The sequence below is a fragment of the Zingiber officinale genome, chromosome 6B (assembly GCF_018446385.1).
Source record: "Zingiber officinale cultivar Zhangliang chromosome 6B, Zo_v1.1, whole genome shotgun sequence".
Classification (NCBI taxonomy): domain Eukaryota; kingdom Viridiplantae; phylum Streptophyta; class Magnoliopsida; order Zingiberales; family Zingiberaceae; genus Zingiber; species Zingiber officinale.
The window spans coordinates 91,889,940-91,960,951 of NC_055996.1; the positions used below are offsets into that span (position 1 = coordinate 91,889,940).

Below are 71,012 nucleotides of genomic sequence, written 5' to 3' on the forward strand. Positions count from 1 at the left end.
CACTACACAACAACCACATATCTCATTCAATCATTTAATTGAAGAAGATAAAACACAAACACATTCATAAAACAAGTTGCAATTAGAAATCCAAAACTCATTTTTAATTCAAACTAACAAAATCAACCACGCTCAAACAACAAGAATAATTTATAATTCATACCATAAAGTACAAGTCATGGAAAATATGGGCATCAAAATGCTTAAATTGAGTATATTATTCGGTTTTTTGTTAATCAATACACAAAAGTAACATATATCTTTCAATTCTTTAATTAAAGAAGATAAAACACAAACACACTCAGTTGCAATTTGAACGTCAAAACTAATTTTATTTGAGTCAGTAGAATGAACAACACCATCAAAACTAGTTTATCCATTCATACCCTAAAGTACAACCCTATAGATTTTGAGCATCAAAGTGCCTAAAGTGAGAACATTACTTAGTTTATTAATAATCACTACAAAATTTGCACATATCTCACATTCCTTGAATTGAAGAACATGCAATATAAAGTCATTCATAAAATTACAATGCAAACACCTAAACCTAATTTTATTTAACATCAACCTCACAAAATTGAAAACACCCATGAACTAAAGTTTTAATTTTTCGCAGAGGAATAACAAATTAGTCGAAAGCTAGGGCACACAAATTTTACTTACTGATGATTCAAGGGTTTAAGATGGTTTAGTCGGATTATGTCGCATCTCTGATTTCTGCCTTCAATGTTGATGGAAATGGTTTAGGAACGAAGCCGGAGAGTGCGTCGTTGATGGGTTGGAGTCATGGAAGTAGAGTGTGTCGTCGAATTTTGGAGTCGTGGAGGCGGAGTGCATCGCTGAGGTTTGGAGAGGCGAAGTGATGCGTGGGACGTTGGAAGAGAATGCATTTAGTTGTGCGTTTAAATCCAAAGGACAATATAGTAATTTTGCTAAGGTCGGGGAGTTAAAACAAATAAACTCGTTTGATCAAGTATCGAGAACAAATTTCTACTAACGCGAGGATTGAATGCAATTGTTTAAGTTTGCATGGGGATTTTAGAGCAATTTCCCCAACTCGTAGCAAATTTGTTCCATCTTATAAACCAAAACTTAGCTATTTGCCAAAGTATTAATCTCCATCTTAAAATACTAATCTTGCCAAAGTAAGCTCTATGAAAATTTGGAAATTGTAAACTTATTTTCCTTGTCTGTATTACTGGTCTTCAATTCCTTCAGAAGTCTCAATCCTTGTTCCTGCAAATATCACTTAAATTCAGATAGATATTGCCAGTCGTTGTCCGTGAATACGGAAGCATGTATTTTGAACATGCTGAGCTCCAGCTGGTCATATCTATGGTGATGCAGTAATCTAATGGCTTTCGCAAAATGTAAAGTTTCTAGTCTTTTGGCAGAACCTCCTGTGCGGTCAGAATTGATTGCATTTAATGCTAGATCTGCATCGTGATGATATCATGATAGTAATTTCAGAATAAATGCCGCGAGGGCCGGGATATCAGCTGTGGATCTTAGTGGGAAGAACACAAATGAAAATTGCACAAATTACATCATTTTTCTTTTATAAAATTCTGAACTTTCCTCACCAATCCAATCTGTGACGAATCAGTTTTTAACATGGTTGTCGATCGGAGTGAATGAATCTTGTATTCTTGATTTTGGCAGGGCGAAGTGATCCACTGCTCAGGTTCCAGAAACACTGCCCCGACCCCCTTCGGAATGCTGTTCGAAGTAGCAAAACTGATCCATCTTCTTAATATAGAGCATTTAGTTAAAGTAATCTTTAAGCTTAATTATAGCGGTTACCGTAATCTCTTCTCTAGCAGTTATTTTTTTCACCCAAAAAGTCGGCAAACAAATAGTAAACATCAACACGAAGACGACTAGAATTAAATATCGTGTGACATGATATTACAATACGTACGTACCATGCACTGCCGGCAGACATGCGTGTACAGTGTCATACGCAGAACGTACCGTAGACGACACAAGCAATTAATTTAAAACGCATAATTAAAGGCAATAGGTAGACATGTCCAGATCCTGATTATTATTCTAACCCAGGAAAACGTAGTGTACGTCCACCACTTCACCTTCCTCGCAAGGTTCTTATTCCACCCTGCAAATCAAATCAACCAAAGAAAAGTTGATGATCTATTAGTAATGAAGTTAGTTAAGAGGGAGAGTTTGGTTAGTTAGTTAGGTTTTAGACAGACTTGCTGCAGTCGACGGAGGTGGAGATGGGGTAGGGGACGGTGACGCCGCACTTGCCAGGGATGCCACTGACGTTGTTGAAATTGATGCCACTGACGGAGGCGACGGTGGACTTGAGGCAGGTGCAGACCATCTGCCGGTCGGCCTTAGATTTTACAGCCGCGTTCAGGTTCCGCACGCCGTTGCAGCACGGCATCGTTGGCGCTTTCGCTACGCCTCGTGCGTACGGGATGCACGGCGCCAGGTACGCCACCACATTCCCGCACGCCAACGCCTCCGCAGTCCGTGGCGCCACCGCCAGCACGGCTGCCGACACCAGGAGCAGAGCTGCCACGAGAGGCATTGAGCGCGCCATGAGCTGGATGGATCTTCTGCGCTCGACCGGAAGTGTGTGGGGAGAAGGGCTGCCGCCGACGGTTTATATAGAAGCTTTTGGACACTGATCACAAGACTAGTCGGAGAGGGAGGTGGAAGGGGCAGTTGGAAATTTAATGCGGAACATCAGGGAGGAAATTGGAAATTGCACAAAAAAACAACGAGCAGAGAATTTCTTTCATAAATTTATTTTATAAAACTAATCATTTTTAGGTGTATTTACGAGCAGCGTAATTATTAGTTACAGCATATTCATAAATGGGTGAATACATTTAGTGTTCGGTTTAATAAAAAATTTATTTATGCTCGTTCATCAATTAAATAAATAAATAAATTTAATGTTTATGAATAAAGTTATTCTTTTGCATATTCTAATTACACTATGTTGCCCTAAACTATGGAAAAGGTAAGAATATAGCCCAAGCAATTGCCTGGGAAATTAGCAAGAATTAATTGTTTATATTTCATCGTTAATTGATGGTAGGTTTAGTCTGACCTTTGATCAATAGTAAAGACCCAACATCGAAATTGACATTAAATTCTAACCAGATCGAACAGCTAACGAAGACAGAAGCTTTAATGCAAAGAGGAGGCCCTCAAGGTCCAGTTCAGATCCTCTGTCCCTAAATTTTTCTGTCTCCGTGTCCTCTACCGATTGAACGGACCAAATTACATCTCAAGACATCATGACATCTTTAAGATGTGTGCAGTATCCTCGTGATATACAAGACATCCTTGAGATGTAATCTAGTCCGTCCGATCGGTAATAGGACACGGGGATAGAGAAATTTGAAGACAGAGGATCCAAACTCCTCAGGGTGGGCACATGTGTAAGTGTAACCGTCAAGAGGTGAATTTGGTAAGAGCTCATGATTTGGAATTCACTCCACAATTTACCTCCCGTCTATGTACCTAAATTTAGCTTCCTTCATACCTATGGAGCCTGTTCTAGGAGTCGCTGAAGTGGTCGATCCACCCTTAATGTAAAGCTGAAGTGGAAGATAGAGCTGTAATGAATCATGCCGGAACAAATTTTATAATGTCCAAATTTATTTGATAAAATAACTAAGTCAAACCACGAGTCTAATATAAATCAAATAGTTAAAATGATTATTTCAGCTCGACTTGGTTTCTTTTTTATGAGCTTGAGCTTGATTTAAGTTTGACTTAAGTTTGATTTTTTTTTTAGATGTTATCAAGTTCTTAATTTAAACGTGTTTGATTGTTTAAAATTTTAATTGATTATTAAGTTTGATAATATAATATAATATATTTATTTTAATTTTTTTATTTAGTATAAGAGTTTTATTGATAATCATAGTTTATGAAAATTGTTCACGAATATTATTCACAAACGCTATTTACAAACATTGTTCATAAATATTATTTATAAACATAAAGGAGAAACACATATGTGCTCAAATTTATTGGTTTAATTTAACAAATTATTCGAACTTATTTATTTAATTAATTTTATATGTATTAAATGAATATAAATAAATTCTTACTAAATCGAATATTACTTATTCGTGAAAATTTAGTTTATTTAATTACAAGATGGATGAAGCTTAGGGTTTGAATCCATCAGCTTTTGAGGTTTGCAGTGGTTTAAAATTTGTATTTGTACCTGATACCTTACAAGCTAGGGCTGCTGATAAAGGTCTTACGATGAAAGGATCCGAGTTTTGGATTTGAAATCTATTAGTTTTAGTTTTCGATTCAGTTTTGAGCTGAACTTTTCAAGGAAAGTCGTCTAAGTAGTAGATACTAGACGCAATAAATTAGGTCTATTTCCCAACCTATTGAGTTTGTTAACCTATTGCGATCGTCATATGAATTATTCTGCCTCTCATCGGTTCGACCATTATTTTCAATGGAGTTAGCGTCGTTTTCTTAGTTTTTCCCCATTTATTGTAGTCTTTTTAACAAAAAAAAAAAAAACATTCGTTAAGTTGCATTTTAGTTGCATTTTCATAATTTGGATATAGTTTCTAATTATAAAATGCATAGGGTAGATGTGGTCCTATAATAAAAAAAATTAAATCTATTACCATAACGACTCTGAAATATCGATTCCACGGATATGGAGGGAGGTAAATGTATATACAGAGACATTAGACCATGATAGGATAAATCCTAGGTCTTCAGTTTATCTAAAAATCGACTCCTAATTATTACGTCAGAGATGACATGTGTCCATCGTCTGCGCTATACCCTGATACACATGGTCCTCTAATCAAGAAATTATCTAGTTTGATGATAACGGGCCCCACCCCGCTGCCACGGTGAAGGTCAAAGTAAAGGTGGTCAAGGCGTAGATGGTATCGGCCGGTCAGGCAAAGAATGCCCCGACCAGGAAGAAGGCTATGATCCGCTATTGCTTCGACACGGGGAAGCAATCAAACAACCGACGCTCAAGGGAGACAATGTGCAGAAGTCGAGCCGAGCGACTATCCCGCTCGGCCAGACAACAGTGACATGCAGAGCTCAACTTCGGCTGGGCAGCTACCCACTCGGCCTGGCAGTAGGCTTTGGCAATAACACAGTGAACCTTCGGTCGAGCAAACACACATGGAGGAACAGCGAGGTTCCGGCCAACCAGACAGGGCAACAGGGCGGCAAAATTCAAGCCGAGCGGCCAACCTGCTCGGCCTAGCAGTACACTCCTAATGATATCCAGTGATATCCTTTTGGGAGTTAGTGCCGCCAACATCGGGCATGAGCTGCCAGAAGATTGTACGGAGAAAGTTTCCACTATCACTTCAGAGATATGCTCGGCCCGTTAACGTACTGTATCAGGGATACTTTACTGACAAATTTTTTCAAGGAAAACTATGACAAGCGTGCTCGTCTTGGGAAGCATGCACGCGCGCTACCGGAGCTTTATATAAAGGGAGGTTCAAGTATCGACGGAGATACGCAATACATACGATATTCACTGTTTGTGCTACAATAGTCTTCTTGTTGCTCCGCTTCATTTTTCATCGCCGGTGACTGTTTTGAGAATCGGAGGGTCAACGTTGAGGACCCCTTCCCTGATTCGACACTGATGTAGTCTGTGTTGCAGATCCACATAGAATCCATAGGAGATCAGCATCAGCGTTACATCCCTAACTTTTCGTCTCTTCGATTTTTGGACTGAATCAGATTTAAATACCCACGCATCTTGATTATGAATGTTAGACAAGATAATATTACACATGATGTGCTCAAACTACTAAGACAATTGAGCTACTACATTAAGAGTCGTTGCGCTTCCGGATTTATTCCGGATTAATACTACACAGGCCTTCCGGATTTATTCTATTAGTAGAACCAATCAACCAAAGGCCTAATTAAAAAAAAACATAAATTTTACATATTGTGGGATCTTCTAGCACCCCTATCTAGCTGTCGTGTGCATTGTCTTTTTTGTGTGTGTTTTTTTTTCACATGCTGCTGTTTTTTCATGTCTCAAGTACAATAATTTCTTAAAATTATACCCTATCTTTCATCCAACCCCAGACTAGATTTGTTGGTCCGCAAAAGTCCATTGAGGATTTCAGGGATAGACTATTTATAATTATGATTGAATTATGATCATAATTTGATCATAATTATAAATAATCCATCTCCTAATCTATTTTATTTAGACTAAAGGATCTGGTCTCCCAACTCTCCTAATGTATTATGGTCACGACACCTTCTAAACATTAAAAAAAAAAAGAAATAATGGGATTGACTATGCCATCTCTATGCATAAATTTGGATCTTAGGGTCAGAAGTTCTGAGTCACGAAATTAACCTCTTACAAAGTGTAAAATAAGGCCGTGTGATCCGACACTGATTAAAGCTCTGTGTACCGAATTACCCAATGTACTAATGATAAGACAGACAAAAAATGACAAGTGATGAGTTTTTAGCATTAGGCTTTAATGGATTAGTACATGGACAGTTGGGCACCATGAATGCATTGATAATAGCCTACGTTGTAGGTAAACTATCTCTAATAAATATTATTGTCTACCATATGCAATAAGCTCAACCATCTATTGGTTGGATTGGACAACTCTCCAAACCTAGAGAAGAGACAATTTAATGCCTCATAATTGATGGGTAACATGGCTGTTTGAGGTAGTGGTATGCTAATTAAATTTAAATAATTTCTTGTGATTATATGGAATGAGAAAGGTAGAGTTATAGAATAACAATGACTCTAATATCCAACAATATTGTAGCCCATTTAGTTTGGTTTATGGAATAAAATCACCCAGTTTAGGATATATGTGTTCATATATATATATAGTTAGTATTTAAACGATACTGACACACTGCACTCGGGCGCGTGCTTGAGGGGGAAGTCCATGTGGGTGCCTGGAGCTCCACATCACGTGGGCCCCACACCCTTAAGTCACGCACCCCGAATTAAAGAGGTCAATTCGGATGAATTAAATTAGGTTTTTTTTAATATATACTTAATCTTTAAAATAAAATTTAATTTAATCCTAAAAAACGCTACTAAATTTTAAATTCAGATCAACTTGAACTTGATCTAAAAATTTTCAATCCGAAAATCCTTTAATCCAAATCCAACTAAACAATTTTAAATTCGAAAACCTTTCAATCAGAATCCAACCCAAATTTAATTTGTTTTTAAATTGATTCGGATCGAGCTCATTTTTAACACCTCTACCCCGGGTGCATTTGGCTACCTCAGCCTGGCCTTCTTGGCCACCCCTATAGGTCAACTCGGTTTATAAATTCCAGTCGGCTCTCCTAGCCCACCTAAATTGCTCGATCAATTCGAACTACCTAATTAGCTTAGCCCACCCACACCTCTCAAATTTGACAAAATCTGGTCATTCTTCAGCCATAAAGGAATCCATTACGTTTTAACCGACTAAAAGGCATTTCGAACTCCTATGAAACTGAACATTAAATATTCGATGTTCAATCAAAATCTTCAAATAGTTCAATCAGTGCAAAACAACACTAGTAGCTCTTGCAGAAGTTCAAAATTCATACCTGCATACCATTGTTGCTGCACGATGCCAAGCAAGTCGACATTTCGCTCCCACAGAGGGTCAACTTTTAGCCAAATTGAATCATCTCCACAATTGATTATCGTAAATATTCACGAATTAGAAATACTGAAATCACGAGACAGTGGAAAACACACAACACACACATATATATCAGTGTCACGAACCTAGTGATAACAAAATACTATAGCACAGATCAGATATCATATGGCATTGTTGGTTACTAAAACTTGCATTTTCATGTTTAAACAGAATTAAGAGGTGCTTCGGACAAAGTTGCAAGATAACAAGCTCCCCTAGAAGATTAGAACTCAAAGTTGCATGACAAAGTATATCTCAAAAGATTTCGTCTAGGATTGCAGTAGTCCTATGAGAAACCTTCGTTTTACCCAAGTTAGGGGGGAATCAGATGCATGTTAACTTACTAGGAATATTGTTTGTCCAAATTACTAGGAACACATTATACAAACATTGTATATCATATCAGCTGCATTTTAACTTACTAGGAATTATATCTAACATAGTTCAATAGCAGAAAAGGATAAATTAAAAATCATTTCTCTTGTACACATCAATGCCTTACAGCCAATTGGGAGTTAGGGTTTTGTCAGGTATCATCTCAGTGCCTTGATCATTCATAAGCTTTTCTAATGATCGATATTGCAACTTGACGCTCTCTGCATTGTCCAATGTCTTCACGACGTACCTATTATGCATTAATAGTCTTATGAATTTGTTCTACTGAGAAATGAGAAAACAAATGGAAAAAAAAAAAAAATCTAAAGATTCACGTTAAGCTTAGGCATACATATACCACCACTGCCATCATGCACTAAGACTTATCCAGGAATATTATGACACTATTATTCATTGGCCTAATTCAATTTATTCAGTTCTTCCCCATCAGAAGTTAGGTTAAGAAAGACTCCAAAGCACAGGTTCGTACCAAGAGATAGTTGCCCAAGATACAGCTGTTAAATTAACCATGTAGATTGGCATCTAAAACTGTAATAAAGTGACTCGTGATCTAGAGCAACTAACCATCCATTTAAGCACTGTGCTGTCACAACTGCTACACGTCCAACAAATCTTTGTGGAGTCCTCTTGTTACCCTGAATGATTTTTTTTAAAGGCCAGTAAAATACAGATAATGCAGCATGGCAAACAATCCTTTAGCATTTTGGTATTTACCTTGATAATAACCCTGTCAGAGACAACGAATGGAAATTGAACACCTTTACCGCGCGAAAGATCCATGGAAAACAAATCATTGTTATTGCATTTTTCCTTAAGATAGGGAAAAGGGAATGATTTAGGCCTGGTAAAACACATATAATGCAAAATACAACCTATCCACATAAAGAGCACTAATGTACCCTATCAAAATGCCCACCTGCTCAAACTTCTCTCTTTTTCTTCTTGATGCTTTTAACAAATGCAACTCCTCTTCACGACGGAATGCCTGGACAGCAGCACGAAGAGCTGATGAGAGAGATGTGAAATGTGAGATAGAATGTTGCTCCTAGTAGCAAGAAGTAGCATGAGCTAACTCATAGAGTTGTCTGGTAAAAAAAATAAACAAGCATAATCAAAAGGATCATGGTTTACTAGCAGCACTCAATAAAAACTGCAGCAAGTAGCTGACATGTTTGGATGCCCTTGCACTCACCAGATCAGATTTACACAATAAATACCCTAGCAATTGTTTCACAGTGTCACATAAGCAGTATCATGTTAATTTAATCTTAGCTCGCTTGCTAAATCAAACTAATCTACTGATTCAATCAACTCTGATATCCTTAGCTACAAACTAGAGGAATATGAGTAATATACTATACGACTAATTACCAATACAGAATCATCATACCAGAGAAAAGAGATAGTTATTGGATATTTCTAACATGCAAACTATAGTACAACAAACCATAGTAAATTCAAATAGACATTTCCATTTATTTTCTAAATGCATCATAGGAAATCCTAAATGGATAGCCAAAAATGCAATTTTGCACTATAGCCATGCAATTAGTCACAATGAAGCTATTGCCTAGGTGGTATTAAGAAAAAGACATACACCTAGGATAATTGGAATCACCTTAGCAATACCTCAACTTGCCTGAGCCATGCCATAAAACCTACAGGACTTGAGCAAGATAGTGCAAGTACTCATAAAAAGTTTTGAATTAATTTGAAGTCAATTCCATGTTTTCGATCAAACAGATACAAACTTTGTTTGCACAATTTAAAAGAGACGATATAGGCAGTGAGCCAAGTGTTTCTGCTTTCTGACCTCCCAAATACAACAACCCCTTGGAATCACAATAATTATACATAATCACAAGCATTTACATGTGAAATATCCACATTGCTGTAAGCAAAGGGCAATCATATACAATTTATGTGAATTACAGGAAATGCCATAAAGGAAATATAAGAGATGACAGTACAGGTGAACACGTAAAAGAAATTTATCAACAGGCAATGCTACAGAGGGAGAACAATAAACAGCAGCCATTTTAGTTAATATTTTTTGATACATTGAAAGGAACAATGAAATCTTACTCAAATTCGGTCGAACTGAGTAGTCTGATACAGGCTGAGAACAAGTAATACAAGCTTTCTGCATGGAGAAGCAAAAAAAGTTTAATTATAAATTTACATCATTTTCACCCAAGAAACAGTGTAAACTCAATTATCTAGAAATACCTCTTAGGGCAAGCTATATCAGGACAAACTGGTGCAGCATACAAGTACAATTTCCGATTGAATTAGTTATATATAAAAATAAGCAACAGAATATGCCAAATACCCAATAGCTCAACTAATTTGAGCAAAGAAATTAAAAAAATTTGGAGTTCAAAAAGAATTGTGATATTATTGTTCGTGTTATATAAATTTGTTGATAACTTGTAGACATATGTATTCATAAAGTTACCCATTGTGATCACCATAAGGCCTTTATAAGATGTTTATCACGCTGTTTTATATATGTATGCATATGTCTTGATGACTCAGCAGCTGAACTAGCAAAAATCAAACAACACAGACCAAGTTCAAGAGACTTGAATCTTCAGGTATTAACACTGATTTATGGCCCAATAAGCCAGGAATCATTAACTCAATCTCACAGCATGATTACTCTCTGAACGATGCTATCATCCCTCCAAAAGAACCTGCTAAATTCATGCATCAACCACTGACTAAGTACCTTGTGCTACTGAATCTCTATTATTCAAACTTCTCAATCTTGGAAAGTTATAATTTAGGGTTTGAACCAATTCAAAAGGTAAGTTGAGGATGATCATAGGTGTGAGTTTGATCCTATCCGCAAAGAATTTCCTAAATGGGTCCCTTGGGATAGTCCATTTAGGTAAAATTGGAATGTTTTCACCATAACATGATGTATGTGTGCACGTACACATGCATGCGCTCATGTTTTTGAATTGAAATTCATTGGATCATTAATCCTAGAGATTCAATGGTCTGAATGGCCATCTAATTCATTCACACACATAAGTCTATGGAAGTTGGATCACCTAAGGTGATCTAGATTGTAGAATTGCACTGTCCTATTGTCCAAATCACGATCAAGACTACAATATTCTAAGCCTTTTATCCTTACATTTTAAGGCCTGAACAAAAGAGTACTATAACATTATAGTAAAATTTAAATCTTTGTTGTATCCTCATATCCTTGTTCAAAATTTGAACACCTTTTGTCAAGTTCCTATCTCCCCAATTCTAGAAAATGGTGTTAAACGCTACTCATTCTGTCAGGTATCCATGCCAAGTCTAGGTAACAGAAGTACATAACCATTAAAAATGTGTTGTCATCTTCCTCTTGTTCTTTAGAGATCACACATACAATCATATAATTTATATATTCTCAGTGAAGTTGCTATTCAGGCCTGAGCATAATAGCAGTTAATAAAAGGTTGACAAAGAAAAAGATTCACACTATCAATAATTAAATGGAGAAATAGCATAAGAACTGGTCATAACTTACCATTTTATAAACACGCTGCATTCCACTATTTCCAAAAGAATGTCCACATGACAGTATCATCGCATCATCCATAAGGGCTCCGCTGAAAGAAAAAAAGTTAATCGCACATACATAAATAAAAAAAACAAAAATATTCCTCAGGAGCCTGGATAAGTCTATCTGATGCACAATCAAATAACTCAAGCAGCTTTAAGAAGTATGATACTAATCGAGCACATTCTAATGCCACCTAAACAAATGAACTTCTAAAGATTTTGGCAGAATACAATCTATAAGTAAAGTAGTAAACTAGGACCTAATATCTGAAAGGCAAAGATATTAAAGATCTAAGACCAATTTCCCAAAAGATGTTCACTTGTTGGCTCAGTAGGGATATAAATGGTAGCAGATCAAATCTCCAAAACATATTAATATAGTAGCAAATACTAAAGCAGTGTGTTAGTTGAACTTGTTTATATTGCATAAATATTCTTAGTTAGATTATATTGATCATTTGGAGATCAAGTACTGTAAAAATGGCCTTTCATCAATAATATTATATAAACTCACGTTGTAGGATCTGATAGTTGTGTCCTCAACGTCTCCCAATAACCAGTCGTTAGTCCAGCCTCCTTTCTACCATTGAACCCACATCCATTCTCCCCTCTGTCTTCCTTATGATGGGATAAACCATCCGTTCCAGGCAAAGCATGTGCATAGTATGGTTCAGTTTCCATGACGGCAACCGCATTGTGACAAGCATCCATCCTGCTCACTTCGTAGGATTGATCCTCTAGGCATCCTCTTCCTACATTTCCATCTTTCAGCAAGACACCTCTGCCCGATCCTAGAACTCAATTGATTCGCTATCAAGAGGAGGAAATAACAGAAATTCAAGAAAAAGATGGGATTTTTTTCTTTGTGCTTTACCGAAAGATGAATGGTGCTCCTGCGAAATCGTTCGCTCGTCGCAGATTTTATCCGAACTGCTCTGTACGCTACCACTGCTGTTGTAGTTAATCTTATTGTTACCTTCCTCCAAGGAAACCAGCCCATCTCCGTCGTCAACATCCTCGTCCTCTTCGTTTCCTTCTGCATCCTCCTCCTCCTCCTCGTCGTCGTTGGGCCCATCCCCAGAGTGAGAGCCGCCGTCCATGAATCCGCCCCAGCCCTGGGTCTGGGCACGGCGGCGGTGGAGGTCACTGAGGAATCGGCCTTCCCGTTCGCCAGAAAATATCTTGTCGCCTCCGACGGCTGCAAACCCAGCAGGCCTTACTTTCCCTTGGCTGGAGCGCTCGCCGTCAACACAGGAGAATGGAAACGAATCGCCTTGGAACGCCGCCAGTCTGGGAGAGAGGCCATTCTCCGAAGCCATGGCGGAGGCGAAACCCTAGTCAAAGGGTCCGTCGGCGAATTGCCGCCGACATGATGCGGAGCTGCGATTTGGGGACGAGGAAGGAGGGATTTGCTACGATTAATTTTGATTTGGGGGGAAAACGGCAATTTGCCCCCCTCTCTCTCTCTTGCTTTTTTTTTTTGCAATTTTTTTTTTTTTTGTGTGTGTGATGATTATTCATAGTATTAAAAATTCACCTAAATTAAAATTAAGATAAATTTCTGCTCAATTTATAACAAAAAAAAATGATATACCTTATTACAATAATATAAAAAAATCGTCAGCCATGAACACAATAAATCACAAACGAAATTGGGTTATGATCTTCATAACGACAAGAAACACTATAAATTAAGTCTTACTAGGCGCCTAATTACTTAGGAAAGCAGATTAAGATGGGAGTTGCACCAGGACATGGCTGGCTGCGGTTGCATCATGCACGGAACCTGGCTCGATCGATCATATCTTAGGAGACGACGAAGGGCTCAGCGCCTCCTTGTCCATGCTGACGCTTGAGCTTCGAGGGAGGACCGACGACATCTGGCTGATGGGATAGACCTCTGTCATCTCCTCGATGCCTTCGTCTAAGTAGACCACGTCCTGCATTGTGAGCTGATGGTACTCGATGATCTCGTGCAGGAACCGGTTCTCGCTCGCGTACACCGAGTTCTCTCGTGCCAAGCGAGCTTTCTCTTCGAGCAAAGTCTCCAGTTGATGGCGTATCTGCATGGCCATTGCCGATATATCGAGTCAAGTATGCACGGTGGTAAAAAGATGATTCGCTCGCCCACTAAAGATTAAGACATAGTTTAACAGACCAGTTCGTCGTCGTCCGCTGGGTTTTCCCCCTTCTGGCGGTTCTCTCGCAGGGCCTTGTTCTCCTCTTCGAGCTGAGCGCACCGTTCCTTCGCGAAGGCGAAGTCGGCCTTCACCGTCTTCAGCTCCCTCAGGAGAAGCTTTGCCTTGGCAGCTATGGCGTTTGCAACCTGAAAGAATGAACAAACTTAAAATTTATAGGTTTGCAATCATCTCAATTTTTTTTAATCAAAAAAAAAAATTGCATCTCATTTAATGTATAATTACTCAACTATCTCACCTTTCACCATGCTATTCTCACTATTATCTTTGTCCATATTTCTTGTTAGCTACTATACTTTTATAGTGACTATATTTTCGTAGTTATGACACAATTGTAACAATTTAGTAGTTATTACAATTGAACTGCAACATAATTGTAGTAGGTTTTATAGTTGCTACAGCTGTAATAACTAAATTGAATCATTGAACACATAATATATCAAATCAAAGAAGTTTGTTCCTCTATATTTGTTACCGGTTGTATCCGTAATAGCTCAGTCTTAGACCTAAAAAAATATCATTTAAAGTTTTTTCGGAGACTATGAAGAATTTTAATCTTTTTTATTAAGATTATTTTTTATATTGTAATAATTGTAAACCCATAATTATAATTATTGTAGTTGTAACAATTACGAAACTATATCTCCTACAACTATAAGTTACAACTGTTGTTGCTGTAACAACTACGAAACGATAACTGCTATAACATGTGTCATATTTACTATTTTATAATTGCTATAATGTACCTAACATGGTTCTAACAAGAAGAGTATGAAAGGATAATTATGTAATTTTATATGGTAGAATGTTCTTTTCATTAAAAAAAAATGAGGTGCCCTTTGACCATTTTGAAAAAAAAAACAATTGAAGCCTTCGTTAATTTTGCCCAAGTTTATAATCTTCTCGCTATAAACGAATTACGAACAAACATAAGTCAGTCACCTTCTGAGAAGCCTTTAGTTTGTTCTCATACTCAATCTGAAACTGAGTGAAATCGTCCACGGCTTCGGTTGCAGAATCTGAACTTTCGGGGTTCTTGATTTGCAGCTTCTTAGTCGCTTCGATCGCCGGAATCCCTTCCTGCAAAAGAGTCGAGATAAATTTGAAGTTTTCTTCTTCATTTTTTATAAGAGTTTGAAGTGTTGAAAGATCTGCAAGAACATTACTTTCGATGCATGTTTGAGGGTGCCACTGGATTCCTTCGTCAGAGAAGAAACAATTGCATCCTTCTGGATCGCAGGACTCTGATCGGTCTTCTGGTTTTTCTCATTAGAACACTTTGTTCGAACCTAAAACACCCAAAAAAAAAAAAAAATCATGAGCTTATACGGAAAGGCAAGAACATGTTTCATTCTGAAACAAAACTCAACCTGTTCATCTTTCGAATTGAGCTTCTGGGAATGATCTTCAGGCTGCTCCTCATCTTCCAGAATAGCTTTAGCTTTCTTAGCCAAAACCTCCCAAAATCTCTGCCTGCCGGTTATGTTCTTCCTCGTCGTCGTTGAGTACTCGTAGACATTCGAGCCCTACATCGATCGAGTCTCAATATTCAATGTCCATTAATGAACGGATAAGGAAGCTATCAAATTCAACTCAAATGCAATCAATGTCCATAAAACAGATCAATGATAAGAACAGTCGGAGTTGCATCAATTATTGTTTTAGGGATCCATCAAAAAGTTAACTCTTTTTCTTAATTCTGCAATTAACAAAGAGATTAGCAAACGATGATGCAAATTGGGCTTCCAATTGAAGAACATCTCAAATTAAGATCTGAAGCGTAAATTGAAACAAATGATGAAAACTTGACCTGTTTATGGAAGCTCCGGCGATCGGCGGGGGCAGAGGGGACGTCAGCACCGTCGTAAGCGGAGGAGAGGGAGGAGTCCCGGTGGGCGGCGGAGGCACGGATGGCCTTGGTGGCGAGGGAGTGGGAGGAGTCACCTTCGTCGTCGACGCAGGAAAAGGAGCGGTAGTCCTCGAAGGTGGCGGAGCGCGCCGTGCTGTGTCTCCTTCGGTAGGCCATCTTTCCCGGCGATCTCTGCCTCCGGTCAACAGTGAAATAATTGAATTTGCAAATAAATAATTGTAAGAGGAAATAAATAAATTATTTTTAAAAAAAAAGGAAAAGGAAATCTAAAAATGCGACTTCATAGCAAACCGTAACTGTCCGACCACCAATAACTAACCTCAAGGATAAAAATGGACACCATCGAACTAGCTATTTATGTGGATCTTTAGTTATTATTATTATTATTATTATTTTCACACACATATATATGTATATATATATTAAATGGGTAAAAATATTTAAAATAAAATACCTGATTAATAAATAGTAAGATGATTTCTAACTAATTGAGCGCACGAATCTCGAAGCGCTCCGGGAACACGACTCTTACAGTGTACCTTGAACACTAATCTCCGAGCATTATTTTAGCACGAATCTGTAAGCAGACGCTGCTCAAATCCATGGGAACCGCTAACCTTCCCGCGGCCGCGAATTCTTCCTCTTCGTTCTCCCCTTTTTGTTCGACGGGTTCCTCGCCTTCTCGTTCGATCGCCTTCCGTTCGTTCAGGATTCCTCGTAATGTCGGTGAGTGATCGAACCTCTCATTACATTTGTTGCTCGTTTCGATTTGATCCTCTTGGGGTTGCTTGTGATGGCGAGTTCAAACCATTTCTCGCATAGTTTTAATCAAATTCACGGATTCCGGTTCTGAGTTTGTGGATCGCCTTTTGCCCTAATTTTGATGGGGGATCAGACTGATTTCTGATTCTCCATTACTGAAAGCTCGAGATTTGTAGTGTTGTTTATATGATGAATTTGTCTTTTGTTTCCGAGACCGATTCGTGCCATAAATTCTGGAGACATGGATATGAACATAAAAGGTCGCATTTTAGACTTTTGGTGCTCAAGTATCACATATTCTGTGCTTTCGGATGTATTGCGAAATCGGGGAATCGAGATCTGAATATGGTATGCTTGTTTTGAAAGTTTAAAGAAATTTTAGTTCGTGGCGTTTGTTGCTTTCAAATCTTTTTAGTGAATCCTTCATGATTTGGGAATTTTATTCCTCAGTTCAAGGAGATGAAGAATAAGAGCTCTTCCCTTTTGGCTTCATGGTGTGTGCTTTGGAGATTCTACTAGCCATATGATTACCATGGCACTTTTTTTATTTTGTTTGCCTCGACAAGTCCTTTATTGGTTGTATAAAAAAAGATTACTTTTCTATTTTGGTGAAAAATGATACAACTATGATTCTAGTTCTTCCTATGTAATCACATCTCTATGTTTTGAGCAGCATTGTGCTTTCTTTTAAAGTGGAACTTTTACTTCTGCATTAAACAAACTCTTAATTTGTTGGGTAATTAATTGTTGTCATAAGTCTGAAATTTGCTTCATTCCCTTTACTAGGATACTTTATCTATTGCTTGTTCTGCTGTACTTCACGCTATTCTGTATCTTGCAAGGATAATGACAGCTTCATCTAGCGTTAGGTCCTCTTTTTTTTGTGTGAATTCTAAGTACAATAGATGGTTGTCGTTGTTAAGATTTGTCTTCTTCTTCTTCTTCTTCTTCTTCTTCTTCTTTGCCTCATTATAATTCAATTGAGCTTGCAGATTCCAGTGAAGCAGGATAACTTGACGATGGGAGGGGATCAACAATCAAGGACGACACCAAGTTGGACAATTGATGTTCCAGATGTATGGGCTAGAATGTTTGTTTTATTTATTATACTATACAAACATTTTATCCATGTGATACACCCGTAGATGATCTTTTTCAGAAATGTTAGTTTGAAAGAGAATGATTTGGACAATCAGGAACAGCATAAATCAACTGTAAATAACCTTTTGTATGGACATTATACCCCAACTAAAAAAGAAACCTTAACAAATCAGCAGAGACAATAAACAATACTATTAGACCTGTTCTTGGCATATTGGAGTTCAATTTGATTATGCTTTAATTCTTCCTCTCTGGTGGATCTTCGAGTGGCAATACATGGAAATCAAGAATCTCACACAGCTTCCAAATTCTCAAAGTACTCGCGTGAATAACTTTTAGGCAATGAAAAGTCATGCATGCTCAAAGAGAAACTACTGGAATGTATGAATTGTCCAACATAGAGCATGTGTTGGCTTTATGAATAAATATCAATGGTGGAAATTCTAGAGATGATTTTTATGAAACTTAAAAGGTGGCCCCTATTTTTCCATTGATTAAACTAGCTTGTATTTGGTTTACCTTAAAGATCTTGCATTCCATATTGATAATGGTGCATGTCTCAATTTCCTAAAAAATTGACTTTGGATTGGTGCAATACCAAATGTGCAAAAATAGAGACTCACTTGGATCCCAATAACCACTGATAATTACCAGTGGATGTTCTCCTGCTAACTTATGACTTTAGGATCTTACATTGAACAAAGTAATTTCTCTTGTGTCGCATTCTCTTGTTTGATCCTAGATCTTTATTAATCTGATTTGTGTACACCTCCTGATTTCTGTCATTCGTTTCCTCTCTTTTCTACCACAAGAAGGCTTGTTGTGCTATCTCTACCTTATTACCATTCAATATTTTTTCAATAACTTTGATTGTAGAATTTGGTTGCATTATTGACAGATTTTCTAGATGCTGAATGCCTGACTGAATCATTTCTCGTAAGCACTTTTTTCTTTCTCCTTGCACAGGTAAGAACAGTGAAAGTTAGCAGCCTTCCCTTGGCTGCGTCTGTGAGTGATATTGAAAAATTCTTTTCCTTCTCGGGGCATATTGTATATGTTGAAATGCGAAGGTAACTTTTAGTCGCTTGTGTGTTAAGTTCCTGTAGCAGTTGATGGATTCCCGCAAGGTTTTCCTGTTGGCAGTGAATCAGAAATGACTCAGGTTGCTTATGTCACTTTCAACGACGCTCAGGCAGTGGATACTGCATTGCTTCTTTCTGTAAGTTAAAAATTAGAAAAATTCAAAGGTGACTTTTCTGTGTAGCAAATGGGTGACATATAAAATGAGTTGAAATCTTGTTAATTAAAAAGTATTGTGTTTTAAAATGATTGCAGGGATCGATGATCATTGTCGATCACGTTGTCACTGTTACTCCAGTTGAGAATTACCAGTTGCCTCCTGAAGCTACAAACTTTGTGAGTATCTTTGTTAACAATGATGTTTATGATTTGATACTTCAATTTTCAGCGGAACAGATTTATTTATGTCATTGAAAGTTTCCCCCAAGAAGGGGAGCCTTGGTGCAATGGTAAAATTGTTGCTTTGTGAGTAAAAGGTCATGAATTCGAATATTGGAAACAGTCTCTTACAAAAACTAGGGTAAGGCTGTATACAATGGATCCTTCCCCGAGATCCCGCATAAGAGGAGCTTCGGACACCGGGCTATCCTTTTTATTGAAAGTTTCCCCCAAGAGCTTTCTAATAAACATGCATAGCATGTTAGTAGGTGCAATAGATAGAGAGATTATATATATATATATATATAAATTGTTAGAATAAAAAATGATCTACTTAATTTGAGTACTACTACTGATATAGCCTTAGAGCTTAATGAAGGCATAAAGTTCATGTAATCAATCAACCTGAAATAGTAGTTAAATTTTAGATGGTAGTCATGTTTAGAAGGGAGATCGATTTGTTTGAGTATTGCAGTTTTTACTTGTAGGCTAGTTACATTTGTTCAATAATTTCAAATAGATATTTACGAGAAAAATATTGCTAGTTTGTGGATTCAATATTTTGGTTTATAATTTTGAGTCCATATATGTCTCAAAGCCTAATATTCCGTTTTTGTTCCTTTGATACTCGCCGTTGCAATTTTAAAAAGCAAGAGAAGTCATTGCCAGTTGATGGATCCATCAGGAAGACAGAGGAAGTGGTGAGCACCATGCTAGCCAAGGGCTATGTTCTTGGCAAGGATGCACTGCAAAGAGCTAGATCCTTCGACGAACGACACCAATTACTCTCATCCACCATTACCTCACTCGACCAAAGGATTGGACTGAGCGAGAAGATCAGCAGCAGCACAGCTGCAGTCAGTGGGAAGTTGAGGGAGGTGGATGAACAACTGCAAGTATCCGAGATCGCAAGGTCTGCCCTTGCAGCGACTGAGCAAACCATCATGAGCATTCCCTATGTGTCGACCGGTGCATCGTGGGTCACAAGTGCATTCGGCAGAGTGCTGAAGGCGGCTGAGGATGTTAGTGTGATGACAAAGGAGAAGGTAGAGATGGCAGAATTCATGCAGAGGCAAGAGATGGTGGATGAGTTTGCTAAGCTCTATCTAGATGACTCCTCACCGAGAGTAATTGTGGGGGCTGTTCCCTCTAGTTCTTCAATGGATGATAGGAAACTATGAATCACATGACATTTTTGAATGGATCACGTTGCTGTGAATTGAGTACCGGCTGATCTATGCGACAGTGATTACCATCCACGTTTGTTTTTTGGCTTTTTGAGGACAAAGGCATGTTGGCATATATGGCCTATTTTGATTCTCTCAGAGTTTATATATTTGTTTGTTTGTTTTATTTTTAAACATACTGTAAATGTCAATTATCGGTGGGAACTTCTTATGATCATAGATGATGTAAAATCTTATACTAAGATAAGCGGTGCCAATGGAGCTAATTACATTGTTATCATAGAGCTATGCAATGACAGTGTAAATAAATGATGTAAAATCTCATATTATGATTGTTCAGTGTTAATCAACTTGAGCTATATACTTCTTTTAGGGATGCTTGGTAATTTTTAATTTTAAATTTTCATATTCTTTATTATAACATTTAATTTTATGCTAAACTTGAGTTGGCTAAGCACGAAACTCTGAGTCTATTGAACTAGTGTTGGATTCAACCTAAGTCATGTCAACTCTACATAGGTCTGCACTGGCCAAGCCCGACACATGTTAAATAAGTGAAGAGTGAAAAATAGATAAGACTTCAATTTGATAGAAATAAATATTTCAGTTCGTCGAAAACAAATTAAATATTCATAGGAAATAAAATAATTATTCTTACAAACCAATAAACCATTATTTCAATCTTCTTACGAATATCATACACATGTTTAATATTCTGTAATTATCCAATTATAACCTTTTTTGCACACTAAACAACAACATCATCAAATTTCAGAATAACCTCAGAAACTCATGTTCATGGTTGCAAGAGTTCATTCAAACAGCATGCAAAATATACTCCAGAAGAGAAGGAAAAAAAACTGATTAATAATACATTAAGAGATTGAATGCATTAAGACTGAATATCCATGTACAAGGAATGGAAACAAGGCCATATAGTAAGAAATCCCTATTCAGTCAAGAACAATGCTAGAGCAAACCGCCTGAATCCCTTCAATTACCTAGGGTAAAAGATTTTTGCAGTTTTAGAAACACATCAAATACTGCAATGATGCAGACCAGTACATCACTCGAAAACCAAATGTCAAGAACACATCTTTGATGTATATATCATGCAAGAATTTCTCTGACGAGCCAGTCTAAGACAGGGTAGGCAAAGTATATCATTAGAAAGGACGGCAATGCAAACAGGATAGTGATTATGATAAAAACCACTAGAATGGCAGCGCTTGCAGGGATAACATACACTACAATGAGAAGGAAGACAATCACCAGCGGAAACTTGGCGGTTACTCGTATGAAGAGATCCACAGCCTTGCGTAGCGCAGCATGTATTGTCTGTATGTTGAAGTAGTTACCAGAGGGAGGGCCTGAAGAAGTTTGCCTGTGGTGTGTGTTTTCTCCAATGGGTGATTGTGTTCGTTGGAGGCTCCGGTGGTAGGAACCATGACTAGATCTTGCAAGGTTGCCAGCTGACTGCAAGAGAGAATCATGTTCTGCGTGATTGATGATGGTCGATGTTCGCCTGTCACCATTCATTCTCTCAACCATCCAAAGGAGGAAGTAGTTTTTGCGGGGAAATGCAAGGTTGCCCTTGTACATAAACCGTAAGGACAAGAAATTGCACCATGGACAGGAGATCATGAAAGGTAGCTGAATTGGTGTGTTGGGGAACTTGACGATAGCCCATTTAAGACCCAGGATGCAAGTTTTGCAGAGTGTGTGCCCACACCACAGGACATAAGGCACATTCTCAACAATATTAAATGATTCCCAGCAAATTGGACACTCAAAACCTTCTTCTTTGCTGGAGCAGGAAGAAACCTCATCATCGGAACAATCAAGACTAGCCATGGTTGATTTCGTAGAATTGGTATTGGGCACAAAACTCCACATTTCAGTTCTGAAACTGTTTATGAAGAACTGAAATTGGACAATCGATCACAAACACCCACTCGTTGTCAGACATACCTGGAAACCTCTAAATTGGTCCTGAAATATGCAGGAAAACAAGGTGCCACTCTCATTCAATCTCAAACAAGCTGGTCTTATTAACATGGACATTACATTCAATGTATTGATCTTTTAGATGAAACAAAAGCTCTTTCACATAGGCAATTGCTAGAATCAATATAAAAATTCTTTTGACTTAATTCTAATTTTTTGTTTACCAGAATAATACTTATGCATCCTGATGCCACAAATTATGAAGAAGGTCTACACAAAACAAACTTTCAACAATACTGCGATGATTAAAGATGTTTTGAAAGAAAAAAAAAAGAACGGAACTTAAATAAACCAGTTTCAAATCAATGGCTCTCTTCTTTCGAAGAAGAGGGACTCTTTTTCTGTAGTAGGAAAAGTGAAATTAAATTACCAGAACAGCACTCATATATCCTTCGAAACGGAAATTTTTAAATAAAATATGCATAAACATGAAGTTTTAAAAATCCTACAAAGCTCAAAGATGTCTTTGGAAGAAGAAGAAGAAAAAATCTTCAAGTTATCTCTCAAAGAAAACAGACATGTATTTTATCCATTTTTCTTTTTTGAGGAAAGAGGAATTGATCTCCAGTTTATAAGCTCAAAGAATATCAAAAACATAATTCAAGGCACAAATAATTTGTCAATGGCACAAGAATACAAAGATGAAAGATAAAGTATATAAAACACAGTCGGTCACAAGAGAAAAAATTAAACCAAATCTAGTTAGAATTGCAATCAAACTGCGTTTGGTCGAAAATTAAAAACCCTAGAATCCCCAAACGCCAGATCGCGTGATTGTGAAACATAAAACTCGATTAAGGAACTACGAATTTCTTCTTTATATGCTCAAATCAACAAAAATATAAGCGGCGAAGACGAAAAAGAATACCCAACATCACTTAAAATCCAACCCTTTCCCGCACAAAAAGAAAAATCAACTTTTTCCTCGATCAGCAGTAGAAATGCCAAAGAAATCGAGCTTACCCGGAAGGCATGGAAACGGATCGGAGAAAGGAAAATGAAAAGAAGAATTTCATGGAAGCGGGGAGTTCTTGGCGAGATCTACAGACGTTGAGGAAGAAAACAAGCTGTTCGCCAAATTCGTCGATCGTTTTGGACGACGTCGAATGGGCACTTATTGTCGTCTTCCTGTGCCTTTCGATCTCATCTTTGCCCTTCATAACACATCGGACGGTTGAAAAAAATCACTGGAGTCTAGCTAATTTTGCTGGCTTCTTGACCACATTTAATAATCGTTTTATATAATTCTCAATATATGTTTTTCAATAAATCAATTTCTCAATTAATTCTCTTGTGTCATCGTATTAATTGCATCATAAATATAAATACATTCAAATAGATAATATAAAAATAACAATACTTTTTTAAAATTCAGTGTGATCCAAGTATATGCTATGAAATTTACTAATTTTTAAAAATATATTATTTTTATAAATGGTTGATTTGTGTGAATTTATTTGTACATATTATAGTCCTTTGTTTGAACCTTCACTAAGGCTAATTTCAAGCTTATTACTTGTTCATTGTCTTTGGAAGCATAAAATCGAAAGCCTGATATCAAACTAGTTCATGAACGATCGTTCAATCTGCTTATCATTGCTGGACTGTTTCCTCAACTACATTATAATCAAGGAATTTAATTTAATTTATAGTGGCTTAAAGCCTTAAACCATGAGAAACATGCCTTAGTGTTCATTTCTCACACTCATCTTTCCCAAATACCTCCTCTATCACATTGACTGTCGACAAGAGCCCATCTTTCTCTGATCCACCACTGCTATAGCTCATATCCCAAGCTTGAAGGTTACAATGCTCATCCAAGAACCCATCGTTCTGGTCATTTTTGTAGATCAAGTTCATATCGTCATCTTTGATCCTGCCTCGCGGAAATGGATCCATACTAGGAAGGTCCATGAAACTGGTCCCATTGTGCTGACCTTCAAAAGATGTGCACGACTCGTCCTGAATATCATAATCCCCAGATGAGGGCAACTTGCTTCCAGGAAATTGTGTCCCAGACACAAGAGTCGACTCATCTCCGCAGGAACATTTCTCGTCGTCATATAGAGCAAGCTCGTAATTGTGGCAATTCTCTGCGCCATCAATTTCCTCAACGGTTTCCATTTCATTAAGATCTTCTTCTTCTTCGTCGACAACACTTTCATCTGCAACAGGCGACTCCACGTCAGAATCTTCTTCTGATACAAATTCACCATCTTCACTTTCTTGCAATTCCTCATTATCACTGTCAATGTGCAGTGGGTCTAACCTGTTCTGGACTGCTCGCCTTCTGAGCATGAATACATTGAAGTAGTAGCTCACTAGCTCTTTGCTACTTTTGTCGGGGAAAAACACAGGCATTTTATTCCAGAAGTTCTTGCCCAGCGAGACAAAATTCGAAGACACAATTTCTTCGAAAAGTTGTTCCTCCCTTTCAGTCCATCTTTGAGCCACGATCTCGCCCATATTGCCAAAACCCAATTCTCCAAATCTTTCAAGGCCAACATCTTGTTTGATCATTTCTCTTGCTCTTGAAACATGCTGTCTCACACATCTGATCGAGCCATCATCTATACAACTACAATCCATCTTGCGATGCAAAGTTACATCGTCTGAGGCGAGCAAAGAAGATTCAGGCATAGGTGTTACCCGTGTCCCAAGCCATTTGTTGCTGACAATTTCAAGATTATCACATGAAGAAATTGTGACTGAGGTCCATTGAGAAGCACAGTTTGCAGAATCCCTTGATTGATTCTTAAATTCATAAGGCCTCCACACTGGAATATCAGCTTGATGATTGCCACCGATAGCAACACGCTTCCGGATGAATCCATAATAAACAGGCAAACATATCTCTTCGCAGTGATCAAACTCAGATGCTCGAGAGCCATATCCAGAAGAACCCGGACAGAAAGGTGGCCTGATGGGTGAATCTTGAGCAAACCAATGACTGCTCTTTGCTTCCGTAGCAAATTCCTCAGCACCAACAACCACCTGATGATCCTTCTCGTCCTCAAGAACACCTAAAAAGATATGTATTATAATCACATATTCTCTTTCAATCATGTTTTGCATGGAAACAACCAAGTAATCGAACTACCTGGAGATGGCTGCTGAGCAGTACTGGGGCAAATTTCTTCAAAAGAACTTGACTGCAAATCTTGATCAGCCTGTTTTGAACGCTTGTTTGCTTGTAAACAAGACTCATCCTCCGAAATACGCCTTTTGTCTTTATCAGACAAAACAACTTCCCTGGTATTATTGCCTGTCATCCATAACAAGGGCTGCCATTGAGTCCACTTTGACGATTGTCACATAGATCATCGGCAGTCATATTCTTAAAATATTTGTAATAAATACGGAAATCATTCTCATCATCTACAGAGATTTAAGCAAAAGTTTTAAAGCTATCTTTGCCAATAAGTCACATAATTTTTAGATTAAATACCAGCTAAAACTACCTGAAGCAAGTTCCTCAGAAGCCGCAACCCCATACAGAGAATGTTCAAAAGGTTGTGTGATTTGATTATCACAAGAAAGATGTCTTCCATCTACATGAGCAAATTGGTTGAGAAAACATGCATCAACATGGTTGAACACCATCTTTATCCTGTATAACAAATAAACAAGTATAAATAGCTTCAGCAAAATAAAACACAGGCTTGTAAAACAAAGAAAAAAAGCATCCAGTTTGTTGATGTTCAGGCCCAGAGTTTTTAAATAACAAGAGAATATTTGTTTTTGTTAGGGATAAGAAGTTAGAAGAATCACATACATAAGTGGTAGTTTAACTACCTATTAACATCTAAAAATGTTTGTAAGAAAAGGAATTTCAGTATCATCCCAAATCAACTAGGACAGAAACCTCAACTCTAGCACGTTTATCATTGAAGACAGTGTGCTCCCAAGCTCAAATGAGCATACAAGATCTTATACGAACAATAGATTCCTTGAAGCAACAGTATTATTAATAACTTTGCCTGTCACACTAAAAACTTTTATATTTTTCATGAAGTTACTGTTCCAAAAGTATAAAAATAACAAACCACCATAGCCTATTGTAATGTTAGATCACCCACTATTTCCTTCGAAAGTCTTCCCCAAAAGCTATTTTTAGTTTGGAATCTGAATCAAACAACTAGTAATGATCTTGCTTTTACTGATGCAAACTGATCACAAGAATGTAAACAGTTAAGGACAATAACAAGACACATCATGTCTTCGGTTTAACTAATGCATTGCCATTGACATAAGCATAGAGCTATGTCACAGAACTAAACATCAAATAATACAATCTGTAATCTTACATTTTCCAAGAAAACAGATGAAAACATAGACGAAGACAGGCACATTTGCGGCTTTACATACCTTTAATGAGAAATCCAGCAAAAGAGCTCGCTCACTTGAAGTGGAATATACAAATACAATTAGACTGATAGAAGAATTATGATAAAAATGAGGAAATGTTTCAACAGACAAACGAGCTGAGAAGAATGGGATTTGACCAAAGAAAAGAGTCAAATGAGGAAATTTCCCGAGAAGAAGAGACCTGGCCGAGATCCTCTGCTGTGAGAATAAGATTGAGGCACGAGAGGGAAACGTTCAAATTCAAAAAAAGATTAATTTATATAAAAACTCAAGGGAAAAGAGTAAAAAATATAAGAACGTCTGAAAAAACTCTAACCCTAGATTTAGATCTTACCGTCAAACAATTCTTCAGGAAGAATCAATTTAGGGCAATGATAGAGACCTATTCGAGAAACCTATTGACGAAACCGATTCGAGATCGAGAAGGATACGAGACCTGATTAACGAATGGGAACCCAAACCCTAGAAGTGACAAGCATAGATAAGATCTTACCGACCAAAGAACCTATCGTCAAAAATCAGTATGGGGCAAACATAGAAACCAACTCAAACAGCCTAATTAACGAAACCGATTCAAAGATCGAGGAAAAATCGAGACCCGTCGAGCGGAAGGAGACGCAAACCCTAGAAATGATCGTTGGTTTCGAAAGAGGACGAAATCGGTACCAATCGAGAGAGAGAAACAAGGGAAGACCGAATTGGGCGACAATTATGGGATTCGAGGGAAGATCGAAGGCCGATCGTGAACAAAATCTGTGAAATTTGGAAGGTAAAAAAAGAACGAAAGAGAGCAAAAGTCCGCGTTCGCCTTTTTCTTAATTCGATAATTAGATAAATAATAACATTTTTCGTGTCGGGTGATGTGGACTCTACTCACTTAAGCCATTTGAATTTACCAAAAGACCCTTACCCTCTATGTGTATTTATAAATGACAGGGGTAAATAGCCAAACGAAGGCTGTCCCGATCCTGTAGCTTAAATAATTATTAAATGAAATTTATCAAATATTTTTTCAAGAAAATAATTGCCAGAGTTCTTTTCTTATTCAATAAATGATTTAGTCACCTGCGAGTTGACTACATGTATTTATCAGCCACCAAATTTTCCCACACAATAAACGGTACCCCAACGCATACCCGACCGAAAAATGTCTGGTCTTGTGGGGTCCACTCGGGGTCGGGAGCAGAGCAATAAAGCGCCGCTTCCCAGATCGGGGCACACCGTCGTTACGAACGGGCCCCATGTAATTCCCTCGTCTATTGGCGGTAAAGAATGGGTAAATATACATGAGGATCTTAGAAAAGATGGAAAAGGATAAAAAATAAAGTTAGCAGTAGCGGCGAGGAGCGACTCTTATACTGATTTCCTCCTGATTTCTCCAAATTACAATTTGGTCCTCGTCCTGGGCAAGGCTACAGATTATGAATCGAAAAAGATAAACGAAAAAAGTTAAAAGTAGATGAGATTTGAAATTTTTATTTTAAATGCAGTAGTGAAGTTATAAAGTTTTCTATTTCTAAATTGAGAATATGAGTGAGACTCATAAAAAAAAATATTAAATGAAAATTATGCATAACTATATTAAATGAAAAATAATAAATAAAAATATATGATTAAAAATTTATGGCCAACTAAAAAGTTATAGAGAGATTTTTTAAATAATTAAAAAATAATAAGTTTTTATATATTTAATGTGACGTATTGTAATAAAAAGTAATTACGATGATCTCAAATGTTTTTCATAGTTCGTTCTTAAATTATGTGACATATTGATATGATACATTGTAAATAATAATAAAAATTATTTAGGAAGTGTTTGGTAGACGCGTTTAGGAGCTTGAAATAGGAATGAAATCTGTTTCATTCCTATTTTTGATGGTTGGTAGATGGAAATCAGAATCAAAATATGGGTTTGATACCTTTGATTTTCTAAACAACCTTGCCCCCCCTTTCATCTCTGTTTTTTTTTTTCTCTTTTGCATTTGCGCCTCCTCTTCCCCACCCGTCGACTCCTCTTCCTCCCAATTCTTCTCCTCATTTTTCTTTTCTTCCTCCCTTTTCTCCCCCTCCTTCTTGCTCATCGTCCGAGCTCCTCCACCCCCTTCCCCTTCTCTTCCTCATCTTCTTCTTTTTCTTCCTTTCTCTTGATTCTCCTGCGTTCTTATCCTCTTTCCTTATCCTCCCTGTTCCATCTCAAATTTGTCTGAGCTAAAGCTACAAGGAGACTTCTGATTGTGGGACAAACCAAGATTGTTGAAGAGGGGAGTTTAGGGTTTAGAGAAGTTGCAATTTGAAGCACATGAGCACGCATTAAGTACTTTAATATACTTTTAGGTAAGAATAATTTATTGATTTGTCCTTATTTGACATGGATGGTAACTTATTTTTTTTGTATTCTTATTAGGACCTTTGCGTCCAACTAGAGAGAGTGAATATCCTTTCTTCGATTTCTACTTATAAATTGTTAGCAGAAGCAAAATCAATGGAAATGAAATAACGAAGTAATGAGAAGGTAATGCTAACTCCTCGATTTACTTGGTCTCCACTTCCTTTAGGTAACTAATCTAAGGCACGCACACACATGATTAAGCTCCACTATGATCTTCTCCTTCTCAAATCAAGTACGAAGGTGGAGAAACCTTTACAAGATGATCTCTTCCTCTTACAAAATGAAGGATAAGCTTAGGAGGAAGAGATTGAGAGTTCTGTAAGCTTTGAGATCACTTAGAGAGCTTAACAATGTTTTTGCATAAATAGATGTCTTCTCTCCAAGCTCTCAAGTCTTTTATATTTGAGGCTGAAACCCCCGATCATCAGTCGACTGATATATGCATCGATCGACTGGTAGCAAGTAATGACTACTATTTTTATAAAATCTATGGGGATTTTGTGTATCATGAGCCCAATGACATTACACCAATCAATTGGTAGCTATCGCAACTCTTTGTTCGTTTTAGAACCGGGTATCGGCCGACTAGTGTGCGTACTAGTCAACTAATACTTCTTAATGTGAGAGAGCAGCACTTCAAGCATTTTCCATCAGCCTTGCGCCCTTAGGATGCTTCCGAGCCCATGAGTCCTCATCCTTGCGCTTTCTTTCAAGTGCTTCCTTCGGCTTCGTCATGCTAAGTCTTCTTTTACCAAGAGGTCGCACTTCCTAGACTTCACTACAAGAGCCACACTTCGGGACTTCATCCGCCAAGACTTTCTTAGACTTTCCTTGCCAAGTCTTTATACCTATGCTTTCCTTTATACATGCTTCCTCAACATATATGTTAGATCACCAACATTGCCTAACTTAAACTTATTTAACCAAACATCAAAAGTAAATAATGTCTGGAGCAAGATTGCACTAACAATCTTCATTTTTTTTATATTGGACAAATTGTTTAAATTAGATCTTTATATATGCAATAACCATAAAGCATAGGCATAATGAGTGTATATGAAAATCATGATCATAAAACGGTCTTTAAATATGCAACAACTATAAAGTATAGGCATAATGAGTGTATATGAAAATCATGATCATAGAACTCAACTTTTTTTAAAGTGAAAGTTATAACTTAACCTATTCATTTCTCCCCCTTTGATATACACCAAAAACATAGAAGGAACACAATCCAAAATTAACCCAAGCTCCTCCTTTAATTCAAAATACTTTCTAAGTGTGAGGTGATAGAATAATATGTCACAATAAAATATATCCAAGTTAGAGAGATTCAAGGTGAAAAGCTTGAAATCAGGGTTGAAAATACAATATACCAGTCGACTGGCACCGATTTTTCAGCAAGGATGGACATTACATTTTAGAGAATTACATATTAGAGATGCAAACACCCATTAGTGCACTACTCAAATAGACACACTTATGAAAGTTAGACATTTCACACATTGAAATAGATAAAACATATCAATCATACACAAGAGCTAATAAGAATAAAAATCACACATAGGCATTAATGGACATAAAAAGTCATACATAAGCATAAGTCTATACAAAGTCACAAAGAGATAGGCATGAAATATAAAGTGCTACAAAAGTCAGATAAACTAGTGTTAGAAATGAATAGAAAGTGAACATGTTTAAAACAAAAGCCTTTCGACACCAACTGAGAGTCAGACATCGCGTCTAAACATCATCACTAGTAGGAGGAGGAGGAGGACCCTGGTATGCAAGATCCCAACGTCACATCATTTCGAACATTTCCGTCTGCTGTTGACGGACCTCATGAAACTCTTGATGCACAAAGTCCTCCAAGTGGGGCATCCACTAACTCAGGGTTATGCCTGCTGATCCTGGAGCAGGGTCCTCCTCCGCATCATTATTTGAGTCTGAAGAATTTTGTCCATGCCTGTGAAGTCAAACCATGATGCCCTGACGTCGCTCAATTTGCGGCAAAGATAACTGTTGAGGTCTTAACTGATTAAAATCCTTCGACAACTGATGTTGTGCACCTTTAGTAACATCAATCCATCTAGATGTGAAGAACTATGTCAAGATATGACAAAACGACATGTACAACTTCCCTTGTATAGTGATCTGGTGGTAAGAACAGGGGACCCCGTTCGGTGAGGTCAACGCCACGTGGAAGTCAAAGTGGAAGGAGGCCCGTCCGGAGATGGGAGGTTCGAACGGCCGACCGGCCGTTCGGTGGAGTCAACGTCCGGAGAGGGCTGGGTCCGACCGGCCGGCCGACCGGTGTCGGGCTGATGGTTAAAGGCGTCCTGTAGGAAGTCAGGGTTCCGGCGCTCAGTGGAAAAGATTGCGGGGCCGAGCGGACTGCACGCTCGGCCAAAGCCATAAGGTAACATACTGCTAATGGTCTCCACAAAGCACGTGATTAAGAATCTCCCAAGTAGACCACCGTATACATCCGGACGGCTGTCGCGGAAGTTGGCCGGCTGGACGCCAGATCTGGATTGAAGGGGAAGAGGACAAGGGACATCTTTGTCTGATAGCGAGTATGTTCCGCATGTAAGCCATACTCCAAATCTTATGACAGAAGATTCCGCTGTCCCATCGAGGACATGCCTGGACTGTAGCAGTATGGGTTAGGTAAGCTCACTGACAAGCCCTTACTGGGGTATGGGCCATGGACACGTGTACACCTCGGTATGTGTACACTCGCTTTTCTGCTGCTCTATATAAAGGCTCTCACCCTTCGCCTGAGGTACATTTTTCTACGAGTCTCGAAGCCACTTTCTTTCTATTGAGCTTCGCCTGACTTGAGCGTCGGAGGGTCGCCGCCGGGAACCCCTTCCCGGCCCGACTTCTGTGCAGGTTCGCCGGAGCTTCGGAGGCCTACGCCATCGACTAGGAGCGCGCCACGTGCCCAGCGTCCTTTGGTTCGGCGATTCGGACAGGATCAATTTGGCACCGTCTGTGGGAACGCTCCTGCATCCGATCGGAAACAATGGACGAGGCTGGACGACAACATATGGTGACGCTTTCGAACGAGGAACTCGACGCTCTGATCGAGATAAGGGCCGCCAAGCTCGTAGAGCAAAAATAGAAAGCCACAGCCGAGCGGCCGGAGCAGCAAGCAACATCAGCGTCTGGTGGCCGAGCGGAAGCACCACCGGCCACCGTTGCATTTCATCGAGCCTTATTCCACACCCCTGAAGCTGCAGTAGCTCAAAAGGACCGGGGATCTTCTTTGGATGAAATGCCTAGACGAGAAGACAGAAAAGGGAAAGCCCCTCGAGCGGACGCATCGTTTGAGTGGATTAATTGCCAATTTTCAAAGGCTATTCTGCGAGATCCCCTGCCAAAGCACTACGTGCCTCCGACGATCGGCGACTATAATGGAACAACCGACCCGGATGATCATCTGGGTAAGTTCGATAACACAGCTACTCTCCATCAATACACAGATGGAGTAAAGTGCCGAGTTTTCCTCACCACTCTCTCGGGATCGGCTCAACGGTGGTTTCGGAGGTTGCCGGACGGATCCATCACAAGCTTCAAAGACTTCCGAACGGCCTTCCTCCACCATTTTGCAAGCAGCCGACGCTACCAGAAAATGAGCGTGAGCCTGTTCGCCATCAAGCAAGAAGCCCGTGAATCGCTCCGAGCTTACATCCAGCGGTTCAACCAAGTGGCGATGGACATTCCAACTGTCACCTCGGAAACCATGATGAATGCCTTCACACAAGGCCTAGTGGATGGGGATTTCTTCCGATCGCTCATCCGAAAGCCGCCCCAAGACTATGATCACATGCTACATCGGGCGAACGAATACATCAACGTGGAAGAGGCACAAGCGGCTAGGAAAAAAGAAACTCCAACCGAGAGGGCTCCTCCGGCCGAGCGGAAACCACACGCCACACATCAGCCGCCCAGAGGACCAAGGGCTGAAGCAATCCGATCCCCCCACGTCAGGTCCCATGTGCAAGAGGTAGCTGCCGCCCGGCCCAAGCCAAGGAAGAAATGGACCCCGATGTTCTGTTCCTTCCACCGGACGGATACGCACAACACAAGGGATTGTCGAAGTCTTCCCTTCGTGGCTCATCCTGTGCCCCGGAATGCCGGACGACGGTCTCCCTCAGTCGACAGGCGACAGAGAACTCATGAAGCCGATCGGACTCGAGCCGATAGGCCACAACAGCAACAGACTCCCGATCGGCATCGTTCCCCAAGGCCGGAGAATCGCCGAAAGTCACGAGAACGGTCTCGACCGTCCGCTCGGGAAGAAGAAAATAGAAGCAATACTTCCCGAGGCGAGATCAACATTATTGCTGGCGGGCCGACCGGAGGGGACTCCAACCGAGCAAGAAAAGTGAGCGCCCGGCAGCTCCAGATCCATGCGGTCGGCTGCAGCCAAGAGCGGGCGAGCGGACCCGAAATCAGTTTTGGGCCCGGGGACTTGGAAGGAGTCGAAGTGCCGCATGACGACGCTCTCCTCATCAAAGCGGTAATAGCAAATTATACAATCCACCGCATTTTTATTGACACAGGGAGCTCTGTCAATATCATATTCAAGAAAGCCTTCGATCAACTACAAATTGATCGAGCCGAGCTGTTGCCCATGACAACCCCGCTCTACGGGTTTACAAGCAACGAAGTTCTGTCGGTCGGACAGATCCGACTGGCTATCTCTCTAGGAGAAGAGTCACTCAGGAGGACGCGGACAGCAAATTTCGTGGTGGTGAACTCGCCCTCATCCTACAACGTAATTTTGGGACGACCGGCGCTTAGCGAGTTCCGAGCGGCCGTCTCCACCTTTCACCAGAAGATCAAGTTTCCCGTCGAGGACAAAGTGGGAGAAGTACGGGGAGATCAACTAGCAGCTCGGCGATGTTACGTCGAGATGGTCCGAGCCGAAGCCAGTTCTGCTCGGAAGGCGCCCCGGATCGAGGTAAACGCCATAACAGAAAAGCCACCCACTTTAATTTATGAAGAAAAGGAAGAAGTGCAGGTTCATCCCACTCGGTCGGAGGGCACAACCTTTATTGCGTCCGATCTGGAGACCAACCAGAAGGAGGAGGTGATCCAATGCCTCCAAAGAAACCATGATGTCTTCGTCTGGTCGACACATGAGCTGCCTAGAATTTCACCAAGTATAGCGCAGCATGAGCTCCACGTCGACCGGACGCTCGGCCAGTGAAGCAGAGAAGAAGGGATTTCAGCGCTGAGCAGAACGCCATCATCCGGGCGGAAGTTGAGAAGCTCTTGGAAGCCGACCATATACGCGTGGTCCAGTTCCCTAGCTGGTTGGCTAATGTGGTGCTGGTCTCCAAGCCGGGCGGCAAGTGGAGAGTCTGCATAGATTTTCGGGATCTCAACAAAGCTTGCCCGAAAGATTTTTATCCCCTGCCTCGGATTGATCAGTTGGTGGACTCCACGGCCGGCTGCGAGTTGATATGCATGCTCGACGCCTATCAAGGGTATCATCAAGTGCCGCTCGCCCGGCAAGACCAAGAAAAAGTTAGCTTCGTGACGGCCGACGGCACATACTGCTATAATGTGATGCCGTTCGGGTTGAAGAATGCCGGGGCCACCTATCAACGCTTGATGAACAAAGTGTTCAAGGAGCAGATCGGGCGGAATCTGGAAGTGTATGTGGACGACATTCTCAGCAAATCCGTCCGAGCGGCCGATCTCTTCAAAGACATGGAGGAAACCTTCCGAACGCTGCGCAAATATGGAGTCAAGCTAAATCCCCAGAAGTGTCTGTTCGGAGCAAAAGGAGGGTGTTTCTTGGGGTACATAGTGACCGAGCGGGGTATTGAAGCAAATCCCAGTAAAGTAAAAGCCCTACAAGACATGCCGCCCCCAGGAAATCTGAGGGAGGTGCAGCGTCTGACTGGTCGGATAACGGCATTGTCCAGATTTATCTCCAAAACCGTCGACCGGAGCCTACCATTCTTCAAGATCCTGCGCAATGCTACTAAGTTCCAGTGGGATGAAGAATGCGACCGAGCATTCGAAGAATTGAAGACATATCTTAATTCTCTGCCTGTACTTGCCAAGCCGATCGAGGGTGAGTCACTTTATATTTATCTGTCTTCAACTGAGCATGCTGTAGGCTCAGCACTTGTGAGGTCAAGCGGCGATAAGCAGCCGGTGTATTTTCTGAGCCACATTTTAAAAGATACTAAATCTCGTTACACCGGGCTCGAGAAGTTGGCCTTTGCTCTGGTTCTAGCCGCTCGGCACCTTCGACCATATTTCTTGGCTCACACCATCATTGTCCGGACGAATAGTCCACTAGGAAGAGTACTGTTGAATCCAGAAGCGTCCGGACGGCTCATCAAATGGACTACAGAATTGAGCGAATTCGATATTCAATACCAATCACGCTCGGCAATCAAGGCACAATCTTTGGCAGATTTTATCACCGAAGTGCAAAGGCCAGAGCCAGAAGCCATGTGGAAGATATTTGTGGACGGATCGTCCACTCGGCTCGGGAGCGGTATTGGTGTATTATTGCTATCTCCGCAAGAAGAAAAGATGCATTTATCCGTCCAGCTGGATTATAAAGATACAAACAATGAGGCAGAGTATGAGGCCCTCATAGCTGGCTTGCAGGCAGCACGACATGTGGGAGCTGGTCGGGTAACGCTTCATTCAGATTCGCAGTTGGCCGCTTAGCAGCTCTCTGGTGCCTTCGAGATCAATAGCGCTCGGCTCAAGCTCTACGCTGAAGCCTTCGAGAAGCTCAAAGCCGATTTTAGAGAAGTTATTGTCCAGAAGATACCCAGAGCGGAAAATCAAGCAGCTGATGAGTTAGCCAAACTTGCGAGTTCAATAACGCCGGTCACAATTCAGCAGCCAATCAAAAAAGTACTGTTGGTGGCGCACGTCGACCGGATGGAAGGCCTCACATTTCCAAGCGACTGGCGGACATCCATCATAGAATTCCTCTGCTCGGGCGCCACGCCATCCGATGAGTATGAAGCCCAGCTGCTAAGGAGGAGAGCCGGTCGGTTCACACTCATCGGCGATCAGCTTTACAAAAAGGCTTTCTCACGCCCGCTATTGAAATGTGTGAACTCGGAAGACGCGGCGTACATCCTCCAAGAAGTTCATCAAGGATCATGCGGAGGACATCCGGGCGGACGATCGCTGGCTAAGAAGATCCTGCTGGCCTGATACTTTTGGCCAACACTGCAAGTGGGTGCCGCTCGGACAGTAGCTACGTGCCTTTCATGCCAGAGGTATCACAACTTCTCCCACCGACCGGCGGAAGAAATGAAGGCATCTACAGTGTCTTGTCCATTCGACCAATGGGGAATGGATATCATGGGACCTTTCCCCATGGCGACAGAGCAGCGAAAGTTCCTGATTGTTGTAGTCGACTACTTCTCTAAGTGGGTGGAAGCCGAGCCGCTGGCCAAGATCACCGAGCAGATGGTCAAAAAATTCATCTGGCAACACATCATCTGTCGATTCGGCATCCCTCGCCGATTGGTTTCCGACAATGGGCGGCAATTCACAGGGAAGGTGCTAGAGGATTGGTGCAAAAGCTACGGCATCAAGCAACACTTCACGTCCGTGGCTTATCCCCAAAGCAACGGTCAAGCCGAAGTAGCCAATCGGGAAATTCTTCGCATTCTGCGCGCTTGGCTCGACCATTTGGGAGGAAGTTGGCCAGATGAAGTGCCGGACGTCTTATGGGCCATCCAAACGACTCCAAAGGAAGGGACAGGCGTCACACCTTTCCACCTGGTGTATGGCGGCGAAGCGGTCATTCCTGTTGCAGTTGGAGTCGAATCCGCTCGGATCCAAAGCTATGATGAGGGCAACGCCGAGCGGAGGAGCATGGAGCTGGTTCTGGTCGAAGAAAAAAGAGCCAAGGCGTCCGTCCGGCTGATGGCGTACCGGCAACGGATGAAGTAAAATTACAACCGCCGCGTAATCCCCAGATCATTCCAGGTCGGCGATCTTGTCTGGAAGAAAGTCAAGCCGGTCGGCGACGTCGGCAAATTGGAGGCACCGTGGGCGGGCCCCTTCAAGGTTATTGAAAAGCTCCGCTCAGGAGCCTATTATTTGGAGGACGAAGACGGGCGGCAGCTGGATCGACCGTGGAGTGCGAATCATCTCCAGCCTTATCGAGCGGGGTGAAAGGTGCACGAATGTAAATCATTTTTGTATATGTTAGTCGCCCATGTCCTTGTAATGCAGGAAGCAGAAATAATTAAAGGATGGCAAATAGCTTCGCCGAACGGCAGTGGCAAAATTAGCCTTTAACGGCCGTCGAGCTCCGACGTTAAATATCGAGAGACGAGCCGGCGTCTATAAACCCTCCGAGCGGAAGACCGTCGAGCTCCGACGTTAAATATCGAGAGACGAGCCGGCGTCTATAAACCCTCCGAGCGGAAGACCGTCGAGCTCCGACGTTAAATATCGAGAGACGAGCCGGCGTCTATAAACCCTCCGAGCGGAAGACCGTCGAGCTCCGACGTTAAATAGCGAGAGACGAGCCGGCGTCTATAAACCCTCCGAGCGGAAGACCGTCGAGCTCCGACGTTAAATATCGAGAGACGAGTCGGCGTCTATAAACCCTCCGAGCGGAAGACCGTCGAGCTCCGACGTTAAATATCGAGAGACGAGCCGGCGTCTATAAACCCTCCGAGCGGAAGACCGTCGAGCTCCGACGTTAAATATCGAGAGACGAGCAGGCGTCTATAAACCCTCCGAGCGGAAGACCGTCGAGCTCCGACGTTAAATATCGAGAGACGAGCCGGCGTCTATAAACCCTCCAGCCCTCAATATCATTGTCTCTATGTTCCGCTCGGCCCAGCGCCAAAAGGTACTTGCTCGGTACATAGCGAAGGACCTCTACTATCATAGCGGAAAATTAAGTAGGCGAAGTATTACATGTTTAGCCGAACGGTAGGGCAATGCCAGGCACTTGGTAAAAATCCCTTTCGCATACTAGAAGGGTGATAATGGGAGAGCGGATGAACACATATTTTGTTTATGTAAAAAGATAGCAAATATAAAGAAAACATTGCATTAAAGGTAAAGCTTTGAGCCGAGCGACCCAATTACAAAAAAGGATAATATCCTGGCGAGTGGCCGAATTACAGAGAACTACTCAATATAATCATAGAGGTCCCTGGGAATGTCATTTAGAAGCGTCATTTGGTCTGCGGCCGAGATAACCGCGGACTCGGGAAGATGCCCCTTTGACTTTAGATACTTGGTGGTGGCGGTCATAGCCAGGTCGAAGGTCGTGTACATCCGCTCGCAGACCTTCTCTGAGAATTCAGGCGAGCGGATGTAGCTCTGTCTTAAGGCAGCGATCCAGCTCGGCTCGGCATCTTGGTATTCTTTGAAAGCTGCCTGGGAACCAGCAAGGGCCTCATTCAGATGCTGAATCTTGTCCGCGTCGGCCGAGCGGTCCGCCTTCTCCTTGTCGAGCTGCTCTGTCAACTCTTTTATCTTCAGCTCCATACCCCGAGCCTCCACGTTCTTCTTCTCTAGATCGGAGATGACCGTGTTTTTCCGAGTGGTGGCCAAGGTTATCTTTGTGTCAAGCGACTTGACTTGCCGCTCGAGCTCGGCCAGATGGTGAGCCTGGTCGGTTGTCTTCTTCTGCTCGGCCGCTAGCAAATCCTGAGCTTTCTTAAGCTCCTCCTGCAGCTCAGAATATGACGGGCCGTGAGAGCCGGACGGACCGCCTGCCGCCTTCAGTTGCCTCAGCTCCTCGTCCACCATAGCCAGGCGGTTGGAGACGGCTATCTCTTCCACCCATCGCTGATGCAAAAAGGTGAAATTGTTAAAAGCCGAGCGGAAAAATGCAAGTGAAGCTTCAGAAAAACAAACTTACCCCCGTGGACTCCTGCATGTGGCTGTTGGCCAAGTTCCGGAGGGGGATCATTGCAATGCGCGCCCGAGCGTCAGCCCACATCTCGGCCAGAGGCCCTTTCAAGGTGATGGTGTGCTCGGGCGCGGTTGGCCGGTCGGCTTCTGGCAGCAATTCTTCAGTCGGGAGATGAAGGGTGACCCGTACTGTGCGGCCATGACCAGGGATCGTCCGACCGGGATCAGAAGCCGGCGCAGAAAACTGCGAATGGATAGTTGAGCACTTGACTGAGTGACGAGCGGGCGGATGGGTGCTGACCGGAATAGCCTCAATGGGGGCTTCCGGCTCGTCCCATTCAGAAGGCGTCCGGTCGGACGAAATGGCTTCGACCTCCGGCGCTTTGCCTCGAGCGGCGGCAGTTGCCCGCTCGGACGGTTGGACCGCTGATGTAGCCGAGCGCAAGGGAGTCTCCACTCGGCGCCTCTTTTGTAGAGGCTGCTCCTCCTCCCGAGCGGAACCTTCCTCGGGTGCGGTTTGTTCTCCAGGGGGGTGGCTCCGCTGACCACGTTTGGCTGAGAAGCTTGAGCGGCCGACTCAGCCTGAGTCCCGCTCTCCCCCTCATGAGAACCGACCGGCTGGATACCCAGCGCCTCCATTTCCTTTGCTGCCGTGGCCTCGAGCGCCGCCGCCTTCTTTTTCAAGATGCTAGCCATCACTGACTCCATGACGATGTTTGCTGCAAAGGAAAAATGAGGAAATCAGTTAGCAATCAAAGTGAATGCACAAGTAAAATTCTTACCGAAGCCGGTCGGAAGAGGAGTCCGAATGGGACTCAAGCTGAAGATGTACATCACTCCCTCGTGAAGAAGTTTATTGATGTCAAGGCGCAGACCGGCTAGCATATTTGCAGCATGAAGGTACTCCGGTCGGGTCTTAAATTTCTTCAGATCGGGAGTGGAGAGCAAGCCGACTTGCCACTTTGTTGGGAAGGTGGCCTGATCGGGCATACGGATGTAGAAAAAATAATCCTTCCAATGTTTATTGGAAGAAGGAAGTTTGTTGAAGAAGACCAAACTGGGCCGAGCCTGGAACATGAAGGTGCCCGGCTCGGCTTGCTTGGGGTAGTAGAAATAAAAGAAGACCTCCGGTCGGAGGGGGATGTTGTGAATCTTGAATAAAACAACAACACCGCAAAGGAGACGGAAGGTATTGGGTACAAGGCTGCCGAGCGACACACCGAAAAAATTACAAACATCTATGATGAAAGGATGTACAGGGAACCACAGACCGGCGGTAAACTGGTCGCGGAAGACACAAAAACCTCCGCGCGGCGGCCTGTGCGGTCGAGCGGAAGGACCGGCTAAAATAAGTTCAAAGTCTTCGGGGATTTCGAAATTGTCTGTCAGAATATCAAAATCGCGCTGGTCGAATCGGGACTGCATGGTGGTGTACCATGGGGCGAGCGACTGGTCTTCGGGATTTGAAGAGCTAGCCATGGGCCGATCGGAAGGAATCAAAAGGCAAAAAGGCAGGAGAAAAACAACAGCAGACGAAAGGAGGTTTCAAAGATCGAAACTGAGAAAGAAATGCAGAGGAAACACCGGAAAGGAGGGAGGAAAGATATAAAACCTTACAGCGGGGAAAGGGATCAAGGAAAAAGGCGCCGGAGAGCGTCGGAGAGCAGAAACAGGATCGCCGGAGCTCCAAAGCACTAGAGGCAGTGGTCGAGATCGCGGAAGCAAATGAGGGGGAGAAGGAAACGAAGGCTTTATAGGGTGGAGGCCGGCCGGCCTCCACCGTTGGATCCAGGTCACGGGAATCAAAGCGCACATCTTGCCGTCCATTTCGAATTGCTTCGATCACATCAAAACACCATGCCGCCGCCGCCGTAGGCTGATGGCAGTGCGCCACGTGGCATTCTACCATTCGGAGCATTAAATAAAAGCATGCTCAACCTTAATGTCGAAGATTGGTGCAGAACACGAGGAGATCCGGTGAATGCCATTGTTGATTTGTTCAAGGCCATCTCTGCGGTCGGCCGATCGGAGGATACTAGCACGGAGGAGCCGCCCGGCTAGATTCGCAGTCCAGTCAGTCGGACAATTCGCCTCCTTCGACTAGACTTGCAGGGGAGGCAAGTGATCCGGTGGTAAGAACAGGGGACCCCGTTCGGTGAGGTCAACGCCACGTGGAAGTCAAAGTGGAAGGAGGCCCGTCCGGAGATGGGAGGTTCGAACGGCCGACCGACCGTTCGGTGGAGTCAACGTCCGGAGAGGGCTGGGTCCGACCGGCCGGCCGACCGGTGTCGGGCTGATGGTTAAAGGCATTCTGTAGGAAGTCAGGGTTCCGGCGCTCAGTGGAAAAGATTGCGGGGCCGAGCGGACTGCACGCTCGGCCAAAGCCATAAGGTAACATACTGCTAATGGTCTCCACAAAGCACGTGATTAAGAATCTCCCAAGTAGACCACCGTATACATTTGGACGGCTGTCGCGGAAGTTGGCCGGCCGGACGCCAGATCTGGATTGAAGGGGAAGAGGACAAGGGACATCTTTGTCTGATAGCGAGTATGTTCCGCATGTAAGCCATACTCCAAATCTTATGACAGAAGATTCCGCTGTCCCATCGAGGACATGCCTGGACTGTAGCAGTATGGGTCAGGTAAGCTCACTGACAAGCCCTTACTGGGGTATGGGCCATGGACACGTGTACACCTCGGTATGTGTACACTCGCTTTTCTGCTGCTCTATATAAAGGCCCTCACCCTTCGCCTGAGGTACATTTTTCTACGAGTCTCGAAGCCACTTTCTTTCTATTGAGCTTCGCCTGACTTGAGCGTCGGAGGGTCGCCGCCGGGAACCCCTTCCCGGCCCGACTTCTGTGCAGGTTCGCCGGAGCTTCGGAGGCCTACGCCATCGACTAGGAGCGCGCCACGTGCCCAGCGTCCTTTGGTTCGGCGATTCGGACAGGATCATATAGGACTAAAGAAGTGTATGATGGACTCATAGACTTAGAGAGCTACGTCTATACCTAGTTGCTGCTCCGATGCATACAGCATGACTAAATGAGTAGTCTAATCATGGCTTGCCCTTTAGTGACAATGGGTAAGATACATGCAAGGACAATTTATAAAAGATATAACTAGGGAATAACATGCGTGTGACATCAAAAATACACCTAAGAGGAGCCCTAGGAGCATGAAAGTAATGCTGATAAATCATGTCTATGGACACCTGGGAAAGTGACTGAGTGAGGGGCTCAACAACATAAGTTAGTAGACCTCTTACACCCTAAGAAAGATCTCAACACATCAGGGGTGAATTCAATGCATAGTCCTCCCAGAATAGTGTCAAATGTTCGACCATTACTACTTATAGGATGTAGGTTATTGTAGAACTCCTTACATAGATCTACATTAACAATATGCGTGCAATTAACCAACCTATCTAAATCATAATGCATAATAGTCTCAACGATGCCAGGGGCAATCTTACAAAAATAGGGTTGATTGAGATATCAACAACTCATCACTTGAAAGTCGGTATTCTCAAATCATTGTCGAGCAACCTTAGAAGGAAACCGATCCCCCGAAGGCGCTAGAGGGGGCTGTTGAGAGGTACCCTCTCCCGCTCTATGTTTTTGCCTAACTCTAAATCATGCAAATGCAAAATGATGTACCCATTTTGATCCAATCAAAGGAGAAACCATGGAAAATATGCATACAAGTTAGGCTTAGCCACTAATCTACAAAAATTGAAGAGTGGAGTTGACAACTCATTACCTACGCTCCATTTGTCTCTAATTGAAAGTTTGATGAAGTATTGGCGTGATCCCCAAACCCTAGACTCAGATTAGTCTATTATCCCTAATTTGGAGAAGAACACTTGTTGAGAAAGGAGAGGGAGGATACATCCGAGGGTTTTAGGAGATTTTAGGAAGTTGGAAGAGGTCGGAGATATTAGATTTTGAGAGATGTCCTAAGGCAATCGCCTTACAATTTTTACTAAATATAAATTCACTATTTGAGTCTATATTATATGTTTGATTGTCTTAAATTCATTTACTAAATGTCGTAATATAATTCATAGCATGAAATAAATTGTGATTGGATCATAACTAGTAATTATCTCTACATATGCAATTATGAACGTATTAAAATTTCTCTAGTCGTCAAATTGATACATTCGGATATCATCAATTCTATAAGATTAACACGGGTTATACTCCTTGGTTCGCTAAACAGCTGTTTTCTTATTAGCTGGAGATATTGGGATGTCGAGAGTTAAATGTAGATGCTAATTATGGTAACTAGTTCATTAGAGTGACTCACTGTAAAACTTCATATGATTATTTATATATATGGATGTCTGTGAAGCTCTTACTACAGCTCGAGTGCAAGTCATCTTTGTCATAAAAACTTGACATCTTAAGCAAGTACCTTATTAAGGTGTAGACCCTGGATGATTGGATATAAGTCAAAATACCCGAAGATTTTTTGCTAGCCCACAGAGGATTTACCGCTCTTTGCTATGAGATATATACCCTATGGTCACTCATTAGGATTATTACTCAAAGTCTTTTGCCAAAACATCACATGTTAAGAGTGCGAAACTCTTAGACACATGTACGAGTAATTTGAATCCGTAAAACGAGGAAGTATTACTTGGGCTAGGTATAACATAGTCAGTCTAGTGGGGATAGATACATACCATGTTCTGAACTGAGTGGGTATAAGACGAGTGAAAGGAACAAGGAACGACTTACTGTAACTGCTGAAGGGTTTATAAATAGTTCTAAGATCAACTATGATTTTTCAACTAATTGGAGATCATGATGTACTACTAGGTGTCATTCATGATCGTTCTATAATTAAGAAGTTAATTATGGATGACCAAGATAAACCTGTTGGATCGTGAAAGTCGATAGAGGGGGGAGGGGGGAGGGGGTGAATATCAATCGAAAAAATATTTAAGCGAGTACGTAGCGGAAAGATGAAAACACAACGCTAATACGAACCATTTTACTTAGTTTGGAGCCTTGGTCGACTTTTACTCCAAGGCTCACACTTGTTGAGTGCTTTCGTTGGGCAATTACTAATAATTCACAAAGTTATTACAAAAACTAGGTACGAGAATTATTAGAAAGGAATACCGACAACACTGAAAAGAAAAACTTGAGCCTCTTGTTGTCAGAGTAGCTTCGCAACGTCGCAGGAGCACAGCACGACAGAGCAAGCGTTGGAAAATTTTGTTGTGAATTGTATTTTTCTTCAAGGCCCACCCTCCTTATATAGGATGCTTCGGGTGCCCGGATCCCTTCCGGGTGCCTAGAGTGTGACGTAGCCCAACCAACCATGAAGTTCCATGTGACGAAGCGCGATGAGGATAACTTTTGTATTCTGGGCGCCTGGATCCCTTCCGAGCGCTCGGAGGTCTGGGAGCCCGGACCACTTTTCTCCAGAAAGTCCTTCTCCTGCAAGAAAGAATTAGTCCGAGGCAAAATGTAAACTATATTATCCTGCAAAACAAAGTATTAGCACAGTTATAATAAACAAACAGAGTATTAATTATATTCCATCTCACCGAGACCAGAATCTAGTCAAGATCTCAACTTAGAGTTCTGAAATGGTTCTAAGTTGGATCGGCGCCTAAGTTCCCTTCCCGGGAACGCGTCTCACAGTCACTCCCCTATAATGATTTACCTTAACTTACATGTCAGACATCCGGTTAGCCCTTCGACCCGTTTGGACTTCGTGTCAACTACCTGATCAGCTCGTCGACCTAGCTGAACTTCCCTGCAACATTGAGTTAGCACAATAGATAAAAATAGTGTTAACAGAATTTAATTATAACCTAGGGTTATCTCCCCCAAGGGTTGCCTAGCTTCATTCACTAGGATTTTCATTGCCTGACTTCACTCACCAGGACTTCTTCCACCTAACTTCACTCACTAGGGCCCGACTTCACTCACTAGGACTTTCTCCAACTAGATTCACTCACTAGGGTCCAACTTCACTCACCGGGACTTCCACCACCTAGCTTCACTCACTAGGGCCCGACTTCACTCACCGGGACTTCCACCTTGCCTAACCTCTGGTTAGGACTTACCTTTGCTAGTCATCTAGTCCTGACTATACTTCTCTCTCCCAAACATCAAGTCCTGTTTGGGTCAACCCTTGGTCATATTGTCAAACATTGAAACCAACATTGAAACCCTAGAGGTCGATTGCACCAACAATCTCCCCCTTTTTTATTTTTGACAATTTTCTTAAGTTAGGCTTGAGTCTTTAAGGGTTAATTCTCAAGATTTGAGAGAGGTTAGGAATGTTTAACTTTTCTAACTTAAGATTTTTCTAACTTAAGATATTACTCTCCCCCTTTGGCACACATCAAAAGGGTATGAACTTAAGGTTAGTTTCTATTAGGTTTTGCACCAACAATGTGCGAAAAACTTTCCAAAGTGTTTGCAAAAATATATTTCAACGTATATTTTAAAATGTCTAAGTAAACATCAAAGAAAACTTAAGTAAAGAGAATTTTTAAAAAATTTCTAAACAACTTTTAAACAATTTTTTTTAAGTGACAAAAGTGAGTTTTCACAATAACTTTTGAAAGTTTAAGTAATTTTTTTTTAAAAAAATATTTTTCAATGCGTTTTCAAAAAAAATTATAAAGCAAAGAGAGATTTTATAAAAGATTATGAAAATAATTTTTCAAACTTAGTTTCAAAGATTTGTAAAAGTAATTTTTAAATATTACTTTCAGTCTTTCAATCAGGGCTCCCCGTAACTTGATACATTCTTAGGACTTCTTGTTAACCACAAGTAAAACATTCTATGTGTCTAGGGGCTTGATCCAAATTAAAAGAACACAAAGTTTGAAGGTGAGTTTTCAAAATATTTTAAAAAAATGATTGTGCACAAAAACCTTTTAAGAAGACCTTGTCAACTTAAGTTTTAAAATGTTTACTAAGTAACAAAATAATTTTTCAAAATATGTTAAGTCATAACAGTTTTTGAAAAGCATAGAGTGTTTTTTTTTGTATAAAATAAATTTGTAAAGTAGTTTTCAAAATGATTAAAAAAGTTTTGAAAATATTTTAAGAATATTTTTCAAATAAAGTGTGAGAAGGTTTTATAAAATATTTCCGTATTTATAGATTTTTCAAATATTTTTACAAAAATAATTTTTCAAAAGATTTTACAAACATAATTCTCAAGAACATCTCCTCTAACGTCAACACTCCCCCTGAAGTCAACACTGGAGTTTGGGTACCTAAGTGTTCTAGGAGATTTAAGATTAGCAATATTTTCCTACATAATTATCTCTATATACTTGGTATAATTGTTCATTTATTAACCAACTAGTCTAAAAGATAATTAATTTTAGATTTAGGTGCATTAAAATAATTTGTTACTAATTCAATAATTTAATACTTATTTGATTAAAATAGCTTAAATTTTGTATTAATTGATTGAGTTGATTTAATGATAATCATAATTATAATATTTATTTCATTTTTTAAAATTTAATTTAAGTAGGATTAATTAAGTTTGAAGTCACTATTAATTTGAAGTTGAATAAATTAGTAGATTAATTTTTTTAATTAATTTTTTTCTTTTTTTAAAAATAAAATTAGGAATTAAGTAAATTAAATAAGTTGTTAATTTCAAGGTGTTAAATTACATTGAAATTTAAGTAACATAGACTTAGAATTAATTTTAATTTTAATTTTAATTTAACTTTAAGTTTGGGTTTAGTTTAAGTTTAACTTAATTTAATTTTAAAGTTTAACTTTAATATCAAGTTTAAGTTTTATTTTAAGTTTAAAGTTTAATTTTTAACTTAATTTAAGTTTTAAGTTTAACATAATTTAATTAGTTTAATTTAATTTAATTTAGTAAATTTTAAATTAAATTAAATTAAATTTTTAGTTAAGTTGATTTTAAATTTGATTTTAAATTTTAGTTTTAGTTTTGATTAAGTTAGTTTAAAATAATTTTTAAGATAATTTTAAATTTAATTAAAGATAATTTTTTAAAAAAATTTTAAGCTAATTTTTAAAATAATTTTAAAACAATTTTTAAGATAATTTTTAAAATATTTTTTAAACTTAAGTCAATTTTTAAAATAATTTTTGAAATAAAAAAAATAATTTTAAAATAATTTGTAATTTAAAAAGATTTAAAATAATAATTTTTAAGTTTAAAAGATTTAAAATAATTTTTAAGTTAAAAAGATTTAAAATAATTTTTAAGTTTAAAATAATTTTTTTTAAAGTTAAATTAATTTTTAAAATATTTTTTAAAAGTTAAATTAATTTTAAATTAATTGTTTTAACTTAAATTAATTTCTAAAATAATTTTAAAGTTAAATTATTTTTTAAATTATTTTTTTATGTTAAATTAATTTTAAAATATTTTTTTAAAGTTAAATTAATTTTAAAATAATTTGTTTTAAGTTAAATTAATTTTTAAAATAATTTTTTAAGTTAAATTAATTTTAAAATAATTGTTTTAAGTTAAATTAATTTTTAAAATAAGTTTTTAAGTTAAATTAATTTTGAAATAATTTTTTAAGTTCAATTAATTTTAAATATTTTTTTAAGTTTAATTATTTTTAAAATAATTTTTTAATTTAAATTAATTTTTAAAATAATTTTTTAATTTAAATTAATTTTAAAATAATTTTTTTTAAAAAAAATTAAGTTAAATTAATTTTAAGATATTTTTTTAAGTTAAATTAATTTAAAATAATTTTTAAGTTAAATTAATTTGAAAATAATTTTTTAAGTTAAATTAATTTTAAAATAATTTTTTAAGTTAAATTAATTTTAAAATAAATTTTTTAAAAGTTAAATTAAGTTTTAAAATAATTATTTAAGTTAAATTAATTTTAAATTATTTTTTTAAGTTAAATTAATTTTGAAATATTTTTTTAAGTTGAATTAATTTTAAAATAAATTTTTTATTTAATTTGAATTTGAACTTAATTTTAATTTTAATTTAATTTGAATTTAAATTTAATTATAATTTGGTTCGTAGTCCTTAGTTATCTCATCCGATCTATGTTTTCAATCAGATTCATCCCTTCGACCCGTTTGGAGTTCATGTCAGCTACCTAGTCAGCCCGTCGACCTAGCTGAACTTGCCTGCAACACTGAGTTAGCACAATAGATAAAAATAGTGTTAACATAATTCAATTATAACCTAAGGTTATCTCCCCCTAGGGTTGTCTAGTTTCACTCACTAAGACTTTCATTGCCTAACTTCACTCACTAGGACTTCCTCCACCTAACTTCACTCTCTAGGGCCCGACTTCACTTACCAGAACTTCCTCCACTTACCTTCACTCACTAGGGCCCAGCTTTACTTACCGGGATTTCCACCACCTAGCTTCACTCACTAGGCCTCGACTTCACTTACTGGGACTTCCACCTTGCCTAACCTTTCGTTAGGACTTACCGTTGCTAGTCATTTAGTCCTGACTAGACTTCTCTCTCCTAAATATCAAATCCTGTTTGGGTCAACCCTTAGTCATATTATCCAACATCGAAACCCTAGAGGTTGATTGCACCAATAAAATCGAAAACCTATTGGATCACATGCATTAACGAGTTTCTAAAAGATGTAAAATAAATTAAAGAATATGATTCTTAGATCAAGAGATAAATGTTTGGTTGGACCATACATAAGATAAATATGGAAATATTTGTCATCATGGAAGCGCCGATGAGCTACATCTCTTATGGTAGAGTTAAACCATATTTGGTTTAAACATATATAAATTAATCATATATGAATTAATCATAAACCAACTTGATTTAGTTGTGAATCAAACCAAGAGGTTAATGGACTAATTTTTAGTTAAGGGATAATGAGTTAGATTTAGACTTTCTAATCTAACTCATTAAAGAGAATTATATATAGATGTAATTGGGAGAGAATTACATACAAATTTCATTATTTGGTTGATTAGTTTTTGGAAACTCAATCCTCCTCTCCCTCTCCTCTCTCTCCCACAGCCAACAAGAGGGTGCTCCCTCTTGTTGCCGTGACCACCACAAGGGAGAAAAATTCTCTCTTGTGAGCTTCTCTTCTTCTTCTTCTTGATCCCTCTTCTTCGCTCGTGGCTAGTAATTTCTAAAGGAGAGACTTGTACTCAAGGAGTTGTTTTGAGGAGTTCGGCGTGGATACGAATAGAGGTGAAGTTCGACAACGTCACTACAGTTGATACTTTATAGGTAATTCGTAAGGTATACTTAGCTTAAATTTACTTCACGTAAAATTTTAATAATGCGATTATGTTTGGCATGTTATATCCCTGTATATATGTGGTGTGTGTGATGTAATAATTAAGAATTATTATTATTTTATTTTCCGCTGCGCATGTTTACGAAACATGTTCTAGCACACACCCGCATCGGGCATATCCCAACAGTGGTATCAAAGCCTTATCATGCTTCGACATGATTATAAAATTATTTTATGGTTCATAATTAGTGTTGTAATTAATTTTAGAATTTTTTTGAAATTATTAAGACTTTTCCTATTTTTGGAAGTTTGCTAAATTGTTAGAAAATTCTATTTTTGAAAAGTTTCTGATATAATTTTAGAAAATTAAATTTAGAAATATTCTGTTAATTTAGAAATTATCATTTCTAGAATTTTTTAAAATTTTAAGAAATATTCTATTTTTGAAAACTTTCCTACTTTGTTAGGTAATACCAAATATGGAAAGTTTCTTAAATTATAAAAAAAATTCAAATTTGAGATATTCTAAATTAAATTATAGAATTAATCTTTTTAAGAATTTTTAGATTTATTAAAAAAAATTTTTTTTTGAAAAGTTTCCTAAATTGTTAGGAAATACCAAATTTGAAAAGATTTTAAAAATTATTAAAAATCTAGATTTGAGATATTCTAAATTAAATTATAGAATTAATATTTTCTAAAATTTTAAGATTTATTAAAATGTTCCATTTTTTGATAGTTTCCTAAATTGTTAAAAAATATCAAATTTGGAAAGATTTAGAAAATCATAAAAAAATCTAGATTTAAATTATTCTGTAATAACTTAAGAAATATTAATTATTTATTTTCTAAATTATTAGGAAATTAATTTAGAAATTTATTTCTAAAATAATTAAATATTCTTGATAAAATATGTTAATTAAATTTAGAAATTTGTTTCATGATTTAATTAGATAAATCTTGATTTATTAAAATCAGATTTATAATATATTTTTATTTCTAAAATAGAATTATAATATATGTAATATATGTCATGTTCATACCATATTGTATGTCATATAGATGCATTAATTATAACATAATTAGATTTTGTCATGTGTGTGATGTGATTATATATTACCATATGTGTGATGTGTCATGCTATGTCATGTGTACGATGTATCATGTCATCATTTATACCATGTGTGTGATGTGTCATGTCATCATTTATGTCATGCATGTAATGTCATGTAGATAAAATATTTGCATGATGTAGATGAGACTAAATCCCTTACTCAATATTAAAACATATACCTTCCGTTAATATGGTAAGTATCAGAGTTTAAGTTCTTGTTGGAGTTGTTAGTTAAAGTCAAGCTCAAACTTGAAATTAAATATATTTAAGCCATAAAGATACAATCTCATGATTAACGGGTTAATTTTAAACTTGAAGCGTTGATTGTTTATGCGAAGATCAATCAGTTGCTAGCATAATGTGATAGTTATGTATAAGTAATATGCAATCGGTAAATTTGTTACCTACCGCTATAGCTAATAATGACTTGTTTGCCAAAGTCAAGGTTATTTTTATCTATAGTGGATATCAATCCATTTGGAGAAAACCTACCATCTCCTAAATTTAAAATAAGAGTATTTGAATTTGATAAATAAATAGCAATAGATAGCATGAACTCAACTAGGCATAGAAGTCAACTTCTTGGCGATCCACAAAATGTTTTTAAGTTTGTTTTCTTTTCCACTAATCAATTATGAAATTATCTCCTCGGCTTCCATCAATGCATCATTCTTGATTTTCTACTATAAATAGCTTAATATGAAATTCTATGGAATAATTTATAAGTAAATTAGTAATTGCAATAGTATTTATTATGTATGCATAAGTTGTTTGATATTTATTTGATTTTGATTCTAACTTATTATTGGTGACATCGGTTGTATGCATAAGTTGTTTGATATTTATTTGGTTTTGGTTCTAACTTATTATTGGTGACATCGGTTGTTATATGTTGTCGATAAACATGGCATGACCATCACTTAACTATAAAAGACATAGATTAATGTGTACTTTATGGAATATGTATGAAATACTCATAGTTTATTTGGTTGTCAAACTTTATCAAATTGTAATACTTGCATATCGTCAAATAAAAAGTAGGGAGAATAAATTGATTGTGCATGTGGAATGAATGTTTAGCCTTACAAAATATAACGATGAAATACATATTAGTAAACTTTGAATGGATAGGAGAACATTTAGGATAATATTGTGTGATATGATACAAGATGTTGTGAGTTTAAAATGTATAAAAAAAATGTCACCATTGATGAAATTGTGGCCTTATTTGTCTACATTTTGGCACATTATAAAAAAAAATCGAACCATGAGTCTCCTTTTTAAACGAAGTCGGGAGATAGTGAGTCATCATGTCAATCTATGTCTATGAGGAATTTTACAACTGTACAACATATTGTTGAAGAAACTTGAATCGGTACGTGATTACTGCGAAGAATATAGATGAAAACCATTTAAGGTAAGAACTTTTTAATCACATATAATTCTTTAGTTTAATTATATTTTTATTTCAATATATAAATCTAATAATTACCTTTAACTATTATAATTAAAAATTATTATAGGGTTATTTAGGTGCTTTAAATGATACTTTTATCCAAGTGACACTCCCTAAAGAAGAAAAACAATGTTATCGCATAAGAAAGGGGGGATTACAACAAATGTGTTGGGAGTGTGTTGCCCACAAATGCAATTCATATATATGTTGCCTGGGTAGGAAGGCTCTATTGGATCGAGATGCATGTGAGAGGGGGAGTGGAGGGGGTGAATTACGTGGTTTTAAAAAACTTTTCTTTTTCCCGTTTAAAAACTAAGTACGAGTGTACCATAATGACGAGAAAATAAGAAAAAAGAAAAACACGTTTTGTTTTACTTAGTTTGGAGCGTTCGACGACTCCTACTCCAAGACCAAGGTCCCGCAAACCTATCGATGAGTAATCTACTAATAATCTCTTCCGGAACCGTCGGAAGAGGGGATTGAGTACCAAAAAAATAAGAACAAATGTAACACGCTACACTTTTTCTTTTGCAATAATTAAGTACATAATTAAACTTTGTTACCCAAGACTTTCAAAGATGATCAGATCAGGCTCGGTATTGGATGACTTCTCAGTGGCAGTCAAGCATAGGAATGTTGTAGCAGAGTAGCAGTGAGAAGCCGGAGTAGTCAGAATGTCAAATGAACGCGTAGAAGATCGTAGAAGAGATGTGTGAGAAGCCTTGGTCGAGATACTCTTTTATAAGGGATGGAAGACGTCTTCCATAGCACAGAAGACACCTTCCATAGGTAAACTTTTATCCCGACAAATCTGCTCCTTATCGTCAACAAAGCCTTCTGCCTTATCCAACTGAAGGCGTCTTCCATGAACAATACTCAAGGTGTCTTCCAAGCTCCCGAAGGCGCCTCGGGTACTGTTTGTTGGGATCTTAGATGGCTAGAAGGGGGGTGAATAGCCTCTTAAAAACAAAAACAAAATTTCTACACAGAGATTTGTTAGCACAGCGGAAATAATCAAAACAAACACTTATGCAAAGAAGAAAACACACCACCACTAACACAATGATGTACGAGGTTCGGGGATAACTTGCCCCTACTCCTCGGCGTGTCCGTAAGGTGGACGATCCCTTGATCTTTCGGTAGATCAACCCCCGGACAGATTCCGGCTAAGTATTTCTCTTTCTCGGTGGAGAAACCTCCCACAAAGTCTCAAAACAGATTTAGAATGAAGCACAAGACTTAGACTTACAGAATTTTGTGGCTACAATGAATGCACAATCAACTTACAGCCACAATGAATGCAGAGAGTGAAGAAGAAGTAGATTCACAGCCAAAAGCTTCACAGAACGCCCTTGCTTGAACGTCGACAGAGAGTTTGCTACCAAAGAAAGAATTCTTACCAAACCTCTCTTCTACCTCTTTCTTATTTCTCTGCTCTCTTGCTGTCTTCAGCCAGAGCCAAACCACTGCATCGAATCACGTCAACCAGTAGCGTATCACTGTCGCCGAACCAGGCGTCGCCAATCACGCTTCTTCCTCATCTGATTATCTGAGCTCACACCAATACCATCCTTGGTCTTCACTGGTGTCTCTGAGCTCGAACCAATAAGGAAGAGTCAAGCTGATTGCAGCCAGTGAACGTTGACGCTTCTTTTGCACAATTTGCAGCGATAACCAGTGGAAAAACCATTTTGTTTTATTCCTTTGATAGTCATTGATTTGAATTCAAGCATCACCATGGTACCTGCAACCTGTTACTCAAAAAGCTCACAAGCAGATGTTAGATCAGACGCATCAGAAACGAATCAGAAATCAGCAGAAACTGACAGTGTGTGCAGACAGTGTGGTGGATCGGTCAGCGGACCGATCCACACCTTTGGATTGATGTCTGATCGGTCGTGAAGACCGATCAGGGTATGGCCTGATCGGTCTGCAAACCGATCATGGCTTAATGAGTGTGGTTCCTCGCACTCCTGAGATCGTCACCTGATCGGTCTCAAGACCGATCAGGATATGACCTGATCGGTCCGGAGACCGATCAGGGTTCATATGGATCGGTCCACGGACCGATCCACTGCCTTTTTCCTTCTCGTGACATCATCTCCTGATCGGTCTACAGACCGATCAGATTACACTCAGTAGGCTACTGAGTGTTTCCTGATCGGTCTACAGACCGATCAGATTACACTCAGTGTGCTACTGAGTGTTTCCTGATCGGTCGCCAGACTGATCAGCAAACATAGTTTCACCAGATCGGTCTGTGCACCGATCAGGCAATCAAACGGATCGGTCTGTTGACCGATCCAACGCCCATGTGATATTAGGATTGATCTTGAGAACGAGCTACCGAGCCCTCTCTGACCTAGTCCGGAGAACGAGCTACCGAGCCCTCTCCGACTTCGTCCGGTCCAGAGAACGAGCTACCGAGCCCTCTCTGACCACTCCGTGCCAAGTCTCCATACTTGGACTTTTCCCATGCCAAGCTCCCTGCTTGGACTTTTCACCAGATGTCTGGTCAACCTTGACCCATCTGGATTTCCCTTGCCTGGCTTCACTCACCAGGACTTTCCCTCCCAACGGATCAACCTCGATCAGTAGTCAGTCTGAGTTTGATTAATATCTGATACAAACTTAAATCAGTGTCAACATCAAAACAACAGCCAGGTCAGACTGTATCAACAATCTCCCCCTTTTTGTTGTTTGACAACACGATTTAAGTTTAGATCAGAATTGTTCATATACCCATAATTTTAGGGAAATCAGGATCCTCCCCCTAAGACGGATAAACCACCAAGTCAATGACGGGAATCAAGATCCTTCCCGTTATCCTCTCCCCTAAAATCAAGCTTTCATACATTTCTAAACTTAGGTATCCTCTCCCCCTTTGTCAAACACCGAAAAGGTGCAAATGAGGTGACAAAAACTCAAAGGGCTCCCCCTTAACCCATACTGCCTTCTCTTAACTGACCTAGAGTTCCCTCTAAGGTAACAATATGACAATAAGAAAGACATAAGATACAATCAAATCATGGCATAGGAACAACATATTAAAAACCGATAGAAAATGAAGCATAATAAAGAGCAAGCAAATATAAAACTGAGTAGCATAAATACATGAGTAGCATCAGAAGTGCAAACATCCAGGTCCGACATAAAGACTAACAAATGACATCCAAAATACAGACAGTCAACAAACAGACTGTATCAATCAATATCCTCACACTGAGGAACATCACCATCATCGGCAGGAGGAGTGAAATCCTGAGGCGGCACGCTTGAGGATGGATAGCCTGGGTAAGACTGCGGAGGCGGGTAGCGTGCCATCCATCCGAGTAGCAACTGCTGTGTCACCACCTGATGACTGCGCATATCATCGAAGCGCTGGTCAATCTGCCCGCGCAGGTCATCGTAGCGCTGGTCTATCCGAATACGCAGGCCATCCAGCTCAGCAGATATCATCTCATTGTGCTGGTCAAAGCGACTCTCCAGCTCGGCGATCTGCCAGCGCAGATCAGGATCGGCCTCTCTATCGTCAGCAGCAAGAGGAGCAGCAACAGGAGCAACCTGTCGTCGAGGTAACTCACCTAGTGCCCTCCCATCCTTCCACCTAACCGCCCCAGCCTGTCCTAAGATTCCAGACTTGGAAAACGCACGTTTCCCAAGTCGACAATCCTGCCTAACCATCTTTACTATCCTCCCCTTAGAGACATTAATACCCAGGGTCTCAAGCCAGTCAGTAATTACATGCCCATAAGGCATATAGATGGTGTAACTGCTTGGCTCGCTATGGGATATGATAGAAGTATAGACACTCGACATGACATCAAAGTCAAGACGCCTACGCAACCCGTAAAGCATCAGACAATGATACGGTCGAATCTCTGCCAATGGTTTAGAGGTAATAGGTAGAAGACAGTTTGTGACAATTTTGAAAAGAATATAATCAGGAGCAGAAAGGCCAAGGGCTGCAAATGTAGGAAAGTCGACATCTAACTCATCTAATCCATCCGGTCTCGGATGTCCAAAGAAGTACTCATAAATCGAGTCAGATGAGACATCAAGAGGATGAGGCACGGGTTCAGGCAAAGAAGGATAGAATGAGAACACCATCCCCGAACACATACGACAGCCTAAATAACTAAAGAAGGCAATTAAGCTGAAATCAACGTTTTGCTTAGCCACTCTTGATCTATAACTACCATCAATAGTCTGATGAAGGTTGTTATAGAATTCAGAAACTAGGTCAAAGTTGATATCCCTCTCTAAATATACCAAGGAATCAAGTTTATAGTAGGCTATGGTCTCCGTAATCGCTGGACAAAACTCATTCATGTAGTTTTTATCGACTGATCTACATGGGAGCAACTTGAAGGTCCTTTCCTTAAAGGATTTTTCAAACTGTTGGATGAGGAATCTCCCCGAACTGGACGGTTGTGGTCGGGAGGTTTCTTTGGACTTGGATTTATCTTTGGACTTGGAAGTACCCTCACATACTGGTTTCTTCCTAAGGGGACACAATGGGAAAAAGGAAGAGCACAGGAGCCAACCGAAACACAAAGCCACAGACATGTGAGAAATGAAATCGAAATGCCAAAGTTCTAGAGAAATAGGAGTTACCTTGGTGCCATTGAACTCTTGGCTAGAGCTTCGGAGGGCTAGAACTGCGACTAGTGTTCCGGCGTGCAAAGAGAAGAGAAAGGATGAGCTGGTGGGAAGAGTCGGCTAGGGTTTCGCGTGAATGAGGAAAAGAAGGGATCGGGAGGTTTTAAGGGTTTAGATGGGTGTACAGTGAAGAAATGATCGGACGGTTGTCCGATCAGAAGGTATCAGAAGCCTCCTGATCGGTCCCTGGACCGATCCAGGAACATCCTGATCGGTCCACGGACCGATCAGGAGACGATCAGTGGCTTTATGCCGAATTGATCTGATCGGTCTCCGGACCGATCCAGGAACATCCTGATCGGTCTCCGGACCGATCCAGGAACATCCTGATCGGTCCACGGACCGATCAGGAGACGATAAGTGGCTTTTCTGCCGAATTGATCTGATCGGTCTCCGGACCGATCAGGGAACTCTCTGATCGGTCTGTAGACCGATCAGAAAGGGATCAGTAGCGGGCTCGAGCGTTCCAGGCTGACCTGATCGGTCCGTAGACCGATCAGTGTCTGATACTAAGTATCTCCCGTAATTTCAGTAACTGAAAATAGTAATTTCAGTAACTCGTGTTCGATAATTCGTGGAAGTTTCTTTAGGAAAACTTCCAAGTTCAGAGCCTAGAACCTGGAGGATCTACAAGCATAACTCTTACCTAAAAGTTATGGTCTGAACTTGTTTATAGCCTTAAGGTTGCAGACATTAGAAAACAAACAACTTAAGGCCTGAAAATTGAAAATTTTCACCTTTGTTATGTACAGTTTCAAGTTTGTCAAAATATATTCAAAATGCTAGAATTACTTCAATAGCCTGTCTTATTTTTCATTCAAAATCATGAATAGCCATATCAAACAACCCATTAATCAAAATCAGATCAAATCTAGGCAAAGGCCCAACCAAGTTTCCTTGGTTGGAATATATGAGTAAGATCTAGGAGCCAAATACACATGAATTATGTAATGGCCTTTCCCATACTCAATTTATGTCTCTTCAACCTAATTATTCAAGGGATGCATGATACATTTTGAATAATTTGGTTGATCCTAGCATCTCACCCCATTTCTAGCAAGCAAAAAACATTTTGTTCAACCTTATAGTTTGTGTGAGATGTTCCCAAGTTGCCCAAATTATTGTCCCAATTACTCTTGTCATTTTACTAGTCCTTATTGATCATGGTGAAGTTCTAATGACCTAAGGAGCCAAACACATTCCCAACTCCCTCCTTAAATGACTAAATTCATTCTCCGGAAGGGGTTTGGTGAAAATGTCGGCTAGGTTTGACTTTGACTCCACATATGTGAGCACAATGTCACCCCTAGCTACGTGATCTCTAATGAAGTGATGACGCACTTCAATGTGTTTTGTCCTTGAATGATGGACTGGATTTTTAGTTAGGTTGATCGTGCTAATGTTGTCACATAGCACTTGTACACCCTTATAAGAAAGTCCATAATCCTCTAGGGTGTGTATCATCCACAACAATTGTGATACACTCTCTCCCATGGCAATGTATTCAGCCTCGGTCGTGGAGAGAGCAACACAATGTTGCTTCCGACTTGACCAACTAACTAATGATGAACCTAAGAATTAGCAACCCCCACTAGTGCTTTTCCGATCTAATTTGCACCCAGCATAATCGGAATCGGTATAGCCTACCAAGTCAAAAGACTCTGTACGAGGGTACCATAGACCTACTCGAATTGTGCCCTTAAGGTATCTCAATATTCTCTTAACTGCAATTAAATGAGATTCCTTGGCACAGACTTGATATCTAGCGCACATGCCCACAGTAAAAAGTATGTCAGGCCTACTAGCTGTGAGATATAGAAGACTACCAATCATGCTTCTATACTGCGTTAGATCAACTGGTTTTCCACTCTCATCATTGACAAGGCGAGTGTTTGTCGCCATAGGAGTGGATACTGTTAGTGCAACCTTAGGTCAAGGTTGACCTGGTTGACCTGACTCGAGTTGACCTGACTCGAGTTGTATTTTGATGTTTGACTTAGGAAGATTGTCGGTGCAACCTTAGGTCAAGGTTGACCTAGTTGAGTTGCATGTTGATGTTTGACACTCGTGGAAGAGTTGTATTCTTGATATGAGACAAGAATAGATGTTTGGGAGATTGTTGGTGCAACCTTAGGTCAAGGTTGACCTGGTTGACCTGATTCGCGAAAAGTCCAAGTATGGAGACTTGGCATGGGAAAAGTCCAAGTATGGAGACTTGGCACTGGAAAAGTCCAAGTATGGAGACTTGGCACGGAAAAGTCCTAACTGGGATGTTAGGCAGTGTGGAAAGTCCTGGTGAGTGAAGCCAGGCAGTGGGAAAGTCCTAACTGGGATGTTAGGCAGTTGAAAAGTCCCGGTGAGTGAAGCCAGGCAGTCGGGAAATACTGGTAAGTGAATCCAGGTGAAAATCCTAGTGAGTGAAGCTAGGTGAAGGTGAAAGTCCTGGTGAGTGAAGCCAGGCATTCGGGAAAATCCTGGTGAGTGAAGCCAGGTGAAAATCCTAGTGAGTGAAGCTAGGTGAATGAGAAAGTCCTAACTGGGATGTTAGGCGGTTGGAAAGTCCGGTGAGTGAAGCCGAGCTTGTGAACTGGTGAGTAAAGCCGGTGAAAACCCTAGTGAGTGAAGCTAGGTGAAAGTCCCGTGAGTGAAGCCGGCAGGAAAATCCGGATGGATCAAGGGTGATCGGACATCCGGTGATGGGAAGTCCAAGTAGGTCATAGGAGTGACCGGACTTGGTACGGAGAGAAAAGTCTAAGTGGGTAAAAGGGATTGACCGGACACTTAACGGGAGTCCTAGCAGGTCAAGGAGTGACCGGATGCTAGGCGCAATGTACCAACAGTCAAGATTGACCGGATGTTGGTTTGGACTTGGTTTGGGCGAAAACCATGAGTGGATCGATCCGTGATCGATCCAAAGTGATCTAGAATATTCGATCGATGCGGTGACCGATCGATACACATCGATAGCATCTTGTGTTAACGATCGATCGGTGACCGATCGAGTCGATCGAACGAGCGAGGCGGGCGCAAGAGGGGCTGATCGGTCCGGGACCGATCGATCCGTGGATCGATCAGGGGTTCCCGATCGGTCCATGGACCGATCGAGGGGAAACAAGCGAAGGAGGAGGAATGGATCGGTCGTGGACCGATCCATAAGCCCTGATCGGTCCACGCATCCAGCACTAATGACGCAAGCAGATTTCTTCGTGTTTCTTCGCTTTCTTCGCAGTTATAAAAGGAGGGTTCGCCAGCTCCTTCTTCCTTTTCTTTTCCTTCTTCCTGTTCTTAGTGCTACAGCTTGCTGTTGAGCTTTGTTGAGCTGCTTTGAAGCTTCGCGTGAGCTTCCGGCTGGGTCACCTGCTGTTGTAGGTGCTTGGAAGCTGCTGCTTCTTCCAGTCGAAGAGAAGGCAAGAAAGTTTATATTTGTATTGTACTTTATTTCTTGTTTTCCTTGTACTCTTTTCTTGCTGTTGCAAGAAGTTTCTGTGGCGAGGTTTCTCCACCCAGAAGGAGTGTTTTTATTAGCCGGTTTTCCGGGGACTCATCCACCGACGGATTGATTGGGTTCGTCCACCTTACGGACACGCCGAGGAGTAGGAGCATCATCTCCGAACCTCGTACATCGCTGTGTTAAGGTTTGATATTCTTCCTTTCATTTCTAGTTTATTTTTCCGCTGCGCTAACGAATTGTAGGAAGAAACGAGCGATTTGGGGCGGCTATTCACACCCCCCCCTCTCTAGCCGAGTACGTAGGATCCCAACAAGTGGTTTCAGAGCGAGGTCGCTCTTCGCCGGATTAACACCCGAGGGAGCACAAGCTAGAGATGGATCAACTCGGAGAGGACATCACGATTCCACCCTTCTACGATTGCGACAACTTCGCGTTTTGGAAGGTAAGAATGAAATATTTTCTTATGACTAATCTTGAGAATTGGAGGTGTGTGCAAGTAGGTTTCACTCCTCCGGAGGATGAAGAAGGAAAACCTCTCAAGAAGAAGAAGTGGACGAAGGAGCAAATCCACAAATCAACCATCAACGATGAGGTAACGAAAATCATTGAATTTTCTTTACCTAATGATGTTTTGTGTAGGATAGGTGGGTATAACGATGCCAAGGAGTTGTGGAATAACTTGGCAAAGCTCCATGAGGAGAACTCCACTTCAAGTCATGAAGAGGAGTCAAGTGAGCCAAGGAGCTCACTTCATGAAGGAATGGATTTAGAAGTTGAGGGCCACTCAACACCTAAAGAAGAAGAGGAGGAGAGTTCTTCTTCAAGTTCGGAGCAAGAAGAAGAAGAAGCGTCTACCTCCGGAAGGGATGAAGAAGAGAGCTTTCATCCACCCTCAAACCTAGGTAACTCAAGCATTTTAATTTCTAGCAAATTACACATAATGTGCTTTGAGTGTAGGGAGTATGGACATTACAAGAGTAAATGTCCAAAGAGAGTTAGAAAGACTCCACCGGCGCCAAAGGTCAAGGAAGCCGGAGTCCCAACACGCAAGGGCAAGGAGCACGTGGTTCCAATGCAAGCGAAGGGGACATTATCGGAGCCAATGTCCGAGAGGGAGGCAATCTCACAAGGACAAGAGATCGAGCACATGTATAGGGGGAGCTAGGGCAAACCCTAAGGTAATCTCTAAGGCACATTCTTGCAATTCTAGTAGGATGCATGCTAGTAGCCTTATTGCTATTGTCAAGAATGATAAGCATGTTAATTATCGAAATCGATACACATGCTTAGGTGCCAAACATGTGAGCCTAGATAAGGATAACACTAGGAAAGCCAACCCTAGAATTAACCCATCTAAGGCTAAGGAAAACCTAGGTAGGAATCCAAAATCATCTAGACATATGCCTAGGAATACCTCAAAGAAAAATGATAAATTAAAGCTTGAGGTATTAGAGAAAGAAAATCAAGTCTTGAGGTCAAGACTTGACTCTCTAGAAAAGGCTCTTGAGGATTTGACTCTAGGGTCTAGGGGTCAAAAACTCAAGTCCAAGGACAAGAAAGGTTTGAGTTACAAACCTAAGTCCCAAATGGTCAAGCCCACTTATCATAATGTTCCATTCGATTATGGAACAAAACCTAGGGCTAGGAAGACCACCACCAAGGTCACAAGGGGAGTCACCCCTAGAGTTGATCTTGATGAGTCCCAAATGACCAAGGCTTCAAAGCCTAAGAGGGTCATTAGAAGGGTTGCTAGGGAAGTTATCCCTAGTGAATATTTAGTGAACCCAATGAGCTCGAATAGGTATTGGGTTCCTAGGAGCATCTTCTCTACCCCATAGATGGGTTAGAGAGTGTCAACTCCGATTAGAAGGGTAGTTAGCCCAACTTTGAGGAAATTGACACTCAAGGAGCATTTTCAAGGTTTTGTTAACCTTTGAAAATGAAATAGAATTACCATTTACTCCTTTGAAGAGTTAAATGTGCCTAAAAGATTGGAAATTTCATCTCAATTGGCATAATTTGGGAAAATCTAGAGAACTCTCGAGGAAAAATGAAACATGCCAAGTTTTGAGGATAAATTTGATCTTTAAGTGGCATGAATTAATCTAGAGTTCAAGAAGTGTCAAAATTAGGATTTTGACATTTTGGGGCAATCTAGGATTAAATTTGAAGTTAGCCAAGTGGTTAAGGATACTTAGATAGGTAATCTAGGTATATTTATTTATGCTAAATCTTGCCATGATTGTTTGCCCTCACATGTCATGACATCATGTTTAGTTTTATTATCATTTGAAATGTCATGATAATGCTTAGGCTAGTTTTTATGTCATGTTTATTTAAGTTTCAAACTTTATGCCATGACATCATGACATTGGCACATGTTTTCATTTATGATACCATTTTATGCCATGTCATCATCTCTTGCATTAATAATCAATTGAATTGATTTAAGGATGAAAAACACATTTTGATATTGAGATCAAATTTGTGTTTAGAAAATGCATGAGACCTTAGTCTAAGATACCTAAACCCATATCTCACATCAAAATTGCCATGGATGTGTTTGATACACTTTAGATGTGTGTGAGATATTAGGATCATGAATTAGGATCAAGGTGCATAGTTCTTGTACCTAGATGAGCCTAATTCAAGAAATGGAGGATCATAGGGAAAGCTTGTGTACAAGTCATGTACATTTAGCCCTAAGATTATGGTCCTAAATTAAAAGGTTTAAAATCATTTTGAAATTGATTTGGAAAACCTTGATGAAGCCATCTTAGTGATTGCATTCATCATTGAACATTGTGATACAAAGTTGAGTTAAACTTGAACTATTTCAAAGTTTTTGAAATTTGTATCAAGATTGAAAAATGGAAGTTATTTTCATAGAAAATTATTTTTCCATGATAGTATATGTTATGAGGAATGCATCCTCAAAATTTCATAATTTTTTGAATTTTCTGGAATTTTCTAGGAGTTTCTGAATTTCGGGAAGGAAATTTTAGAAATCTCCTGTCAGAGTCTGGATCGGTCTGGGGACCGATCCAGGGAAGTCCTGATCGGTCTGCGGACCGATCCAGTGAAGCATGGATCGGTCTGCAGACCGATCCAGTAAGAACCAGAGAGCTTGGTGCGATCTGGTGAAGGCCTGATCGGTCTGGGGACCGATCCATGGGGTTTCTGATCGGTCTGGGGACCGATCAGAGCGTGCCAGTTTCTGATTTTCAGCTGTTGGTCTGAAATTTGAGCTGAAGTTGGGTTTTGTGGATTACTAAAGGTTTGGAACTCACAAAGACATTGTTGGTGCAATGGTCAAGGGGGAGTTGACCTTTAGGGGGAGTTTTACCTAATTGTCAAGGGGGAGTTGACTTTTAGGGGGAGTTTTTACTCTTTTAGACTTTTGAGGATTAGTGATATGGGATTATCACAAAGTTGATTGTTGAGTTTAGTATCAAAGGGAAAATTAAGAGTTTCAATGAAAGGTATGGGACGTTCATTAGGAAGAAACTCTTGACCTTGATACCCTCTTTTTCTTTTTGATGTGTGTCAAAAAGGGGAGAGTGTTTATTGGAGAATTATTGGAGAACCCAAGTTAGGTTATCGGGTTAACCTAAGCTAGGGGAAGAATGTCAAGGAATGTTCGAGGAAGAACATTAGAATTCTTTTTGATGTGTGTCAAAAAGGGGGAGAATTATTGGAGAACCCAAGTTAGGTTATCGGGTTAACCTAAGGGGAGAATGTCCAGAGAATGTTCAAGGAAAGAACATTGGACATTGGAAGATGATTGGAAAACCTAAGTTAGGTTATCGGGTTAACCTAACTTGATTATGGGTTTTGTCAAACATCAAAAAGGGGGAGATTGTTGGTGCAACCTTAGGTCAAGGTTGACCTGGTTGACCTGACTCGAGTTGACCTGACTCGAGTTGTATTTTGATGTTTGACTTAGGAAGATTGTCGGTGCAACCTTAGGTCAAGGTTGACTTAGTTGAGTTGCATGTTGATGTTTGATACTCGTGGAAGAGTTGTATTCTTGATATGAGACAAGAATAGATGTTTGGGAGATCCAGTGATACCGAGAATATTCTGATCGGTCTGGTGACCGATCAGTAACACATCAGTAGCATACTGTGTGTTAACTGATCGGTCTGGTGACCGATCAGGAGTCGATCAGAAGCCGAACAGGAGCGAGGCGCAAGAGGGGCTGATCGGTCTGGGGACCGATCAGCACAAAGCCTGATCGGTCCCCGGACCGATCAGGAGGTTCCCTGATCGGTCCATGGACCGATCAGGGACGGAACAGAAGCGAAGGAGGAGGGAATGGATCGGTCTGTGGACCGATCCACATGAAGCCTGATCGGTCCACAGACCGATCCAGGCACTAGCCGTTGCGACGCAACGGCTAGATTTCTTCTGTGTTTCTTCAGTTATAAAAGGAGGGCTGCTGCTGCGAGCCTGTTTCCTTTTTCTTTTTCCTTCTTCCTGTTCTTAGTGCTACAGCTTGCTGTTGAGCTTTGTTGAGCTGCTTTGAAGCTTCGCGTGAGCTTCCGGCTGGGTCACCTGCTGTTGTAGGCGCTTGGAAGCTGCTGCTTCTTCCAGTCGAAGAGAAGGCAAGAAAGTTTACATTTGTATTGTACTTTATTTCTTGTTTTCCTTGTACTCTTTTCTTGCTGTTGCAAGAAGTTTCTGTGGCGAGGTTTCTCCACCCAGAAGGAGTGTTTTTATTAGCCGGTTTTCCGGGGACTCATCCACCGACGGATTGATTGGGTTCGTCCACCTTACGGACACGCCGAGGAGTAGGAGCATCATCTCCGAACCTCGTACATCGCTGTGTTAAGGTTTGATATTCTTCCTTTCGTTTCTAGTTTATTTTTTCGCTGCGCTAACGAATTGTAGGAAGAAACGAGCGATTTGGGGCGGCTATTCACACCCCTAGCGCACATGCCCACAGCAAAAAGTATGTCAGGCCTACTAGCTGTGAGATATAGAAGACTACCAATCATGCTTCTATACTGCGTTAGATCAACTGGTTTTCCACCCTCATCATTGTCAAGGCGAGTGTTTGTCGCCATAGGAGTGGATACTTCCTTAGAGTCACTCATGTTGAATTTCTTGAGCATCTCTTGAGTGTATTTCGTCTGATGGACATAAATGCCATCTCGAGTTTGTTTGATTTAAAGCCCAAGGAAGAATGTCAATTCTCCTACTAGACTCATCTCAAACTCACTCTCCATGTGAGAAATAAATTCATTCAAATAGCCCTTGTTATTTGAGCCACAAATTATGTCATCGACATATACTTGGGCTACAAAAATATTTTCACCATCTCTACGCAGAAATAGTGTTGGGTCTATTTGGCCTCTCACAAAACCCTTTTCTAGTAAATATGTTGACAACCTTTCGTACCAAGCTCGTGGTGCTTGTTTAAGCCCTTAAAGTGCTTTCTTGAGCTTGTACACGTGGTTTGGAGCTTCGGTATTCACAAACCCCGGTGGTTGTTCAACATAGACTTCTTCTTTAATAAAACCATTTAAGAAGGCAGATTTAACATCCATTTGATAGAGTTTGAAATCTCTATGTGCAGCAAAAGCTAGCATCAAACGAATGGACTCTAATCGTGCCACGGGAGCATAAGTCTCATCATAATCGAGACCTTCGACTTGACTATAGCCCTTGGCTACAAGTCTTGCCTTGTTTCTTACAACTTCTCCCTTTTGATTTAACTTATTTTTGAAGACCCATTTAGTTCCAATAATGGTGGTCTTTTTCGGTCTAGGAACCAAGTCCCACACTTGGCTCCTTTCAAATTGGCCTAATTCGTCTTGCATAGCTATGATCCAATCAGGATTGTGCAATGCTTCATCAACTAGTCTTGGTTCAATCTCTGAAATCAACGCGACTTCATTAGACTCATTTCTAAAGAATGACCTAGTCCTAACCCCTTGTTGGATATCTCCCACAATTTGGTCTTGGGGATGACTAGTGGTTATCCTAGATTGTCTTAGTGTTGGTGGTGCCTCATGAATGGTCTCACTAGGCACAGGCAAGGACTCAATATCAGGCAAGGGATCAACCGGAGCCCTTTGTTGCCTTTGCTCATCGTCATCAGAGTCAACCTCGACTCTTTCTTCATTTTGATCATTCAAACTTAGATTTCTAAGTTCAAATTGAATTTCTCCTACATCCCTTGATTGATCATTTGAGTTGGGGATTTCTTCAAACGCTACATCTGAGGACTCTTCAATCAATTTAGTCCTATTGTTATAGACTCGATAGGCTTTGCTGGGTGAGAGAGTACCCGACCAGTATCCCTTCATCAGCCTTAGCCGTGAACTTCCCAAGATGATCCTTTTGTTCAAGATAAACACCTTACAACCAAACACCCTAAGATGTTTAATTGTAGGGGGTCTCCCAAACCAAAGTTCATGGGGGGGTCTTTCCTAAAAAACTATGTATCAATATTCGGTTTTGCACATAGCACGCTGTATTTACAGCTTCAGCCCACAAGTAACTCGGTAGTGAGTACTCATTAAGCATGCTTCGTGCAGCCTCTTACAAGACTCGGTTCTTTCTCTCCACAACCCCATTTTGCTGTGGGGTCATTGGAGTTGAGAACTCATGTCTATACCCTTTTGCTTGACAAAATTCTAAGAACCTATGGTTTTGAAATTCACCACCATGATCACTTCTAATGGTTTTAATTGTTGTTGATTTTTCATTTTCAGTTCTTCTACAAAAAGAAATAAAAATATCTATGGTTTGATCCTTAGTTTTCAAAAAGAAAGTCCATGTGTATCTAGTAAAATCATCAATAATTACTAAACAATATCTACTATCATTCAATGAAATAACATTGTTACAGTCAAACAAGTCCATATGTAATAAGTCTAAGGCAGTAGATGTACTCACAGTGCTTTTACCTTTATGAGGTGCTTTTGTTTGCTTACCCATTTGACATGCATCACATAGTTTGTTCTTTTGGTACTTGATGCTTGGTAAGCCTCGTACTAGTCCTTTGTTGGCCAACTTCCGAATGTTCTTCATGTTTACATGTGCCAACCTTCTATGCCAAAGCCAAGACTCTTCTTCTTTTGACATGAAACACTTAATCAAAGCATTAGTAGCACTTTTAAACGATACTTGATAAATATTATCAACCCTTGTGCCTACTAGTACCGTGTCAAGTGTGTCAATGTGTTTAACCAAACATTGACTTGAATGAAATTCAATTGTGTAACCCGTATCACACAATTGACTCACACTTAGGAGATTAAAAGTCATCCCCTTGACTAGAAGGACATTCTTGATATGGAGACATTCGGATATATGAATGTCTCCAACTCCTACAACCTTAAGGCTACCATTATTACCAAAAGACACATTACCTCTACTTTTGTTTTGAATGGTTGTAAACAGTGATTTGTTCCCGGTCATGTGCTTGGAGCATCCACTATCAACAAACCAAGTTGATAGATGCTCCCCCTCGACCAATGCCTACAAGACACGGAAGATAGAGGTTTTAGGTACCCAAATCTTGGGACCTAATGCTTCTACAACGAAAGACCTAGGAACCCATGCCTTGGTCATACCTTTCCTAGTTCCATGAGCCCTAGAAACATGTAATCTACTATCTTGAGTTCTAGACATTAGAGAAATGAAACTCGACTCCTTGGGTTGATACCCTAGCCCGGCCTTGTTGTAGACTGCCCTTTGGGCATTTAGAATCATGTCTAGAGTCTTAGAGCTAGTTGAGAACTTCTCAAGCATTTTCTTGAGTTTCTCAACCTCACCCTCTAAAGCCTTGTTCTCATCCTCAAGGACTTCTAGATGTAGGTCATCGACCTCATCTTCCCTAAGGGTCCTTAAGGTTTTTACTTCTTCTTTTAACAATTTATTTTCTGTTTTTGACTTTTTAAGCAATGTAGATAAATGAGTGATAGTCTTATAACACTTTTCTATATGAGAAGAGGTTACCTCTTCATCATCCGACGATGATGAAGCCGCGGTTGAGGCGTCGCTCGAATCTCCCTCACTTCCGGAGTCCGAAACCTCCCTTGCCATGAGTGCTAATTGTCGTGTGCTCTTTTCCATCTTCTCTTCTTCCTCCGATGAGCTTGATGAGGACTCATCCCAAGTGGCCTTGAGAGCCTTCTTCTTCTTGGCTCTTTCCTCCTTCTTTTTGGCTCGTTCCTCCTTCTTCTTAAGTTTTGGACACTCACTTCGATAGTGTCCCTTTTTGCTGCACTCATAACATGTAACATTAGTTTTGTCAATATTTTGTTCACTAGGTTTACCTTTTCCTTTGTATCTCCTGCTCCTTCTCATGATTCTTCTTACGAAATTCGCCATCTCACTTGATGATGATCCACTTTCATCATCGGATTCTGAGGAAGAGGTGGATGAGGAAATCTCCTTTTCTTTCTTCTTTTCCTTCTTCCTTCTTCCATCCTTGCTCTTTGGTCCTGCAAACAAAGCAATACCCTTCTCTTTTTGACCTTTGTTAGCAAGCTCATGAAGTTCCATCTCACAGAAAAATTCATCTAATTTAACAATGGAAAGATCCTTGGATACCTTGTAGGCATCTACCATAGATGACCACAAGGCATTCCTAGGAAAAGCTTTTAGAGCATACCTTACTAGATCGCGATTCTCCACTCGTTCGTCCACAGAGTGTAGACCGTTGATGATCTCCTTGAATCTCCCATGAAGTTCACTTACCGTTTCACTGTCCTTCATGGTTAGATTTTGAAGCTGATTCAAGAATAGGTCCCTCTTGGCAATCCGAGAATCTTGAGTTCCCTCTTGGAGCTCGATGAGTTTGTTCCATAGGTCTCTTGCACTCGAGAACGGACCTACCTTGACGAGTTGGTCCTTGGCGATTCCACATTGCAAGGTGACCATAGCCTTGGCATCGGCTTGTGCTTTGCGGAGTTGTTCGGTAGACCACCTTGACGAATCAAGTTCCTTACCTTCTTCATCTTTTGGTGGTGTAAAACCCTCCTTGACGGAAAACCACATGGAGATATCGGTTTTGAGGTAATACTCCATGCGGCCTTTCCAGTATTGGAAATCTGCTCCCTCAAAATAGGGTGGACGGTTGGTGCTGAATCCCTCCTTCATGGCCATTGTTTAGCTCTTTGGGTTGTTAAGCCGAAATGAAGAGCACCAGGCTCTGATACCACTTGTTGGGATCTTAGATGGCTAGAGGGGGGGGTGAATAGCCTCTTAAAAACAAAAACAAAATTTCTACACAGAGATTTGTTAGCACAGCGGAAATAATCAAAACAAACACTTATGCAAAGAAGAAAACACACCACCACTAACACAATGATGTACGAGGTTCGGGGATAACTTGCCCCTACTCCTCGGCGTGTCCGTAAGGTGGACGATCCCTTGATCTTTCGGTAGATCAACCCCCGGACAGATTCCGGCTAAGTATTTCTCCTTCTCGGTGGAGAAACCTCCCACAAAGTCTCAAAACAGATTTAGAATGAAGCACAAGACTTAGACTTACAGAATTTTGTGGCTACAATGAATGCACAATCAACTTACAGCCACAATGAATGCAGAGAGTGAAGAAGAAGTAGATTCACAGCCAAAAGCTTCACAGAACGCCCTTGCTTGAACGTCGACAGAGAGTTTGCTACCAAAGAAAGAATTCTTACCAAACCTCTCTTCTACCTCCTTCTTATTTCTCTGCTCTCTTGCTGTCTTCAGCCAGAGCCAAACCACTGCATCGAATCACGTCAACCAGTAGCGTATCACTGTCGCCGAACCAGGCGTCGCCAATCACGCTTCTTCCTCATCTGATTATCTGAGCTCACACCAATACCATCCTTGGTCTTCACTGGTGTCTCTGAGCTCGAACCAATAAGGAAGAGTCAAGCTGATTGCAGCCAGTGAGCCAACTGAACAAGCCAGTGAACGTTGACGCTTCTTTTGCACAATTTGCAGCGATAACCAGTGGAAAAACCATTTTGTTTTATTCCTTTGATAGTCATTGATTTGAATTCAAGCATCACCATGGTACCTGCAACCTGTTACTCAAAAATCTCACAAGCAGATGTTAGATCAGACGCATTAGAAACGAATCAGAAATCAGCAGAAACTGACAGTGTGGTGGATCGGTCAACAGACTGATCCACACCTTTGGATTGATGTCTGATCGGTCGTGAAGACCGATCAGGGTATGGCCTGATCGGTCTGCAGACCGATCAGGGCTTAATGAGTGCGGTTCCTCGCACTCCTAAGATCGTCACCTGATCGGTCCCAAGACCGATCAGGATATGGCCTGATCGGTCCTACAGACCGATCCCCTGCCTTTTTCCTTCTTGCGACATCATCTCCTGATCGGTCTACAGACCGATCAGATTACACTCAGTAGGCTACTGAGTGTTTCCTGATCGGTCTACAGACCGATCAGATTACACTCAGTGTGCTACTGAGTGTTTCCTGATCGGTCGCCAGACCGATCAGCAAACATAGTTTCACCAGATCGGTCTGTGCACCGATCAGGCAATCAAAATCCCACTGGATCGGTCTGTTGACCAATCCAACGCCCATGTGATATTAGGATTGGTCTTGAGAACGAGCTACCGAGCCCTCTTTGACCTAGTCCGGAGAACGAGCTACCGAGCCCTCTCCGACTTCGTCCGGTCCAGAGAACGAGCTACCGAGCCCTCTCTGACCACTCCGTGCCAAGTCTCCATACTTGGACTTTTCCCATGCCAAACTCCCTGCTTGGACTTTTCACCAGATGTCTGGTCAACCTTGACCCATCTGGATTTCCCTTGCCTGGCTTCACTCACCAGGACTTTCCCTCCCAACGGATCAACCTCGATCAGTAGTCAGTCTGAGTTTGATTAATATCTGATACAAACTTAAATCAGTGTCAACATCAAAACAACAGCCAGGTCAGACTGTATCAACACTGTTTACCTGAGGTATTTTATGTTCCTTTTACCCTATAAAATGTGCCAGACCAACATAAAAAATCTAACCTATAAAACAAAGTTAACACAATAATAATAAGCAGTAATAATTAGTTCATGTCCTTCCAAGATTAGGAAATAGTGAAGGTCTCAATTTAGGTTTTCGAAATGGACTTAAATTGAACTGACATCTATTGTCCTCTCAACCGGGTCATGCCTTCACTGAATCACTCTCTTCTAGTGACTTACTTCTATTTACCTGCCAAACATCTGGTCATCCATACCTGTTTGG

The 71,012-nt window shown here is 40.4% G+C and overlaps 6 protein-coding genes across 6 annotated transcripts; 1 reads left to right on the top strand and 5 right to left on the bottom strand.

The window, feature by feature from the left end:
* Positions 1-1,862: 1,862 nt before the first annotated feature.
* On the bottom strand, positions 1,863-2,680 carry LOC121993158 (non-specific lipid-transfer protein 1-like). Its single transcript, XM_042547841.1, has 2 exons — positions 2,217-2,680; positions 1,863-2,119 (listed from the first exon to the last, which is right to left on the bottom strand). Exons 1-2 carry the CDS (start codon positions 2,567-2,569, stop codon positions 2,110-2,112), a joined length of 363 nt encoding a protein of 120 aa, XP_042403775.1. The 5' UTR covers positions 2,570-2,680; the 3' UTR covers positions 1,863-2,109.
* Positions 2,681-8,004: 5,324 nt separating this feature from the next.
* LOC121993159 (U-box domain-containing protein 63-like) lies at positions 8,005-13,122 on the bottom strand. The gene is made up of 8 exons (XM_042547843.1): positions 12,526-13,122; positions 12,166-12,442; positions 11,617-11,698; positions 10,173-10,230; positions 9,004-9,092; positions 8,802-8,897; positions 8,652-8,722; positions 8,005-8,316 (listed from the first exon to the last, which is right to left on the bottom strand). The coding sequence occupies exons 1-8, from the start codon at positions 12,968-12,970 to the stop codon at positions 8,190-8,192; spliced, it is 1,245 nt and encodes a 414-aa protein (XP_042403777.1). The 5' UTR covers positions 12,971-13,122; the 3' UTR covers positions 8,005-8,189.
* A 328-nt stretch (positions 13,123-13,450) lies between these two features.
* Positions 13,451-15,875, bottom strand: LOC121991238. The gene is made up of 6 exons (XM_042545248.1): positions 15,660-15,875; positions 15,220-15,375; positions 15,016-15,138; positions 14,792-14,929; positions 13,810-13,977; positions 13,451-13,714 (listed from the first exon to the last, which is right to left on the bottom strand). Exons 1-6 carry the CDS (start codon positions 15,873-15,875, stop codon positions 13,451-13,453), a joined length of 1,065 nt encoding a protein of 354 aa, XP_042401182.1.
* A 2,828-nt stretch (positions 15,876-18,703) lies between these two features.
* On the top strand, positions 18,704-20,411 carry LOC121990413 (binding partner of ACD11 1-like). Its single transcript, XM_042544545.1, has 3 exons — positions 18,704-18,801; positions 18,918-18,998; positions 19,691-20,411. Exons 1-3 carry the CDS (start codon positions 18,736-18,738, stop codon positions 20,219-20,221), a joined length of 678 nt encoding a protein of 225 aa, XP_042400479.1. The 5' UTR covers positions 18,704-18,735; the 3' UTR covers positions 20,222-20,411.
* A 661-nt stretch (positions 20,412-21,072) lies between these two features.
* LOC121993160 lies at positions 21,073-23,350 on the bottom strand. Its single transcript, XM_042547844.1, has 2 exons — positions 23,198-23,350; positions 21,073-22,219 (listed from the first exon to the last, which is right to left on the bottom strand). The coding sequence occupies exon 2, from the start codon at positions 22,121-22,123 to the stop codon at positions 21,338-21,340; it is 786 nt and encodes a 261-aa protein (XP_042403778.1). The 5' UTR covers positions 22,124-22,219; positions 23,198-23,350; the 3' UTR covers positions 21,073-21,337.
* Positions 23,351-23,774: 424 nt separating this feature from the next.
* LOC121993161 lies at positions 23,775-27,424 on the bottom strand. The gene is made up of 4 exons (XM_042547845.1): positions 26,603-27,424; positions 25,696-25,844; positions 25,335-25,499; positions 23,775-25,257 (listed from the first exon to the last, which is right to left on the bottom strand). Exons 2-4 carry the CDS (start codon positions 25,835-25,837, stop codon positions 23,927-23,929), a joined length of 1,638 nt encoding a protein of 545 aa, XP_042403779.1. The 5' UTR covers positions 25,838-25,844; positions 26,603-27,424; the 3' UTR covers positions 23,775-23,926.
* Positions 27,425-71,012: the final 43,588 nt, after the last annotated feature.

Excerpts from the sequence above, each read along its gene's own strand:
- LOC121993158 (XM_042547841.1), bottom strand. The coding sequence starts at position 2,569 with ATGGCGCGCTCAATGCCTCTCGTGGCAGCTCTGCTCCTGGTGTCGGCA.
- LOC121993159 (XM_042547843.1), bottom strand. The coding sequence starts at position 12,970 with ATGGCTTCGGAGAATGGCCTCTCTCCCAGACTGGCGGCGTTCCAAGGC. Across the intron at positions 12,443-12,525 it reads GGAGCACCATTCATCTTTCG|GATCGGGCAGAGGTGTCTTG; the intron begins GTAAAGCACAAA and ends ATTGAGTTCTAG. Across the intron at positions 11,699-12,165 it reads CAACTATCAGATCCTACAAC|CGGAGCCCTTATGGATGATG; the intron begins GTGAGTTTATAT and ends TTTTTCTTTCAG.
- LOC121991238 (XM_042545248.1), bottom strand. The coding sequence starts at position 15,875 with ATGGCCTACCGAAGGAGACACAGCACGGCGCGCTCCGCCACCTTCGAG. Across the intron at positions 15,376-15,659 it reads GCCGGAGCTTCCATAAACAG|GGCTCGAATGTCTACGAGTA; the intron begins GTCAAGTTTTCA and ends CGATCGATGTAG. Across the intron at positions 13,978-14,791 it reads AACTAAAGGCTTCTCAGAAG|GTTGCAAACGCCATAGCTGC; the intron begins GTGACTGACTTA and ends TCATTCTTTCAG.
- LOC121990413 (XM_042544545.1), top strand. The coding sequence starts at position 18,736 with ATGACTCAGGTTGCTTATGTCACTTTCAACGACGCTCAGGCAGTGGAT. Across the intron at positions 18,802-18,917 it reads ATACTGCATTGCTTCTTTCT|GGATCGATGATCATTGTCGA; the intron begins GTAAGTTAAAAA and ends AAATGATTGCAG. Across the intron at positions 18,999-19,690 it reads CTCCTGAAGCTACAAACTTT|CAAGAGAAGTCATTGCCAGT; the intron begins GTGAGTATCTTT and ends AATTTTAAAAAG.
- LOC121993160 (XM_042547844.1), bottom strand. The coding sequence starts at position 22,123 with ATGTGGAGTTTTGTGCCCAATACCAATTCTACGAAATCAACCATGGCT.
- LOC121993161 (XM_042547845.1), bottom strand. The coding sequence starts at position 25,837 with ATGGTGTTCAACCATGTTGATGCATGTTTTCTCAACCAATTTGCTCAT. Across the intron at positions 25,500-25,695 it reads TTCTGAGGAACTTGCTTCAG|GCAATAATACCAGGGAAGTT; the intron begins GTAGTTTTAGCT and ends TATGGATGACAG. Across the intron at positions 25,258-25,334 it reads TGCTCAGCAGCCATCTCCAG|GTGTTCTTGAGGACGAGAAG; the intron begins GTAGTTCGATTA and ends ATATCTTTTTAG.